Below are 72089 nucleotides of genomic sequence, written 5' to 3'. Positions count from 1 at the left end.
TTCAGGAATCGCCTGAGGAAGCGACCAAGCGAAACGCGTCGCGATTCCACACTTACCACAAGTGAACCCCATATTTGTATGATTGTTATCATGAATTGTCATATATTATATATGAGCTGCCTTGGTCAATAGAGGCATCGGGGCTCTAGTGGTTAATCAACTCTGTCTTAGTGACTTATGTGCATGAATTTATCATGTTTTATCAAATACATGTATATTGTTATATTTTTGTACGCATATATGTAATAAATGTTATCTTTTAGATGATTGTTGTACTTATTTCCATCAAGATCAGCACCTATTATTAGCCTCTAAAGTCCCAATTTTTTCGAGAGGTTGAGAGACCCCATTGTTTTGTGGGACTCTCTCATTCCCCTCTTCCTCCTACTCAATATTAATACATCTCGCTTGACAAAACCGCTATTTGCATATTTATGAGTTGAACAGTGTATTTGTTTAGTGAAAATCCTTACTTTTAAAACTGCTGCCTGTGCGTTGTCATCTTTAGTAAGGGCATCTGAAGCCGCAGTGTAAGACTTAGTGACCTTCTTCCTGCTTGGTGTTCATTCTGGCTACCCAGAATGCAGCAGGAAAAATGATGTAAGGTGAGCTACCATGGCTGTCATTCAAAATCTGTAATTTTTAAAAAGTATATTAAAAGTGTATATTTAAAAAAATTGCAATGAATGTGCCCCCATCAGAGTTGCCCTCTAATTGCACGGACAAAAATGTTACCATCACATTGCCCTAAATAGAATATCACCCACCACATTTCACCAATAATAATGCCCCCATCACAGGTCTGCTTTCACAATACTGCCATCACATTTCCCCCATCACAGTGCTGCTATGTTATTGCCCACCATCACAGTGCGACATACACCCACCCACCCACAGTGATGCCACCAATAGCAGTGCCATCACATCGCTAACCCCTTTACATTGTGCCCCTTTACATTGTGTCCCGTGCGGTGAGAGTTCCCCTTTACATTGTCTCCCCGTGCGGTGAGAGTGCCCCTTTACATTGTCTCCCCGTGCGGTGAGAGTGCCCCTTTACATTGTGTCCCTGTGCGGTGAGAGTGCCCCTTTACATTGTCTCCCCGTGCGGTGAGAGTGCCCCTTTACATTGTGTCCCTGTGCGGTGAGAGTGCCCCTTTAGTTTGTGTCCCCCGTGCGGTGAGAGTGCCCCCTTACATTGTGTCCCTGTGCGGTAAGAGTGCCCCTTTACATTGTGTCCCTGTGCGGTGAGAGTGCCCCTTTACATTGTGTCCCTGTGCGGTGAGAGTGCCCCTTTACATTGTGTCCCTGTGCGGTGAGAGTGCCCCTTTATATTGTGTCCCTGTGCGGTGAGAGTGCCCCTTTACATTGTGTCCCTGTGCGGTGAGAGTGCCCCTTTACATTGTGTCCCTGTGCAGTGAGAGTGCCCCTTTAATTTGTGTCCCCCGTGCGGTGAGAGTGCCCCTTTACATTGTCTCCCCGTGCGATGAGAGTGCCCCTTTAATTTGTGCCCCTGTGCAGTGTGAGTGCCCCTTTACATTGTCTCCCCGTGCGGTGAGAGTGCCCCTTTACATTGTCTCCCCATGCAGTGAGAGTGCCCCTTTACATTGTGTCCCTGTGCGGTGAGAGTGCCCCTTTACATTGTCTCCCCGTGCGGTGAGAGTGCCCCTTTACATTGTGTCCCTGTGCGGTGAGAGTGCCCCTTTAGTTTGTGTCCCCCGTGCGGTGAGAGTGCCCCCTTACATTGTGTCCCTGTGCGGTAAGAGTGCCCCTTTACATTGTGTCCCCCGTGCGGTGAGAGTGCCCCTTTACATTGTCTCCCCGTGCGGTGAGAGTGCCCCTTTACATTGTGTCCCTGTGCGGTGAGAGTGCCCCTTTACATTGTGTCCCTGTGCGGTGAGAGTGCCCCTTTACATTGTGTCCCCGTGCGGTGAGAGTGCCCCTTTACATTGTGTCCCCGTGCAGTGAGAGTGCCCCTTTACATTGTGTCCCTGTGCGGTGAGAGTGCCCCTTTACATTGTGTCCCCGTGCAGTGAGAGTGCCCCTTTACATTGTGTCCCCGTGCGGTGAGAGTGCCCCTTTACATTGTCTCCCCGTGCGGTGAGAGTGCCCCTTTACATTGTGTCCCCCGTGCGGTGAGAGTGCCCCTTTAATTTGTGTCCCTTGTGTGGTGAGAGTGTTCCATTGTGCCCCTTCACATTGTGTCCCCGTGCAGTGAGAGTGCCCCTTTACATTGTCTCCCCGTGCTGTGAGAGTGCCCCTTTACATTATGTCACTGTGCAGTGAGAGTGCCCCTTTACATTGTCTCCCCGTGCGGTGAGAGTGCCCTTTTACATTGTGTCCCTGTGCGGTGAGCGTGCCCCTTTACATTGTGTCCCCGTGCGGTGAGAGTGCCCCTTTACATTGTCTCCCCGTGCGGTGAGAGTGCCCCTTTACATTGTGTCCCCCGTGCGGTGAGAGTGCCCCTTTAATTTGTGTCCCTTGTGTGGTGAGAGTGTTCCATTGTGCCCCTTCACATTGTGTCCCCGTGCAGTGAGAGTGCCCCTTTACATTGTCTCCCCGTGCTGTGAGAGTGCCCCTTTACATTATGTCACTGTGCAGTGAGAGTGCCCCTTTACATTGTCTCCCCGTGCGGTGAGAGTGCCCTTTTACATTGTGTCCCTGTGCGGTGAGAGTGCCCCTTTACATTGTGTCCCTGTGCGGTGAGAGTGCCCCTTTACATTGTGTCCCTGTGCGGTGAGAGTGCCCCTTTAATTTGTCCCCTGTGCGGCGAGAGTGCCCCTTTACATTGTGTCCCCTGTGCGGTGAGAGTGCCCCTTTAATTTGTCCCCTGTGCGGTGAGAGTGCCCCTTTACATTGTGTCCCCTGTGCAGTGAGAGTGCCCCTTTACATTGTGTCCCCCGTGCGGTGAGAGTGCCCGTTTACATTGTGTCCCCTGTGCGGTGAGAGTGCCCCTTTACATTGTGTCCCCCGTGCGGTGAGAGTGCCCCTTTACATTGTGTCCCCTGTGCGGTGAGAGTGCCCCTTTAATTTGTCCCCTGTGCGGTGAGAGTGCCCCTTTAATTTGTCCCCTGTGCGGTGAGAGTGCCCCTTTAATTTGTCCCCTGTGCGGTGAGAGTGCCCCTTTAATTTGTCCCCTGTGCGGTGAGAGTGCCCCTTTAATTTGTCCCCTGTGCGGTGAGTGTTCCCCTTTAATTTGTCCCCTGTGCGGTGAGAGTGCCCCTTTAATTTGTCCCCTGTGCGGTGAGAGTGCCCCTTTACATTGTCTCCCCGTGCGGTGAGAGTGCCCCTTTACATTGTGTCCCTGTGCGGTGAGAGTGCCCCTTTAGTTTGTGTCCCCCGTGCGGTGAGAGTGCCCCCTTACATTGTGTCCCTGTGCGGTAAGAGTGCCCCTTTACATTGTGTCCCTGTGCGGTGAGAGTGCCCCTTTACATTGTGTCCCTGTGCGGTGAGAGTGCCCCTTTATATTGTGTCCCTGTGCGGTGAGAGTGCCCCTTTACATTGTGTCCCTGTGCGGTGAGAGTGCCCCTTTACATTGTGTCCCTGTGCAGTGAGAGTGCCCCTTTAATTTGTGTCCCCCGTGCGGTGAGAGTGCCCCTTTACATTGTCTCCCCGTGCGATGAGAGTGCCCCTTTAATTTGTGCCCCTGTGCAGTGTGAGTGCCCCTTTACATTGTCTCCCCGTGCGGTGAGAGTGCCCCTTTACATTGTCTCCCCATGCAGTGAGAGTGCCCCTTTACATTGTGTCCCTGTGCGGTGAGAGTGCCCCTTTACATTGTCTCCCCGTGCGGTGAGAGTGCCCCTTTACATTGTCTCCCCGTGCGGAGAGAGTGCCCCTTTACATTGTCTCCCCGTGCGGTGAGAGTGCCCCTTTACATTGTGTCCCTGTGCGGTGAGTGTCCCTTTACATTGTCTCCCTGTGCGGTGAGAGTGCCCCTTTACATTGTGTCCCTGTGCGGTGAGAGTGCCCCTTTACATTGTCTCCCTGTGCGGTGAGAGTGCCCCTTTACATTGTCTCCCCGTGCGGTGAGAGTGCCCCTTTACATTGTGTCCCTGTGCGGTGAGCGTGCCCCTTTAATTTGTGTCCCCCGTGCGGTGAGAGTGCCCCTTTACATTGTGTCCCTGTGCGGTGAGAGTGCCCCTTTAATTTGTGTCCCCCGTGCGGTGAGAGTGCCCCTTTACATTGTCTCCCCGTGCGGTGAGAGTGCCCCTTTACATTGTGTCCCTGTGCGGTGAGAGTGCCCCTTTACATTGTGTCCCTGTGCGGTGAGAGTTCCCCTTTACATTGTGTCCCCGTGCAGAGAGAGTGCCCCTTTACATTGTGTCCCCGTGCGGTGAGAGTGCCCCTTTACATTGTGTCTTCGTACAGTGAGAGTGCCCCTTTACATTGTGTCCCTGTGCGGTGAGAGTGCCCCTTTACATTGTGTCCCCGTGCAGTGAGAGTGCCCCTTTACATTGTGTCCCCGTGCGGTGAGAGTGCCCCTTTACATTGTCTCCCCGTGCGGTGAGAGTGCCCCTTTACATTGTGTCCCCCGTGCGGTGAGAGTGCCCCTTTAATTTGTGTCCCTTGTGTGGTGAGAGTGTTCCATTGTGCCCCTTCACATTGTGTCCCCGTGCAGTGAGAGTGCCCCTTTACATTGTCTCCCCGTGCTGTGAGAGTGCCCCTTTACATTATGTCACTGTGCAGTGAGAGTGCCCCTTTACATTGTCTCCCCGTGCGGTGAGAGTGCCCCTTTACATTGTGTCCCTGTGCGGTGAGCGTGCCCCTTTACATTGTGTCCCTGTGCGGTGAGAGTGCCCCTTTACATTGTGTCCCTGTGCGGTGAGAGTGCCCCTTTACATTGTGTCCCTGTGCGGTGAGAGTGCCCCTTTACATTGTGTCCCTGTGCGGTGAGAGTGCCCCTTTACATTGTGTCCCTGTGCGGTGAGAGTGCCCCTTTAATTTGTCCCCTGTGCGGCGAGAGTGCCCCTTTACATTGTGTCCCCTGTGCGGTGAGAGTGCCCCTTTAATTTGTCCCCTGTGCGGTGAGAGTGCCCCTTTACATTGTGTCCCCTGTGCAGTGAGTGCCCCTTTACATTGTGTCCCCCGTGCGGTGAGAGTGCCCGTTTACATTGTGTCCCCTGTGCGGTGAGAGTGCCCCATTACATTGTGTCCCCCGTGCGGTGAGAGTGCCCCTTTACATTGTGTCCCCCGTGCGGTGAGAGTGCCCCTTTAATTTGTCCCCTGTGCGGTGAGAGTGCCCCTTTAATTTGTCCCCTGTGCGGTGAGAGTGCCCCTTTAATTTGTCCCCTGTGTGGTGCGAGTGCCCCTTTAATTTGTCCCCTGTGCGGTGAGTGTTCCCCTTTAATTTGTCCCCTGTGCGGTGAGAGTGCCCCTTTAATTTGTCCCCTGTGCGGTGAGAGTGCCCCTTTACATTGTGTCCCCTGTGCGGTGAGAGTGCCCCTTTAATTTGTCCCCTGTGCGGTGAGAGAGCCCCTTTAATTTTTCCCCTGTGCGGTGAGAGTGCCCCTTTACATTGTGTCCCCTGTGCGGTGAGAGTGCCCCTTTAATTTTTACCCTGTGCTGTGAGAGTGCCCCTTTACATTGTGTCCCTGTGCGGTGAGAGTGCCCCTTTAATTTGTCCCCTCTGTGGTGAGAGTGCCCCTTTACATTGTGTCCCCTGTGCGGTGAGAGTGCCCCTTTTACATTGTGTCCCCTGTACGGAGAGAGTGCCCCTTTAATTTGTCCCCTGTGTGGTGAGAGTGCCCCTTTTACATTGTGTCCCCTGTGCGGTGAGAGTGCCCCTTTACATTGTGTCCCCTGTGCGGTGAGAGTGCCCTTTAATTTGTCCCCTGTGCGATGAGAGTGCCCCTTTACATTGTGTCCCCTGTGCGGTGAGAGTGCCCCTTTTACATTGTGTCCCCTGTGCGGTGAGAGTGCCCCTTTTACATTGTGTCCCCTGTGCGGTGAGAGTGCCCATTTACATTATGTCCCCTGTGCGGTGAGAGTGCCCCTTTACATTGTATCCCCATGCGGTGAGAGTGCCCCTTTACATTGTGTCCCCGTGCGGTAAGCGTGCCCCTTTACATTGTCTCCCCATGCGGTGAGAGTGCCCCTTTACATTGTGTCCCTGTGCGGTGAGAGTGCCCCTTTACATTGTCTCCCCGTGCGGTGAGTGTGCCCCTTAAATTTGTCCCCTTGCGGCGAGAGTGCCCCTTTACAGTGTGTCCCCTGTGCGGTGAGAGTGCCCCTTTAATTTTTCCCCTGTGCGGTGAGAGTGCCCCTTTACATTGTGTCCCCTGTGCAGTGAGAGTGCCCCTTTACATTGTGTCCCTCGTGCGGTGAGAGTGCCCCTTTACATTGTGTCCCCCGTGCGGTGAGAGTGCCCCTTTAATTTGTCCCCTGTGCGGTGAGAGTGCCCCTTTAATTTGTCCCCTGTCCGGTGAGAGTGCCCCTTTAATTTGTCCCCTGTGCGGTGAGAGTGCCCCTTTAATTTGTCCCCTGTGCGGTGAGAGTGCCCCTTTACATTGTGTCCCCTGTGCGGTGAGAGTGCCCTTTAATTTGTCCCCTGTGCGATGAGAGTGCCCCTTTACATTGTGTCCCCTGTGCGGTGAGAGTGCCCCTTTAATTTGTCCCCTGTGCGGTGAGAGTGCCCCTTTACATTGTGTCCCCTGTGCGGTGAGAGTGCCCCTTTTACATTGTGTCCCCTGTACGGAGAGAGTGCCCCTTTAATTTGTCCCCTGTGTGGTGAGAGTGGCCCTTTTACATTGTGTCCCCTGTGCGGTGAGAGTGCCCCTTTACATTGTGTCCCCTGTGCGGTGAGAGTGCCCTTTAATTTGTCCCCTGTGCGATGAGAGTGCCCCTTTACATTGTGTCCCCTGTGCGGTGAGAGTGCCCCTTTTACATTGTGTCCCCTGTGCGGTGAGAGTGCCCCTTTTACATTGTGTCCCCTGTGCGGTGAGAGTGCCCATTTACATTATGTCCCCTGTGCGGTGAGAGTGCCCCTTTACATTGTATCCCCATGCGGTGAGAGTGCCCCTTTACATTGTGTCCCCGTGCGGTGAGCGTGCCCCTTTACATTGTCTCCCCATGCGGTGAGAGTGCCCCTTTACATTGTGTCCCTGTGCGGTGAGAGTGCCCCTTTACATTGTGTTCCTGTGCGGTGAGAGTGCCCCTTTACATTGTCTCCCCGTGCGGTGAGTGTGCCCCTTAAATTTGTCCCCTTGCGGCGAGAGTGCCCCTTTACAGTGTGTCCCCTGTGCGGTGAGAGTGCCCCTTTAATTTTTCCCCTGTGCGGTGAGAGTGCCCCTTTAGATTGTGTCCCTCGTGCGGTGAGAGTGCCCCTTTACATTGTGTCCCCCGTGCGGTGAGAGTGCCCCTTTAATTTGTCCCCTGTGCGGTGAGAGTGCCCCTTTAATTTGTCCCCTGTCCGGTGAGAGTGCCCCTTTAATTTGTCCCCTGTGCGGTGAGAGTGCCCCTTTAATTTGTCCCCTGTGCGGTGAGAGTGCCCCTTTACATTGTGTCCCCTGTGCGGTGAGAGTGCCCTTTAATTTGTCCCCTGTGCGATGAGAGTGCCCCTTTACATTGTGTCCCCTGTGCGGTGAGAGTGCCCCTTTACATTGTGTCCCCTGTGCGGTGAGAGTGCCCCTTTAATTTGTCCCCTGTGCGGTGAGAGTGCCCCTTTACATTGTGTCCCCTGTGCAGTGAGAGTGCCCCTTTTACATTGTGTCCCCTGTGCGGTGAGAGTGCCCCTTTACATTATGTCCCCTGTGCGGTGAGAGTGCCCCTTTAATTTGTCCCCTGTGCGGTGAGAGTGCCCCTTTACATTGTGTCCCCTGTGCGGTGAGAGTGCCCCTTTAATTTGTCCCCTGTGCGGTGAGAGTGCCCCTTTAATTTGTCCCCTGTGCGGTGAGAGTGCCCCTTTACATTGTGTCCCTGTGCGGTGAGAGTGCACCTTTAATTTGTCCCCTGTGCGGTGAGAGTGCCCCTTTACATTGTGTCCCTGTGCGGTGAGAGTGCCCCTTTAATTTGTCCCCTGTGCGGTGAGAGTTCCCCTTTTTTTTTTTTTTTTTATTTAAAATTTTTCCATACAACACATGAAATATGACAACATTCGTAGCAAAAATATACTTATACTCTAAGCAATAGGGTACCTTCTGCAGATAAAGGCTGGGGGCGAAGAGGATGGGGAGCGGGAAATGGGGAAAGGGGGGGAAGCGCCTCAGTGGTTCATGAGGCTGGAAGGTGAACGTGAGATCAGGGGTGGTGACTTAGGCGAGACTCGAAAGTGGAACCTAAAATGAGCCAAAGTGGGGTCAGACTGAGGAAAAGTATATGTGACGTAACTGTCCCATTTCTCCGAGAATGATTCACGTGAAGAGGGGGCTGAGAAGTCCGTATTGGTGCTGTCTATGGTGAGAAGTGTGGATAGCTCTGATCTAACCCGAGTGAGTGATGGGGGAGATGTGGAAATCCAATTGCTAAGGATAGTCCTCCTGGCGATAAGTAGGCAAGAAAGGATCCACATCCGGTGTGGCTTCATAGGTGTGCTAGACCATTTTTGGAGGCGTTTGTCCCAATAGCCGAACAGGAGTAACAGAGGGTCCTTGGGTAGGTTGATCTTGGTCACGTCCTTTATGAAGGAGAGGATTTGATCCCAGAAGATGGTGATACCAGGACATGACCAAAACTTGTGGTGTAGTGAGGGCCTTTCTGCTGCACAAAGAGGGCATTTGTGAGCATCCGGGATAGTTTTATCCGAGAGAAAAGGCACATGCGCACGGTGGAAGATCTTCAGTTGGGTCTCTTTCCATATTGAGTTAGGTGTGAGAGCAAGGGTGGCTTTGAGACCTTTGATCATGTTGGGCAAGGTATCGTCGCCTGGAAAGTCCTTAAGCCAGTTGGAGGCAGTTGAGGTGGACAGTGCCGGCTGGCATTGCTTCAAAAGGGGCTTGTAGATCGAGGAAATCGTAAAGGTGTTAGAGTCCAGCAGGGAGTCAATTAAGGACGTTTTAAAGCGGATCCCTGGTTTCACAGTCGTTGAAGAGAGGTAATGGAGGCATTGCGCCCAGTAGAAAGTGTCGTTGTCCTGTAGATCGAATTTGTCCTTAATGGCACGGAAGGGAAGGGGGGTACCAGAACTGATATCACATAGTTGTCCAAAGGTCAATAAACCTTTCTTCTCCCATTGATGAAACACGGATTGGGTTAGGCCTGGAGTAAAGGTAGGATTACCCCGGATCGGAAGGAATTTGGAAAAATGTATTGGCAGTTTCAAGAGTTTACGTATCTCCCTCCATGCTATGGCAGTCTCTTAATAGTAGGTTGTGGCGGAGTTCCGGGCATAGTGCCGCCCATTTAGTATGCAAAAGAGCAGTTAGGGAGAGAGGACTGGCCATCTGAGACTCCAGCTCAAAGTTGGAGTATTGTGAGGTCTGAGATACCCAGTCCAAAGCAGCCCTGATCAAGCAAGACAGGTTGTACATTCTCAGATTAGGCAGGTTGATCCCAGCGTCGCTTCTGGAGAGTTGCAGTTTTTTATACGAAATCCTTGGTCTCTTTCCCCGCCACAGAAAACGGGAGAAAGCTTTCTGCAGGATTTGCGCATCCTTATGTCTGATAAGTAAAGGAAGAGTTTGCAGGAGATAGAGAAGGCGGGCAAAGCTAACCATCTTAATGAGGTGGCATCTCCCCAAAAGCGACAGCGGCAGTTCCATCAAATTGTCCAGTTCCTTCATTATCTTGGAGAATAGGGGGGGGGGGTAGTTTAGTGTGTAAATTGATGCTGGGGTGCGTCCTATTTTTATCCCTAGATAGGTGATGTGTTGTGATGCAATCATGAACGGGGATCCCCTTTCCCATGAGCGGGGGGGACCTGTCCCCAATGGAAGTATTTCAATTTTGGAATAATTTATCTTGAGACCCGAGCACTGTTTGAATCTGTCAAATGCGGAGACTATCTCTGGGACATCGGCCGAGGGGTTAGAGGTAAATAGTAAAACATCGTCCGCGAAGAGGGAGAGGCGCAGCTCCTGGGAGCCAATTTGTATCCCATGTAGAGGGGCTTTGGTTAGTAGATACCGGGAGAGGGGTTCGAGCGCAAGATTAAATAACAGCGGCGATAGGGGGCAGCCTTGTCTTGTGCCTTTGTATAGTCTAAAATCATCCGTGTGGGCACCCCCTACACATAATCTGGCTGAAGGGGTAAGATACATCGAGGTAATGAGGTTGACGAAGGGTCCGCTAAAACCCATGCTGTCCAAGACACGACTCAGCCACTTGAAGTTGACATTGTCAAATGCCTTTTCGGCATCAAGAGTTACAATAGCCATGTCTCGCTCCAGGTGCACACGAGCTTGGTCTAATGCAACCAGGACCTTCCTTATGTTTACAGTGGCCGAGCGACCCTTGGTGAACCCTGATTGCGCAGGATGTATCAGATGGGACATAATGTTAGCTAGGCGGGAGGCTACAATTTTTGAGAGGATCTTGACGTCGAGGTTTAACAAGGATATAGGTCGGTATGAACCCGGCTCCAGTGGATCTTTCCCCTTTTTTGCCAGGAGCTTGATGATGGCTTGTTTACCCGTCTGAGGATAGGGTCCGCCGTTCCAGATGGAGGAATATACATCAACTAGAGTCGAGATCATACTGGGGGAGGCTGTTTTATAAAATTCGCCAGAGAGACCGTCGGGGCCCGGTGACTTATTGGCCGCAAGATGTTTAATCGTCGATGCAATCTCGTCCGCCGTGATCGGGGCATTCAATGATTCTAGGTGGTCCTCGGAGATTTTGGGGAGGTCGGTCCCAGAGAGAAAAAAATCGGCCACAGAGCTATCCATGTCCTCGGGGGCGTACAACGAGGTGTAAAAATCACGCATGATCCCCTGCACCCCTCGTGGGGTAGAGTCTACCGCTCCCGATTTGTTACGTAACGAGCCTATGTGTGTGGTGGACATCGGGCCCTTACACAACCTGGCTAGCAATTTCCCGGCCTTGTTGCCGAAGCGGTGTAGTGTCGCCGCGAGGTGCGCTTTGTGAATCATTTCTATCCTGTCGGCCCAAGTGTCGAAGTCCTGTTTAGCCGCCAGCCATGTAGTGCGCGCCGCGGGGGTATCAACCTGTACCAAAGCCCACTGGGCTTTCGTCAATCGATCGCTGGCCGTTTTGTACCTGCTATTAGTGTGCCGCTTAAAAGCCGCCGCATAAGATATGATACGGCCCCTCAGAAAGGCCTTCCCCGCCTCCCAAAAGAGGAGAGGGGAGCTACTGTGTTGCAAATTTGTCGACGAGTACTCTTCCCACGCTCGATGTAAGTATGAGACAAAATCCGAGTTGTTTTTCAGGTAGGAAGGGAATCTCCAGATAAGAGGGGTCGGGGGGATTCCGATAGTGTTAGGGATACGGAAACTGGGGAGTGGTCTGAGATCGCTATGTCATGTATGGTGGCATCACGCAGGAGGGGGAGGAGGGAGGCAGTACAGAACAGGTAAACGATTCTAGTAAATATTTTATGGGGGTGGGAGTAGAAAGAATATTCCCGATCCGTGGGGTGCGAATGTCGCCAAACATCTGTCAGGGAGAGTGATTCTATTACCGACGCCAGTGGAGTGGGGCCATCTCGTGGGGTAGTAGGCTGTCCCTGCCGGGGTGAGGATTTGTCTAGAACAGGGTCCATTACCGCGTTGAAATCACCGCCCGCAATACGGGGGATATCGGGAAGGGTGAGAAGCCGAGCCGCAATTGCGGCGTGGAAGGAACGATCCAGGACATTAGGGGCGTATATGTTGGATATGACTAGCTCAGTGTTGTAAAGGCGTATATGTGCAGATACATACCGCCCCTCATTATCCGCTTCCGTGTAAAGGATTTCCACCGGGAGGCGTTTGTGGAATAAGATCAGCACTCCGGCTTTGCGGCCGGAGGCAGGTGACCCTACGACCTTGCCCACCCAGAGTTTCTCCATGCGCTTCATGTCTTCCGCAAGCAAATGGGATTCCTGGATGAGAGCGATGTCTGTCCTAAGCCGTTTAAGGTGGTGCAAGACTTTCATCCTCTTAACCGGGGATCGGAGGCCCTTAACGTTCCAAGTTACGATAGGCATGGGACGGGATAGAGGGATTTTAGATCAGAAGCAATCATATATGACCCAGCTTTACCCTGGGACAGCGTAATGGAGTATACCGAGATGCGATTGACCCGTAGAGACTCTCGTATCCGTGAGCTCGCAGGCTGAAGACATAAGCACACCTTCATAGGGGGACGGGGTGGGGATGAGACGGGTAGGAGAATGGGATGGAACCATGTATAAACACATAAAATACCATAGCAGATCAGTAGTATATACAGTATGTACCTCTCTTTTTTCCGCATGTGTACAACACGGAGCCCAGCCCACCAAGCGTGCCCCCTGAGTTGGGCAGGGATGTCAAGACCCACTGAACGGCCCGAGTGGTCACAGTAACCCGGGTTCCCAACCTATCTTGGCATACTGGACAGCCGAGGTGTGCAGAGCAGAAAAAGAGCGTGAGCACATAGTGATAAGGCAATCGGTACACTGAACTATAAACCTAGGCAATGGTACAAACAGGGGTAACATTTCATTGAAAACAAAAGCGGCTTAAACATCAAACCTGAGAGAATGACAGGGGCGCCACGAGTCCTCTAGGCCCGCGGCCTAGTGGGAACAGTCCCAGGCGTCAGCCCAATAATGCAAAGCACAGCCAACCATGGGGAGTCCTTGTCAGCGCGGGACATTCGGGCAACCAGAGCTAACCACGTCGGCATATCGTTGGCGTTTGGGAGATTCCTTCCTGGGGCTCCTTTGGTCCAACGGTCTGGAAAAGGGAAGGGCTTTGGCAGATGATGAGGGGCCCTGATCCCCCAGGCGGAGCGAGCGAACAAAAGCTTCTGCTTCCTCTGGATCCTGAAATGCCATTTGGTCGCCGTTAGGTGCACGAAGGCGCAGAGTCGCCGGATAGGCCAAGGTGAATTTCAGGTGTTCCTGATGCAGTTTTGAACATACAGTCTGAAAGGCTTTGCGTCTTTTTGCGACATCAACCGAATAGTCCGCAAATATCAGAATCTTCATGCCCTCAATTTGGAAATTGGGAGTTTGCCGAAATTTTTGTAAGATAGCAGACTTGTCCGCGTAGTTCAGATACTTCGCGATTATCGGGCGTGGAGTCTTACGATCTTCGGAGTATAGCCCCATCCTATGAGCCCGTTCGACCACACATTTACCGTAAAGCCCCAAAGCAGCAGGGATTTTTTTTGCGCAAAGTTCAGGTATAGCAGAGGGGGCAACATTCTCCGGAATCCCTATAAATCGCAGATTGCTCCGACGCGATCTATTTTCCAAATCCTCCAGTTTATCCATTATGATGCGATTAAGCTTGTCCTGGGACTGTTCAGATCCCTGCATCTGATATAGCTCATCCTCGACATTGGATAAGCGGGATTCAGCCTCATTGAGCCTCTTGGAATGTGACTCCAGCTCCTTCTTTATGCTGGCCATGCCAGCAGCCACCGCTTTCTCCACTGAGGCCGAGATGGTAGGGGTTAATAAAGCCACTACTGCTTGAGCAATCTGCTCAGTGGAGGTACCTTGTGAGGTGGGGGATAAAGTCAGTGTAGGGGGCTGCTGTGTTGAGCCCGGCTGTTGCAGGGATGTGTCCATAGCTGTGGGCTCCGCAGCAGCGCCGGAGCAGGCCGAGACCGGGGCCTCGATTTGCAGAGGGGCCGGCGGAGGTCGTGACGCGGCCTTCTCAAGGAACCGCTCCATCTGGCCGAATTTGAAGTGGTGTTGCCGGGTCCCTGGGGATCGATGGACCTCCGATGGGGGGTAGGAGCCGATTCTAGGCTGTGGGCAGGCTTTTTAAGCAGTTTTTTGGGGGTCACGCCGCGGGAGCTGGAGAACGCTCACCTACTCCATGCGGCGCCGGAACCGGAAGTTACTAGAGTTCCCCTTTAATGTCCCCCGTGCGGATTAGAGTTCCCCTTTAATGTCCCCCGTGCGGATTAGAGTGCCCCTTTAATGTCCCCCGAGCTGTGTGACTGCTCTGTAATCAGATAATATTCCTCCATTTCTCAGTATGATAATCACAGAAGAATAAGCCATTCCTTCCCCATAGAATCTAATGCAGAGAGGGAGGCAGAATCTGACATTACATTCTCTCCCCTCTGCTCTCTCACTATCATTGGATAATACATCTGACACACTGCCCCGCCCCACCCCGCCTACGTCCCGCCTCCTCTCAGTGAGTTCTAGGGATGTAATGCTTTCAGTCACTGATAGGAGGCGGGGCGGAGGCGGGCGCAGCACGGACTGAATGTAAAACATCCCTGAGCCCTGGAAATCACACGAGATTTCGTTACTAGGCCTTGCAAATCGCCGAGTGACGTAATCGCTGAAAGCATCAGGACCAGGAAGTGCAGATAAATACAGAAGATTAAAGGTATTTCCTTAAAAAAAAAATAGTTTAGATTGGTATTAGCATATTTAAAGGGGATTGCATACAGCTCAACTTGCAAAAATGGGTGGAACTCCACATTAAATAGTGAGTGGTGGGTTCACACTGTGGATTTCCCACCATCCAATTTGCATGTCAGGAGACTGTGACCAGCTCTCAATGGAGCCAGTTCACACAGCTCGGGGCTTTGCAGAAGAGCCCTCTGCATCTTCTGGTCTGTTTCAGGTCCGAATCCCGCTGGAAATTTGTGCCTGAAGTGGAGAACAAGGAAGCATCGGACCCCTGCTGTGAGAACCCAGCCTTACTCTAATTGGGCATTTTTAGTTATTCATTTAGACCAGGGGTCTCAAAACTTTTCAGCACAAGGGTCATGTTGTAGATTTTACAAATATTTGCCGGCCAGAAAAAAAAAATGTATTTATAAATGAAAATGAATGAATACAACAAATAAACTGGATATCTGTACAAGGAAAAGATTTGAAAGTTTACCTTCACATTATAATCCAAATCGGAGTCCCCCTTACACAGATTCTCTGGTCAAAGTCCACCCTTACAAGAAAGTCCCTTGTTTCATTGGTGTCTCCATCATAGTTAGTGTCAGTGTCCTCCTAATGATCCCCCCTTTATATCTTTGTCTCCCTCAGATTCAGCCTTACACTTACCCATCAGAGCCCCCCCCATTAGAGCCCATAGACATGCCTGGGCCCCCACCCCCCATCAGAGCCACCACCTAATCTGTGTCCTCATAGCACATATTTGTCCAGCACATTGCTCCCATTTGCCTCTTACATTGCTGTTACAGTAATGGCATAGTACAGCTCTTCTGCACCTCCTGGCTCCCGCCTGCTGCTACAAGCAGGTTGAATGCAGAAGGATCCCTAATTTAAACATCTGGCTTTAGCCAGGAGGTGCTGTTGATGTCATTTGGTTGCTAGGACACTGGCCATCCTAGCAACCAATCCACAGCACAACGTAACAGTGCGAAAGGGGGTGGGGGGAGCAGCTTTGTCTGTTGTTCACCAGGACTACTGCTTAGAACAGTAGGGCTTTTGAAAAAAAATTCCGACCTGCAGTGTCTGAGTGAGCTGCGGGCTGGGGAAAACATAGATGTGGGCCACGGTCCGGGGTTTGGAGACCCCCGATTTAGACAGTGATATTAATTTGGATACACAGTTCCAATAGGTTTTTCCAAGTTGTCTTCTGGGACAGCTACACCAGAGAGGCCTCCCCCCTCCTAGACAGGAAACACATGATCCACATTCATATAATAAGAGTTCACCCCTCCCCAGTCCCTTGATTTTAGTTTTCTCTAGCCAGACAGGACCACAACTTTAGATTATTTTCTCATATTGTATTCCAGGGCAGCCGCTGAGACATAGAGCTCTTCCCCCGGGACAGGAAACATGTTAAACTTTAACCTTAAAAGGCGGTCCTTTTGTGCCTAAAGGTATAAGGAAAAAAAGGTGAAAATCCCCAGAAGGGAGGCCTGTGAGGATTTTCACCTTTTTTTCCTTATACCTTTAGGCACACTTTTGTCAAATTTGGCAGGGAGTACCTTCTTCCCAAAGCACGGTGAGGTATGCAAAGGGTTGGGTGACAGGCCTTCTGCTTTCACTATTTTGTATTAGGACAAAGTCCAGACGCAGGGCTCCCTAAATGTGTGCGGCAAAGCTTGTTGGCTCTTCCTGGATCAAACCTTTATGTCGCACTTGCATAGATAGCCTTATGAATGAAGAGTCAGTGATTGCCTGTCACAAGATCTTTTCATCGGTTAAGGATGAGTTAGTATCTACCTTTCAGTCTTTTAAGTCCCTAATTGGTGAAATGCACGTCTCTTCGCTCCTCCAGTCCCAGAGCCTAGGGACAAAGATCCTAGTGAGGATCTTGGGTCCCATGTTTCTTGAAAGGTCTGATTCGGGGTCAGAGGAAGTATTAGCGAGGGAGGTAGGTGAATCCTCTAGGGGGTAAATGTATAAATTGATGCTAGACGACGTAGATGATCTTTTAAAGACAATCTACAATACCCTTGAAATGGAAAATGTACACTCTTCCAAACATGACCTAATGTATCAGGGTATGCACACCAAGAAGCCAAGAGTCTTCCCGGTGCATAGTTCCCTTTTGGACACAATCAATTTTGAGTGGGAGAACCCTGAAAGAAAACAGTTTTTCTCAAGCAGTTTAAAAAGGAAGCAGCTTCCGTCTTCCAAGGATACATCACAGCCTTGGAATAAGGTTCCTAAGCTCTCGAAAACTTCTAAGATTTGATTTTGCAGGGGCCAGTACTTTATCCTCGGGTGCTTTCTCTGAATCTGGCTGTGTGGCTTCTGAAGAGGAGCTCCTAAGATCGCAGGGGTTCTCAGCCTTTGGTTAGCTGCTGTAAACTGGTCACCAGATTCAATTCATGGTTGTCAGACCATACACACGGTCCCCCAGACATTCCATCTACGTTGGATTTCTTTCAGGACTGGGCATATCATGGTCTATCTGTCAACACTCTAAAGCAGGACTTCCCAAAGTGTGGGTCGCCGACAACGGAGCAGCAGATCACAGCAGTGAGGGGAAAAAAAAAAAAAAAAAAAGTACAATTTAAAAGCCCACTAGGGGACATGCTGGCATCTCTGAATTGAAAGGGGGCATGCTGGCATCTTTGCATTGAAAGGGGGCATGCTGGCATCTTTGCATTGAAAGGGGGCATGCTGGCATCTTTGCATTGAAAGGGGGCATGCTGGCATCTCTGAATTGAAAGGGGGCATGCTGGCATCTCTGCATTGAAAGGGGGCATGCAGGCATCTCTGCATTGAAAGGGGGAATGCTGGCATCTCTGCATTGAAAGGGGGCATGCTGGCATCTCTGCATTGAAAGGGGGCATGCTGGCATCTCTGCATTGAAAGGGGGCATTCAGGCATCTCTGCATTGAAAGGGGGCATGCAGGCATCTCTGCATTGAAAGGGGGCATGCTGGCATCTCTTCATTGAAAGGGGGCATGCTGGCATCTCTGCATTGAAAGGGGGCATGCTGGCATCTCTGCATTGAAAGGGGGCACACTGCTCTCTCTGCATTGAAAGGGGGCACGCTATACCTTAATTCTGTAGCGCTTTACAATTCAATTACAAGCAAGTGTGTCCCGAAAAAAATCTGTATTCATAAGTGGGTCTCGGCCCAAAAAAGTTTGGGAAGCCCTGCTCTAAAGGTTCAGGATTTTCCTAGAAACAAGGAAGACCGGGGAACTCAGGACGTAATGTAATCGTGATCATAAAGCACAGTTTGTTTTTATCTACAGCACGGGTGTCCAACCAGGTATATAAGTAATAAAACGCCGCTGCGCCCTTCCTGGGCCGCCGCACTACCCCCCCCCCCCCCCGCACTAATTTAACACAACTAGAGGATGATCAAATGAAATGGAATCAGTATACAGAGGTTTACTTTTTCTGAGAGATATTAAAGGAACACTCTAACCACCAGTGATTTGAAGTGGTCATGGTGGTAGGAGTCAGAAACACTGCACATGCTGGGATATTTACAGTTATTTGGTGAGGGATAGTTTGCACCCAGAAAATATCATGTCCTTATTCATACATGTATGAACAAGGACATGACATATTATGACAAAACACAACTATTTATTAAAAAAACATATTGCAACAATTTACACATGCTAATGCACATATATTTTCTACTTATTTTGCAGACTGCTGGTGTGTTGCGGTGCCGGTACTGCTGGTCATGACGTCGGGTACTGCTGGAGGAAGCAGCGGCTGCAGTAGAGAGCAGAGCCACTGCTTCCTGTATGGCTCCTGTCAGAGGCTGACTGTATTTCATATCGCTCAGCCTGTGACAGAGCTGGACCTATACAGCAAGCAGCGGCTCTGTCACTGACTGCAAACATCCTAAGTCTCCCGCAGCAGCCGGGAGATCACACGGCACTTGCGGCTGTCTGTGAACCGACGGCCAAAGGCGGGAGACTATCTTGAGTTCTGCGGCCGGTGGGCCGCATTGCCTGCGTTTCCGGGCCGCAGGCTGGACATGCCTGATCTGCAGGGCAGATTTTTGGTCAACTACTATCTACTGAGAACCTCTCTGTAACCTTTTCTGGTCTCTCTTGTAGACCACCTGTCCAATGCCATATTTTACAGAGAGGCTAAATGATGCCCCTGTATATGCCACAGTCCCTGAACCGGATCACCTCTTGTTGTCCACCGCAACGGGCAGACAGATGGTCCGCTCTGTCCAGTCAGTGTGCAGCCCGCAGCTCCAACCGGCCCAGATCTCCTCTTTGCCGGGCCGGTGACAGGTGCACATCTTCTGGCCAGCCTTGCCCAGACACACATACTGCAAGATAATCAACAGCAGCAGCTTGTTGGACTTGTTAATCATGTGCGCATATGTGCCAGGCTGCCGGCGGACAGCATGGATGCCAACATCCCAGTGCCTGGTGTGAGCAGCCTCAGACATGCGGCTCGGCCTATGGCCAGTCTGGACCTGCCCTGCGGGATCCGGGATTGTGGTGTGCACGGCTGGGTTCCCTCTGAAAAAATGATACATTGTAAAACATTGTGTTTATAGTTATCTAGCAGACTTCACAATGTTGATAAACATTTGCCTGAGGCTCTTTTTTTTTTGACAGCTGTGAGTGAGCAGAGAACAGCTCTGCAAGAATCGAGGAAGTGCCATTTTAAGATCGTGAGGGGGGGAATGAATCGAGATCGTGATTTTTCAACAAATAATCTTCATTATAACAGAATCTAACATTTTTTTTTTTATAGAGAGCTGTTGTGCGTATGGATGAATCCAGAGAACTACAGATCACACAGCTTCTAAGCACCGTGCAGGCGCAAAATAATGATGTGAAGCCAACTCTCTCTGAAGACTCTGAAAATGAAAGGTAAACTCTATTTTAAGAGACAGGCCAAAATATTAATAGCTATGTACTTAGACTCTGTTGTTGCTCATGGATATTTTCTAAGAGTGTGATGTTTTCTGATGAGGATGAGGCCACAGGCAGGAGGAAGGGGGCTGAAGCAACGTCATCCTTGACTAGGTGAGGATTAAGGAAGGGGAAGGGGGTACCACCAAAAAAGGTTTTCCTTTTACGTCCTCCGACAGTCGCCGCTTCCTCTAAGTCATCACTGTTGGGTATTGACTTCCCATCCGCAGGAGTAGCTAGGCATATAGACTTAGTCCAAAGACAAAGACATTAGCATATACATACCCATGGGGGCTGTCCCATCTGGTCAATACCCCCCCTGCATCACCACTCCCAACTCAGTTTTAATCTGCCTAGCGTCAGGAGTAGTCAGGCTACCTGTGCTGGGGCTTCGGTCTCAGCCTTCCTTATCTTTTGGAATGTGTGCAAGTGGGGTTGTGAACGGCGCTACCATTTTAAAAGGTTAAGAACACTTTGGTGAGCAGTGGTATAAAATAATGAAAGTGCTAAATGTGCTTTTTTAGTAAGATGAATATAAATTATAAAGTGCACATGTGACTCACAGTTTTGTTTTTTTTTTTATACAGAGACCAGTTATAGTGAAAAAAGTGCTAGTGCAAAGAAAACACAAGGCTGAAACAAGACAGTGGTTTTTATTTAAAATTAAATGTACCAAGTGTAGTGTGTATCCAATCTCAAAACAAGTTAAAGGTGATTGTGCACAGTAAAGAAACCTAAATAATATGTGCTGCTGTAAGCAGAGGTAAAAAAAATGGGTGATAGAGCCTTTCACTTGTAAGAGATTAAAAACAAATGGGAAGGCTCCGGGTTGCAGCCACCGCTAGGTGTCGCACCCTGTATACAACCTGGTATGGCTTTTCTGCTGGGGGATACTGTTTTGGGGCTTCTCCGCTCCTTCTGATTCCCTGGTGGAATGCAGGACATCGGTTGCAACGCTCTGCGAGCTCTGCAGGTTATTGCTCTGAATTTTCCTCTGTGTTATCGCTTCTGGCCTCAGTTTATCTTCTCCTTTTGGGGTCTTCTGTCAGTATAGCTGCAGCGGTGGGTTGCACACGCCGCATCGATTTTAAAGGCACAGTACTTTGTATTTGCATTGGGGTGATGGATTCCTCCAGCTTTAGTGGGGGACCCCAGTTCTCCTGTGGCCCCACTGCGACCCGATTTGGCTGCTGTGGTAGCGACTTTGGTGGCTGATATGGAAATGCTGATGTCTGAACGCACTGCGAGGAAGAGGCCCAGAATGTCTCTCTCTTCTGATTCAGATGGGGATATGGCTGCTGCTGCGAGCGTGCCCTTTTCAGGGTCCCGCTCATCCTTGGACCCCCCGGGGTCTGAGGGGGAGGCTGAGGTGGAGGGGGTTGATACCTCCTCCCCAGGGTCGCCTGAAGAACGGGCGACCATGAATGTGTTGAATATTTCTGTTAAGGACACCTTACATTTGGAGGATGAGCCCAGTCCTCCGGGCGTTGTGTCCTCATTCGAGACGCACAGGACCCGCAAGTCTGTGCAGGTTTTCCCCTGCCCAGCTGAGTTTCATTACACTGTTAAGGAGATGTGGCGCGCGTTAAAACGTCCATTCCTGGTACCTAGTCGGTTCAAATTGCTTTATCCTTTTGCGCCGGCTACGAAATCACAATGGTGTGTGCCTCCGAAGGTAGATCACACTGTGGCCGTGTTGAACAAGGCTACCTTGGTTCCTACTGAGGATACCCCGGTTTTCCGGGATCCCACGGACCGGCGGTTGGAGTCCTCTAGCACGCCATTCCTATACGGTGGCGGGTTCATTGCTCAAACCCGTTTTCGCATCCTTTCTGGTGGCACAGGCGGTGGCTGATTGGACTAAGATGCTGAGAGGCAATCTCGTGTCTAATGGGGTCCCGCCTGCCCGGCTGGAAATGGTGGATCAGATCCACCAGGGAGTCATGTACTTGTGTGATGCAGCCTTGAATGAGGCCCCCTTGGTGGCTCGCCTCTCTAGTGTCGCGGTGCTTAACCGGCGACTGATATGGCTGAAGAGCTGGTCGGCCGACCAGTCCTCACGGAAAACGGTTGCTGATTTTCCCTATGCTGGCTCTCGCCTTTTTTGGTGAGGCATTGGATACCCTGGTGAAAGGCGTCACGGGGGGCAAGAGCACTATGCTGCCCCAGAACCCGAAGAACAAGTCTTTTCGAGGCAAGCGGGGTTCTGCGCCTAGATCCAATCAGGTGTCCTTTCGGAACCAGTCCAAGGGCAAGCCCTTCAAGGCCCAGGGCAGCCAGAAGAAGCCCTGGGCGGGTAAGCAGAAGTCCGGCAATGCCGGCTAGGCGGGTCAGTCCTCCTCTGCCTAAAGGGGCGCCCTCACCCATTTCTGGGGTGGGGGGACGTTTGCGCGGTTTCCTCCAACCTTGGCTGCTCCGGGTATCGGACAGGTGGGTTCAGGAAATCATTCGATCGGGTTACAAGATCGAATTCCTTTCCAGGCCGGCGGACAGATTTTTTCCCTCAAATCTTCACTTGTCTCCGGGGCGTCTGCAGGACCTGCACCAAGCGGTGCAGGACCTTCTGTCTCAGGGGGTGATTGTCCCGGTGCCTCATCGGGACAGGTTTCGGGGATTTTATTCCAATCGGTTCACTGTGCCCAGAAAGGAGGGCAAAGTGCGTCCTATTCTGGACCTGAAATCGCTGAACCGCTTCGTGTCCGCTTCGTGTGTGTTCGGAAGTTCCGTATGGAGACTCTCCGTTCGGTGGTGGCCTCCCTGAGTCCAGGGGAATTCCTGGCCTCGATCTGAAGGATGCGTATCTACACATCCCCATTTTCGAGGGTCATCAGCAGTACCTTCGGTTCGCTATCGCAGAGGACCACTACCAGTTTGTGGCGTTACCTTTCGGTCTCGCTTCGGCACCCAGGGTTTTCACCAAAGTGCTGGCGCCGGTTCTGGGCCTGCTGAGGGCACAGGGCATTGCGGTCTTGGGTTACCTGGACGATCTCCTTTTGAGGGCACATGCCAGCCAGGACCTAGTGCGTGATCTGTCCCTCACGGTACAGACGCTTCAGGAGTTCGGATGGACCATCAACATTCAAAAATCGGCGTTGCCTCCATCGGTTCGTCTTCCCTATCTGGGAATGATTCTGGACTCTGCTCAGGCAAAGGTGTTCTTGCCGGAGGACAAGCTCCGGACCTTGCAGGACGAGATCAGGTCCCTCAGGGACAACCCGTCCTCGTCACTCAGAACCTGTATAAGGTCTCTGGGGTTGATGGTGTCTGCCTTCGAGGCGATCCCCTTTGCTCAGTTTCACACGCGGGCTCTCCAGACGGAGATCCTGACCAGGTGGGACAGACTGCCTCAGTCCCTGGATCTGAGTGTCTCCTTGAGTCGTCAGACCAGATTGGCTCTAATGTGGTGGCTCCAGTCCCCGTCGGTGGCGGAAGGCAAGTCCTTCCGTCCGTTGGTGTGGACGGTGATTACCACGGATGCCAGCCTGTCGGCTGGGGTGGAGTCCTGGGCAACCTGTCTGCCCAGGGCACTTGGTCGGAGGAAGAGTCCTCCCTCCCGATAAATGTGCTGGAATTGCGAGCGATCAAACTCTGTCTTTTCCAGTGGTCGGACCGTCTCCGGGGCCTGCCTGTCCGAGTACAGACGGACAATGCTACCGCGGTGGCTTACATCAACCACCAAGGGGGCACCAGGAGTGCTCGGGCGGCCCGGGAGGTGACCGACATTCTGTCTTGGGCCGAGACTCATGTATCTGCGATCTCAGCAGTTCACATTCCGGGTGTGGAAAATTGGCAGGCCGACTATCTGAGCCGCCAGACCCTGGACCAGGGGGAATGGTCCCTACACCCGGAGGTCTTTCAAATGCTGTGTGCGAGGTGGGGATCCCCGGACGTGGATCTGTTCACATCTCGGCTAAACCGAAAGGTGGAAAGGTTCGTGGCAAGAACACGCGATCCTCTGGCAGTCGCCTCGGATGCGTTGGTGGCCCCTTGGCATCAGTATCGTCTGATGTATGCCTTTCCCTCCGATTCAGTTGCTATCCAGGTTCCTCCGCAGGTTAGCCTCGGAACCGCACCTGGTGATTCTGGTGGCTCCGGACTGGCCACGCCGGTCCTGGTACGCCGACATTGTTCATCTGGCAGTGGCGCCTTCGTGGCGTCTGCCTCTGCGGGAAGATCTCCTGTCTCAAGGACCGATCTTCCATCCTGCTTTACAGTCGCTGGCTTTAACGGCCTGGCTGTTGAGACCCAGGTCCTGAGGGACAAGGGTCTCTCCCCTGAGGTTATTCCTACTCTAATCAAGGCTAGGAAATCGTCCTCTGGTAAGATCTATTACCGTGCCTGGAAAGCTTATTTCGCCTGGTGTGAGTCCAGGGGGTTCTCCCCTTGCTCGTACTCGGTGTCGAGAGTGTTAGCTTTCCTCCAGTCTGGAGTGGATCAGCGCTTGGCGCTGGCCACGATAAAGGGCCAGGTGTCGGCACTGGCTGTCCTTTTCCAACGCCCTGTGGCATCTCATTCCTTGATTCGCACCTTCATTCAAGGTGTGCGACATTTGGCTCCTCCCAGGAAGGAGCCTTTACCTCCATGGGACTTGAACTTGGTTCTGTCCATGTTACAGTGTGCTCCTTTTGAAAACATCAGGGAGATATCGTTGCCTCTGCTGTCGAAAAAGGTTGCTTTTCTAGTGGCGATCACTTCGGCTCGCAGAGTATCGGAATTGGCGGCGTTGTCTCGCCGTTCCCCTTACTTGATAATTCACAAGGATAAGGTGGTTTTGCGACCACCCCCATCCTTCCTTCCCAAGGTGATCACTGAGTTTCACCTTAATGAGGACATTGTCCTGCCTTCGCTTTGCAAGAAGCCTAAACATCCGAAGGAGATTGCCTTGCATTCCTTGGATGTTGTCAGGGCGATCAGGGTTTACCTGTCGTCTACGGAATCCTTTTGGAAGACGGATTCCCTATTTGTCCTTCCTGAGGGACCTCGGAAGGGCATGGCTGCGTCTGCAGCGACTATTGCCAAATGGATCAGACAGACCATTGAACAGGCTTATGCCTTGAAGGAATGGGTTCCGCCCTTCCCTGTTAAGGCGCACTCTACCAGATCTTTGAGTGCGTCCTGGGCTTATTGGCATCAGGCCTCGGTGGCCCAGGTGTGCAAGGCTGCGACTTGGTCGTCGGTGCACACCTTTTCCAAATTCTACAAAGTAGATGTTCTGGCATCAGCTGATGCTTCCTTTGGCCGCAAAGTTCTCAGTGCGGCAGTGCCATGAAGGACCCTTGTTTTTTTCTGGGTCCCTGGCTGTTGGTGTTTGCTTTCCTGGGCTGTTGCTCCTGTTGAGCATTGTTTTTTTCTGTTGCCCAGAAGGTTATCTTACTGTGTGTGTAAGATTCTTTTCTCTGATGTGGGTACTGCATTGCCTTTTCTCCCGCCCCTCATGTCTATACTGCTTTGGGACATCCCAATAGTGATGACTTAGAGGAGGCGGCGACTGTCGGAGGACGTAAGAGAAAACTGAATTTTTGTAAAATCTTACCTGTAAAATTCCTTTCTCTGAGTTCTCCGACAGTCGCCGCCCCCGCCCCTCTTTTGGGGTTCTTATTACCTACTGCTATGCTACCAAACTGAGTTGGGAGTGGTGATGCAGGGGGGGTATTGACCAAATGGGACAGCCCCCATGGGTGTGTATATGCTAATGTCTTTGTCTTTGGACTAAGTCTATATGCCTAGCTACTCCTGCGGATGGGAAGTCAATACCCAACAGTGATGACTTAGAGGAGGCGGCGACTGTCGGAGGACTCAGAGAAAGGAATTTTACAGGTAAGATTTTACAAAAATTCCGTTTTTTTTGCTGCAGTGGGCATCAGGGTGACCTTTTATTTTCAGCTGAGGGTCCACTTTAAAGTAATTGTAAACGATCACTTTGTAAAACATTCTATTCAGTTTAAAATAGAAATGAAAGGAAAAATATTTGTGTATAGATATTATAAAAACCAAAATATATCTGCGCTTGGTTGAAAAATTAGAGTTGCCAGCCAGCACCAACAGGCTTGATCGTACACCCACAATACAAATGAAAAACAATGGGTGCAGCGCCAACAAAGTCTTGTTAAACACTTTATGTAAAGTCCCCACATTGCAAAGATGTTGAAGGAAATCCCTGCACCAACTGTTGTGAGAAGAGAGCACACATCACCACTGTGGGAAAGAAGGGCAATCCTGCTTACCAAACGATGTTGACCCTCAGATTATAGAGAGGTCAATAACTGTATATAAGAAGACAGGACTTGATGGATCCACAACTAAGCCAGGCACGCCTCTGAAGACGTTTTAATGTGATGAAACGCGTAAAACGACTACAACGACATGACGTAAGCACGCTATACGCCACAGCCATCTTTTTACTATACTGACACACTTGTGATGGTATTTATTCAATGTGAGTGTAGTTTTGTTACAATAAATTAGTGCGTCTAGCCTTTTTAGAACTATTACACCAATGTAGCATTTTATATCTTTGAAGTTTGTTTCTCATGGTCCCATACGCTGCTTCATGAGTGGAAGTTCACAAAATACCCCCTGGTCAGGAAGGGGGTAAAATCTTCTGGGGCTTAAGTGGTTAAGTGATCACATTCCCTCTGTTATCAGCTGCATAAAAGCTGGGGGGAGGAGCAGCAACAGTACACTGAGCTTTGCAGTCAATGGCTGTGCAGGGGAGGCATGTCAGGACAAGTCTGGTTATTGGACGAGGGTAGGCCAAGTTCCCAGCACAGCTAGAAAACTGACCAAGGTGTGCTATCCTGCTTGGTGTGGTCAGTTTTAATAGGAAATAGAGAGACTGGAATGAACACCAGGGATTTCACATAAAGAAAGCCATAGAAAGAGAACAGGATACTTTCTCATACAAGTACGTGGGATAGCAGACGCATTTCAGGAATATGAAATGTTGGGGTAACAAACACTTTAAGTCCAAATGAAATCGGTCATCTTTAATGTGAACTTACCCTAGAAATGTAACAACAGTACTGAAGTGCAGGCACCTTGTGCTCCCAGATTCTTGTGTGAGTCTTTAAATCAATCCCTGTTCACTTTATAAGTTTATAGGAAAATTTTCTTTATCGTGTAAAAGTTTGTGTATGTCTTTTAGGCAAAAACTGCAGAAATTAATTCATTACTCTTAATTGGTCACCTGTAAAGTCTATTTTAAAAATCTCCGGAGTGTCTGGCCGATTAATATTACATCACTTTGTGTCGCTCCATTCATTTGTTATATAATTATTATATAATATTATATTTTTTCAGAAACGATACCCCATCTCAACTTGGAGAGACTGCATTTAAAGAAAAAGATGCTTGGAATGATGATGATGATGACGGTGAATATGCATGTGTTGCTGAGTGCTATAGGGGAAATACAGCCTTGGACCAACAATTTAAAGAAGAGCTGCAGAGGAAAAAAACAAATCCCACATACGCTGAAATGCTGGTGATTCATTTTAGAGCCTTTATACCCTTCATAAAATATATGCATTAAATGAAATGACTATCATTATTCACAACTGGACAAGGAATTGTGTACTTGTTTGTAAACTAGATATTTGACATTTATGAAAAAGTGCAGCCTAATGCTCTGTCTGTGGATTGAAAGCCAGAAAACCCAGTGATATTACTGGACAATATGCAGTGCATCATCCACAGCTCTCCTGTGTCCTCCTTGCTCCTCCCCGTCTGTCAGCTCTGTTCTCTCCATGATCCTCCCTTCCTGCTGCTCTCATATCTATACTATGATCATGCCATCCCCTCTGCTATATAATACTATATGTGCCTCTGAGATATATAAAAAAATGGCGACTATACCTTTTCTGAGAACACCTCCTGGCACTTACGTGACTCCTCACTCAGTTCTCTCCTCTCTACTCCACCTCCTCCCCAGCTGTAAGCCGGGAAGAGGGGAGAGCCGAGGAATCACGTGAGCGCCGGGAGATGCTCTGAGATGAGGCATGATCATAGTATAGTGGATTAACAACTTTTTTAACTGCTATCCAGGACTTGGCTCTGTTGGAGAGGTTTTATCTCATTTACTCTCCCAGTAACTTGACAGGCAGTGAGAGAGAATCTGCAACAGACGGCAAGAAATGGCTGATAGGGACTCTATATTCTATTAGAAATATAAAAGCTTCAATAGCTGCACAAACAGAAATACAAATGTTTTCCTATCTTCTGTTCTGTCCAGGTATATTTATTTAACCACTTTCCACTTAACCACTTTCCACCCAAGGCACTTGTGACTCTTCTCTCCTACATGTAAAAATCATACATTTCTCTTTCGTTCCTTGATGGACACAGCTCCTGGTCTTCTTAACCATTGGGTGATACTGCCCCCTACAGGAGTAGAACACCAGGCAAAAAATAGGTCTGGCTATGCCTATGGGCAGTCCCAGGGGGTATACTCCCTCTCTCTGCTATAGGTACTTCGTTTTTTTTTCTTTTTTTTCTGCCTAGTCCGGGGTAAAGACCTAGTTCCTTGCTGGGATCTCTGGTCCTGGCAATTTTTAGATTTTTTTTTTTTTCTTCTTCTTTTTTCCCTGTGAGGTCTACAATCAACTGCCGGACTGGGCGATGGGCTGGATAATCTTTAAATCACTTTAAAGTGAACTTTTGAAAAAAAAAAAAAAGCTGCGTTTAAAGTGATTGTAAAGTTGTTTTATTTATTTATTTTTCTATTAAATTGCAAAATAAACTGTGCAGTTTATTTTGCACAGGGTAGCCCAGATCCTCCTCTTCTCGGGTCCCTGGCTGGAGCTCCTGGCCCTTCCCTCCTGTTGAGTGCCCCCACAGCAAGCAGCTTGCTATAGGGGCACATGAACCGAGCCGCTGTTCGGCCCTGCTCCCTCTCTCTCCTGATTAGTTAACTGAGTTTGACAGCAGTGGGAGCCAATGGCGCCGCTGCTGTCTCAGCCAATCAGGAGAGAGAGCGAGTTTGGAGGGCTGGATAGATACATTGCTGGATGCTCAGGTAAGTATTAGGGGGTGCTGGGGAGGCTGCTGCACACAGGTTTTTTTTTTCATCTTAATGTATAGAATGCATTAAGATAAACATTCTGACTTTACAACCTCTTTAAAGTGCATTTCTCCTCCCCCATTTTTTTTTTTTTTTTTTTTATAATTCAGTGATTTGAGGGTGCTGGTGTAAAAAGTTGACCATCCATTTTAGTACTTTTCCAAAGTCCTAATGTGCTATGAAATATACTAGCTTGCTGGATCATTGTGTATTTGTTCATAACTTATATTTATACCTTGTACTTGTACTTTCTTTAGTGATTTTGTTTTGTTTTGTTTTGTTTTTCTAGCGGTTCCGTGAAAAGTTACCTTCATACACTATGAGAGAGGTGAGCAAATATGATCAAATATATTTTTTTGTCTGTATTGTGGCTAATGGAAATATTTTAATAAACAAAAATGTGTTTTATAATATTACCAATATTGCCATACAGGGAACAGAATTCTCTTGATAGGGCAGTGTTCAGTGCAACCTGTCAGACCACAAGAGTGTCAGGTCACTGCTTTTTGTGAAGGAGCCATGGTTTGATTATTTGATGTTAGCAATTAAAGTGAAACAGACCCATATTTATTACTGTATATAAAACCTGACTGCATTACAGTAATAAATTGTGAGGTTTCTATTGGGCTTTAATTTTTTTAGTAACTAATAAGTGTAAGATAGTAGTCTAAAGTGTCTCTTTAGTGCAGCCTAAAAAAATGCTCTCGGCAGAGCTTATATTATATAGTATCAGTGGGGATTAAAAGAGTTTTGGACTGTACATTGATGAGGTGATGTTAAATTAACTTCAGTGCAGTCAGACTAACATGCTGCCAAGTGTCCCGCCTTAAAGTCACTGTGTTAATACTTTTCAACTTTACCGGCTTAATCGTAGAGATGTTGTGTCATCAGTGTGTGATCTGCCATATTTCTGATACAGGGTATTGAGCGAACACGTGTTTATGAGCAAGTACCTTGCGATGGGACAGTGCAATGGATATGGGGTGCTTGGATTGGTAGTATTATGCTCTCTACTAATTGGTGGCAGTGGTCATGTGGTTGGAATTGCGTACTTCCACCAAGCTCTACAACTCACTATTCATGTGTTAGAACTCAGTCAGGGCACAGCCTTTGCAGGTCTATTGACCCAACTTTGGTTGTGGGTTGTTACTATACCATGACACAATAACACTGCATGTTTTCATGCCTTTAGCTATTAAAGTGAACCTGGTCTAAATGTTTTTGAAGCTTTAGTTCTTCAAGTGACACTGCAAAGAGATATTTCCTTATCGAACATCACAAGGTACTTTTTATTCATGACTACTTTAGGGTATGTTTCTACCTTCAGGTGACTGGACACTGGCCCAAAAAAAACAAAAAAAAACAGGAATTCTCATCCTAGGTTTAACCCCTTCCACCCCAGCTAAGCCTTAGTTTTTAGCAAATGACCTTTTAGGTGATGGATGTACCTACAGATGTCTCTCTGAATATTTTACTTGTATGGGATTTTGTCAGGTAAATTGAATAAACCATGTTTTGTGTGAACCTAAAATATATCTAGAGTTATGCTTTAAGCTTACTTGTAATTAATGAAATGTGCTTATCCGAGGTAAACGTCTGCTAAAGGAAACAGGTGGTCTGCTTATTTCAAAAGAATAGAGTTACAGCATGATGAAAACCAACGGCTTACTTCCCTGTTTGATCAACGAATAGACATTTGTGGTCAAAGAACCAACGAAGTTGACCACCAGTTCTAATGTTTAACCCTCAACCAACCATAAGAAGAAGATGGACTATGATTGGACCAGTTACATGGCCACACCTAGGTGGATACAGCCCAGGATACATCTATGTCTCATGCATATTCATTACTATAAAAGTTTAAGCCCTATGGAGGATAGGGAGGAACTACATACAGGCAGACTGAACCTTTAGCTTACACCTGTTTGCATTGTGTATTCCTCCATGTGCACATGAAATAAAACGAACATACTTGTTTTCCTACAAATCACCGGTATTGAGCTTGAAATTCTTCCAACATTTCTGGTCCTTCGAGCCGGAAAACCACTACTGGACGACGAATGGTACCCCTCCTGCTGACTGCATCAAAGATCTGAAGTGAAATGCTGATGATCGCCACAGAAAAGCCCTCCGGTCTTCAAGTTGACTGTAAACAGAGGCCAGTTGTTCAAGGTGGGGTCCTGTCTTCCAGAGTCGGTTTCACGGAAGACCGGTGAGGAATAACAAGTGGTTCGGTGAGTAACGAATTTATCTTTCTCATAGAAATAGTGTAGTCAGAAATATACACTGTTTGAACTTTTAGTATACGGGTAGTTACTGAAAGGTATATTTTGTGACTAACTATTATGCCTGTATAGTAGAATTGGTAGGTTGTTGTGACCAATTTCTATATACAAAAGGTGGTCAAGAAGTTAAGGGGGACCAATGAAAGCCTTACCGTGTGCACGTAAAAGATATAAGAAGTAGTTATGGGAAAGATAAATTCTTGTTACAAAAAGGATCCTGAAGGTACTGATGATGAAACACACATGTTGAATATTGACAAAACTTCTGACACATTTTAAATTATGGAAGAAAGAATATAACTTTGACGGACGATTAGACAAAAATAAGTGTAGGAAGCAGGATTGGATACTAATGATGCTATGAATTCACTTTTTATCCAAACCTTTCTAGCAAATCTGAAAGCAATACAGTTAAGTTAGCCTTTTATTAAGAGAGAGCACATTAAATATTTTAGTCCCTGCTGAGAAAGTGTTGCTTGTTGAATGCATTTTGTTGCTGCTGCAATAAATGTGACAATGTCATCTGAATTCAGATAGAGAGGTAGCGTGTGTATGATATATATGTGTGGATTACGTGTATGCAAGCATGGTTGCTTTGAAACATAAGCTACTTATATGTGAGAATAAATGAGAGTTTAATATTGGGAGAGATACGTGATTAAAGTTCTGTAAACTAGTACTGTGTGTGAGAAATAGAAGGCTTTGTTAGAAAGCCTTTGTATGCTTAAACAAATAGTTTCTGACAGAGAAGTCTGGCTGTTCCTCTTTAGATTCCCTTCCCCCCCCCCCCCTGGTCACGGGAGGGGGGAAGTAAGAGATACAGACAGACTACGGGAGAGTTTTGAATATAAGCAATGAGTAATATACTGTAATATGTGATGTAAAAACTCTGTAACGTTAAGGAAGTTTATTTAAATATATTTGCAGATATAAAGTTCTAGTTGAAATACTTGGGTTTTTATTTTGTAACCTTAAGATTAATTGAAAACAAATAGAAAATAACTGAGCAGCCATTAATATTATAATTATTTTAAAAATCTTTCGTTTTCCATTCCAGCCCACTGGGCGTGGGAAGGAAGACAGCTCCACCCACTGATAAAAACTGTGTGTTCTTTCCACATGGCAGGTATTTGAATAAGATAGCTGAATAAGACAAGTTCTGTATAACATGTTAAGAGTAACAGTATATGAACACACTATAAATGTTATTGTGAATGTATTTTAACCATGGTGAATTATTGACAACTTTTGATGGACGTCCTTTAATGAAACTCCACGTGGTGATAATCAAATTACCTAATTATTATGAGCTCATTTATTATGGGTAGAAAAGAGTGCACTCTCATTAAACAACATGGCCATATGTTTTGTGATTAATATGTTTGTTGCTAACTATTTGATTATTTCTAGGTGAGAAATGTAATTATAACCCACTATGACCTTTCATTATGTTTAAGTTTACAGATATTACTAAACGGTATCAATCCACCTGTCTGATATGGTTTGATGTGCAAAATCTAAAGAAGATTACAGCAACCATTGACAACTTGCATCATCTTTGTTTATATGAATGCAATGATATTTTTGTTACAACTAGTTATATACAGAGCAGCTAAATACTTTTGATGGTATTTAAGTTTTTTTCTTGTGATTTTATATTTTTCTGTATTGTCCTTTCCTGTGCGTGTGTTTTGTTTACTTATGGCAGCATCTACTTTTGTATATTCTGTCATAATCATTACAGTGGCCTGTAAGGCAGTAGCACCTTTGGAGTGCGCAAACGTTTTGGAAAACAGAGTTCACGTTATTCACAGGATGTGCACAGTACAGAAATATAAAGGGTTACACTAAGGTTTAGAAATTTAAACTTGGGTTTTACACATAACTGATATCTGCTTTCAAGTACATTTTTCTTTATGAATGGCAGTTTGAATCTAAGCAATTTGTGTCATTTATTATGGGAAAGGTAATTTCTAGCCTACTTAGAATTGTTGGTTTCTATTAGAGATAATTTTGATTATTGCAATGGTTGCAAATTTTAAAGCAAGTCCTTCAAAATAGGGTACTACAAATCTTGAGAGATATATATATTGTAATATCTACCACTGAGCAATCTTTTAACCACGTTTGATACATTTGATTACATTTTCTTGATGAATGATTATGAAATTAGATAGGTTGCCACATATGGGTTTTCTTCAATTCTCTTTGATTGCCTGTGTTTAGGTCAGGCATGCAGAGTATGGTGACACATATATGTATAGGTAATATGTACACAGATTGTGTTGAAAAGAAAGGGGTGCGCTGATTAGGTGAAAGGCTGCAACCAGATGATAGGACGTGTATATGTTTAAAAGTGATGGTGCGCTTTTCTTAAATGTGAAAAATCATATATTGAACAATATATAACAAACATGGGAAAAAACCCAATCAAAATCACAGTGATGGGTGAGTAGGTGTAAAATAAACAAACAAAATTGTCAAATAACACTCAATGTGACTATACAAATAAACATTAAAATAAAAGTCCATTGAATAATGTGATCCAAAATGTGAAAAATGGTGAAGAGAGTCCAATTAAAAATCAAGGTGATGATGTAGTGTTCCCTCCACCGGGTGAAATGCCTCCTTACCTGGCGGAAAGAAGGTAAGTGCCTGATAATGATATTCTAATATGGAAACCAGTGTTCTATTTCCACCTGCACACGTGCAAGGTCACCCAGGTGATAAATAAATACAAGCCTCTTACCAGATGTAAGAGACAATCAAGCCTCTAAATATCCTGATCATGAGGATGCTTCTTTAACACCATGGATGGATGAAATCATTCACACTTTCTTCCCTCTGTATAAACCAACGTGTGTCTCCTATCCTTTTGGGGTGATAGACTCCCCGCGATGTTCCAAAGTACATAAAAGAATGGATGGGACTAATAGTGCATTACCTTTTATATGCAATTTATTGATATACAGATTTGCACTTACAGTTAGGTTGAAAGTTCGGGCAGAAAATCATATATTGACAGGCTGAGGATCTCTAGGTGCATCGGGTCCGGCTGCAGCACGGACCGCCGATGACGCAATGACGGCACGCCTCCCTCCTGACGCGTTTCCTCCAATAGGGCTTCAACTTGAGATGGGAGATAGGCGCGCGCCGTCATTTCCGCCAATTTATACAGGTTAGTGTTGTCCTCCTCTTCCGGTGTCTGCAGAGAATGTCCCGAGCGCCGGAAGTGTCTCTTTTATTTCACGGATAGTATATATACTATAAAGATCACTTATATTTTCACTCTTACAGTATTCTACAAGGGATGTTTGTAATTAAAGTGATATTTGGCGCTTGGACTTCAGTTTTCCTGCATTTATAAGGGGATGTGACACCGGAGGAGGGTATCAACTACTTCCTGTTTACATTTCATTAAACCTTTTCTATAACTAACAAATTAATGAGTATGTATAAGAATTCAAACATCTTAGTATGCATAATTATAAACGGTCACAAATATTCAGTGAATAATGTTTAAAATCAATGTCAGTAAAATTAAAAATTAAAAATAAAATTAAATATTTAATACTGAATTATGTGCCTAAAAAGATAAAAACCTTTATTAAAATGTATACTAAAAATTTAAAATGTTAAAATTTAATAAAATTTCATAAAAATCATTATATTTAGTTAAATTCTTAAAATCATGTCATTTGATAATATAAAGGTGGGTATGAAAGTTTTAGAGCTTCGGGAATTTATATTAGCTGTTGTTAATGTGGGCATTGATATCCCATTCTATGTTATGTCCTCTAGGTTGGAAACATTTTAATTCAAAAATCCAAAAAGTTTCCCTCTTTGAAATCGTCCTTTTTAGATTACTCCCCCTCCAATGTGGGGTGTATTTTTCTATAACGGTGATCTTCATTTTTTTTAGGATTTTTACGGTGGCATTGGGCATAATGTTTTGAAACACTGTGTCCTGGGAAGGCTTTGTAAATATTAGTCAAGTGTTCTCCTATCCTAATACTAGCTGTGCGAATGGTTCTTCCTACGTACTGTTTGTTACACTCACACTGTAACAAATAGATGACTCCTTTAGTATGACACGATATGAAATCCTTAATCGGATATTCTTTTCCAGTCACACAGGATGAAAATTTCTTTGTTCTGACCGTATTGGCTTCTTTGCATATCCTGCATTTGCCACATGGGTAAAACCCATTCATGTCTGGGAAGATTTTCGTTATTGTTGGTTTCTCCACAGGATTTTGGGCTACTAAATTCTTTATGTTCGCCGCTTTTTTAAAGATGATTTTCGGTTTTTGGGGTATCACAGGTCCTAGGACCTTATCATTCTGTAGTACTCCCCAATATTTTCGAAATACATGATTGAGCCATTTATAAAATAGGAAAAAATATTTCAGAGACCTAGAAGACTACCAAGCGGGTAGAGTCTTCAAATGGCAACTCAATATTGAAACTGAAGAAGAAACAGAGGAAATGGAAAGTGCTACGAATGATAATACGGTGGAAAAAAGCACTGTCCCTTTGGGTTTTAGAGAAATCAAAGGGGCAACCAAAACCAAAAAAGTGGATAATCAAGAAGCTTCCACTTCCAAAAGTGCCACAGAAGTTAAGACTTCGAATTATCCCCAAAAATTTAAACCTTTAAAGGAGAACCCATCCAATAACAAAGGGAAGAAGAAAGCAGAAAAGAAAAGGGACAGCTCCCGTTCGGGGGGTCCAGAACCACATAGGAGAGAACAAGAACATGGATATTATTCCAGAGAGAGACAACCTAGGCGATCTCGATCTAGATCCCCCAAAAGGGTCCCGATGGACTATATGGGAAATTATTCCGATTCTCCACACACTCCCAGGTTCTACCCTCAAAATTCTCAGAACAGGTTTGAACCTCTGAGGAATGAAAGGTATGAAACCAGAGAAGATATTTTTGATACCCCACGAAGTGAAAAACCCATTAAGAATAAGAAGAATTTTTTAGGACAAGGCCACAAGAAAGGCAAAAAAAAGAAAATAAACAAGAGAGGAAATAGGGGTGGCTCCAAAAAGAATAAAGGTCCTATCAACACACAGGGCATATTTAATTTGAGTGGCATCGAATTAACGAAGTCCGAAGAACATACTTTAAGTAAGGGACTCAAATACGCCCCAAAACAAGCCTTGAATAAGTTCCAAACCTTTGTGGATATCCACAAATTCGTGAGGAAATTAAATGTTAAGAGACATTTCCTCTCGAAAGCTGGGGAAAGGAATTACGTTTCATACCAGCCAACTTCTTCAATACCTTCGGGATTAAGAAATGCTTCATTATTCAACCCTCCAGGTTTACACAGTCAACAAGTGACTATTTTTCGGGACTTGGTGATTAAGGAATTAGAAGCAAAAGAAATGGAAAGGAACTCACAACATGATTTAAACAAAGGCGTAAAGGAATTGTGTGAAAATAAAGAGTTGATAGTAAGACCAGCGGATAAGGGGGGAGGTATCGTCCTGTTACATAAGAAAGATTACATAAAAGAAATGGACAACCTTTTATCCGATAAACAAACTTATGAGGTACTGAAGAAAGATCCCACTGTTAAGTTCAAGAAGAAACTTGAAAAACTTGTTGAAGAAGGTCATAAGAAAGGCATTTTGAACAAAAAAGAGAAAGAATTCCTGGTCCCTTTGTGCCCAAGAATTCCCACTATATATTATCTCCCTAAAATTCACAAAAGCCTAACCCAACCCCCGGGAAGACCCATAGTAAGCGGGATCGATTCAGTAACTTCAAGAATTGGTAAATATGTGGACTTCTTTCTTCAGCCGCTTGTACAAGAAACTCCCGCGTATCTGAAAGACACATCCCAGTGTATCAAAGAAATTACAGAATTAGAAATATCAGAAGATGTACTGCTAGTTACAGCAGATGTAACATCTCTCTATACTGTGATTCCACACGAACTGGGTTACGAAGCGGTGAGGACATTTTTAGATGCAAACTTAGAAATTCCTTTTAAACAAAAAATATTTATTCTTGACCTACTTGTCTTCGGGATGGAACATAATTATTTTTACTATAATCACGAGTTTTATCTACAAAAAACGGGCGTTGCAATGGGGGCCAAGTTTGCTCCAAGCTTGGCCAACTTGTTTATGGCCTTATGGGAAGATCGCAATATTTTTTCAGAAAAAGTGAAGGAACTAGTGATATGGAGAAGATATATTGACGACACACTGTTAATATGGCGGGGGGATGAAGAATCCCTTGAGAAGTTTATGAAGAACCTCAACTGTAACAGCTGGGGAATCCGATTCTCATATCAATACAGTAAAAGTTCCATTAATTTTTTAGATCTAACCATTTTTAGAAAAGGTAACAGATTTGCCACCCGTTCTTATTTTAAACCGACAGATAAAAATGGCTTCATTGCCCTAGACAGTTGCCACCACCCTACATGGCTCAACGCAGTCCCTAAAGGGCAATTCAGACGTATAAGAAGGAATTGCACAGAAAAAACAGACTTTCAGGAACAAGCATTGATTTTAAAAGGAAGATTCGTGGAAAAAGGGTATGACCCACAAGAGATGGATGAGGAAATACAGAAAATGAACCTCATTGAACAATCTGCATTGACAGAACCAGTTAAGAAAACAAAACTAGAAGAAACTCGGTCCCATCACGAGTTCGCCTTCGTTACGAAGTTTTCTTCAGGTTATAAATGGCTCAATCATGTATTTTGAAAATATTGGGGAGTACTACAGAATGATAAGGTCCTAGGACCTGTGATACCCCAAAAACCGAAAATCATCTTTAAAAAAGCGGCGAACATAAAGAATTTAGTAGCCCAAAATCCTGTGGAGAAACCAACAATAACGAAAATCTTCCCAGACATGAATGGGTTTTACCCATGTGGCAAATGCAGGATATGCAAAGAAGCCAATACGGTCAGAACAAAGAAATTTTCATCCTGTGTGACTGGAAAAGAATATCCGATTAAGGATTTCATATCGTGTCATACTAAAGGAGTCATCTATTTGTTACAGTGTGAGTGTAACAAACAGTACGTAGGAAGAACCATTCGCACAGCTAGTATTAGGATAGGAGAACACTTGACTAATATTTACAAAGCCTTCCCAGGACACAGTGTTTCAAAACATTATGCCCAATGCCACCGTAAAAATCCTAAAAAAATGAAGATCACCGTTATAGAAAAATACACCCCACATTGGAGGGGGAGTAATCTAAAAAGGACGATTTCAAAGAGGGAAACTTTTTGGATTTTTGAATTAAAATGTTTCCAACCTAGAGGACATAACATAGAATGGGATATCAATGCCCACATTAACAACAGCTAATATAAATTCCCGAAGCTCTAAAACTTTCATACCCACCTTTATATTATCAAATGACATGATTTTAAGAATTTAACTAAATAAAATGATTTTTATGAAATTTTATTAAATTTTAACATTTTAAATTTTTAGTATACATTTTAATAAAGGTTTTTATCTTTTTAGGCACATAATTCAGTATTAAATATTTAATTTTATTTTTAATTTTTAATTTTACTGACATTGATTTTAAACATTATTCACTGAATATTTGTGACCGTTTATAATTATGCATACTAAGATGTTTGAATTCTTATACATACTCATTAATTTGTTAGTTATAGAAAAGGTTTAATGAAATGTAAACAGGAAGTAGTTGATACCCTCCTCCGGTGTCACATCCCCTTATAAATGCAGGAAAACTGAAGTCCAAGCGCCAAATATCACTTTAATTACAAACATCCCTTGTAGAATACTGTAAGAGTGAAAATATAAGTGATCTTTATAGTATATATACTATCCGTGAAATAAAAGAGACACTTCCGGCGCTCGGGACATTCTCTGCAGACACCGGAAGAGGAGGACAACACTAACCTGTATAAATTGGCGGAAATGACGGCGCGCGCCTATCTCCCATCTCAAGTTGAAGCCCTATTGGAGGAAACGCGTCAGGAGGGAGGCGTGCCGTCATTGCGTCATCGGCGGTCCGTGCTGCAGCCGGACCCGATGCACCTAGAGATCCTCAGCCTGTCAATATATGATTTTCTGCCCGAACTTTCAACCTAACTGTAAGTGCAAATCTGTATATCAATAAATTGCATATAAAAGGTAATGCACTATTAGTCCCATCCATTCTTTTATGTACTTTGGAACATCGCGGGGAGTCTATCACCCCAAAAGGATAGGAGACACACGTTGGTTTATACAGAGGGAAGAAAGTGTGAATGATTTCATCCATCCATGGTGTTAAAGAAGCATCCTCATGATCAGGATATTTAGAGGCTTGATTGTCTCTTACATCTGGTAAGAGGCTTGTATTTATTTATCACCTGGGTGACCTTGCACGTGTGCAGGTGGAAATAGAACACTGGTTTCCATATTAGAATATCATTATCAGGCACTTACCTTCTTTCCGCCAGGTAAGGAGGCATTTCACCCGGTGGAGGGAACACTACATCATCACCTTGATTTTTAATTGGACTCTCTTCACCATTTTTCACATTTTGGATCACATTATTCAATGGACTTTTATTTTAATGTTTATTTGTATAGTCACATTGAGTGTTATTTGACAATTTTGTTTGTTTATTTTACACCTACTCACCCATCACTGTGATTTTGATTGGGTTTTTTCCCATGTTTGTTATATATTGTTCAATATATGATTTTTCACATTTAAGAAAAGCGCACCATCACTTTTAAACAATATGTACACAGAAGCTGGGGTAAATATAGATAAAATCCAATTATTTTACAGAGTGTATTTAGAGTGTGGGAGGAGACCGTAATATACAGAGGAAATGCACACATTAAGTAGTTTGAAGTTGGGCCTATGGTTGGACATTGTTTGGTTTAGATACAAAATTATGTAGAAGTCCAGTTGGGAGATGGGTGGTGGTGTTTTTGTACCAATGTTTTACCCTGAATGGGAAAACTGAGTTTTTTATTTTAGGGAAACGGAAAGTAGGTATCTACACAGTATCAGATATATTACAGATCCCCCATTTTTTCATTTAAGGTAAACTGGGTGGGGAATGGAACCGATGAAAAGTATTAAATATTTCCTTATTTAGATCAGATTTGAAATGACACACGGCTAAAGGTGGGTTTTCTGAACAATTGAATTATGGACATTGAGTACACAGGTGTTAATAAATGAGATGGACATAGAACAAATCGGTGTAGGATTGACTAGACTGTGTAAATCTGCTACTGACTATACATGCTGCACATACATACATAACACCGATTTTCGAAATCCCTGATTATTATGAGATAATACTGAAATACATAGACAAGAGGTTGCAATTTTGCAGGAATTGGCCCAGATTCTGGACCACTCTTGCCTTAGCAGTTTGTTCTGGCATGCGGCTCTTTTGAGCCATGGGGTAAACCATGTCTCAACAGGAGGGATGGTATCTCTAGTTAGTGGAGAAGACATTTACTGTGTTTGGATTCTCAAATTACTCAAACAAAACTTTTTTTGTGCACAGTGTGCACTTGGATACATAATACACAGTGTAAGAAAGCTTTAGGCCTGACAGTAAGCAGAAACACAGATCCCGACTTTACAGAAACAGCAGAGAATCCCCAAAAATCACTAGAGTAGAGAAACAAACCTATGTGAGTGTTGTGAATGGGGGCACATCTCTTTTTCTAAATAAAGGGAGTCACATCCTGGAAGGAGAGACCACCTCCCACCTACAAGAGGTGAAAGTAACACTGTGAACTCAACACATAGGAATAGGTAGATAGGAGGTGACCATGATTTCTCTGCTGTCCCCAGGGAAAGTTTCTGATTATTGCTTATACCTTATTCGCTGTGGATCTTGCCACCTATTGGCTCTGGGAGACTTTGAAAGTGGGAGATAGTTTGCTAGATCTCTCTAAGAGGAGGATGAGGAGATTGTCGGCAGGAGAGATGAAGGGGTAGGGTGTACAAGAAACACCAGTGTTGATTATGGAAGCTTCAAATCAGACCATAGTGTTTACTCTAGCGAAGAGCCAGGTGTTTGACCCAACAAAAGTTTATTATGACCTTGAGGCCTGTAATATATATATATATATATGTGTAGAAAGGATAGGGCATGTGGTTTCTGGGAGGATGTATGGTGGACGACAGACCCCCACAAGTGGGAGACCAGGTTGACTAGTATTCCTCCAAATGATATACATAACTATCAAAGAGTCTCCTTGGTAGAGGGAAGTCAAGGAAATATTATCTCCACAATAGAGAACCCAGAGATTAAAGACAGTGGGGTATATAGACTGGGAATAACCGTGTCAGGGGAGGATCCATGGGCTGAAATCAAACTTCAGGTAAACCCTTCCCGAAATGCCCCTGACAGCGTTACAGGTGGCCCACTCTCTAAGGTTGGAAATGAGAAGGACAGCGAGGTAGTTAGGGTAGCAATACACCTAGAAGATAGATGGAGCGTAGAGACTGGCTACTCTGACAAAAATTAATGGCTGGAGTGGATGAAGTTTACTGCTAACAATTCTAACGTAACTGATTGTGTTGTATGTTCAAGTGGTAGGCCTCAATTAGCCACGGTCCCTGTACCACACATTTTTAACATGACATGTATTTTACTAATACTGTAATGCAAGTTAAAGCTGATAATGTTACATGTAATATCGAAATAGCTACGTTTCCTGTCACTAAAATGAACACCAAGCCAGTAGGGGTGACAGAGTAAAAGGGAAACTACACTTGTTTCAATAACACCAAGAGATTCTCCAGCACTAGTTTTAAATTTTGTACAAAGGTTTATCAGGTTAATGAAACAAACCATTTTCCTGCTGAATTATTTATCAATCAAACGCAAGCCTTAGCAGACACTTGGTGGTTGTGTGGAGATAACAAACTAAAGCCTCTACTGAGTTCAAACTGGGATGGGACATACACACTAGTGAAAGTAGTTCAACCCTTTCTATTCTTCCCCGCCAGACTAGGAGGTGTTCCTATATGGGATAAGGCCCTAGGCAGGAAATTAAAAAGGCTAACAAAGCAAGATGTACCAGGGGGAAGTTTTGATAGATCAGTATACATAGATGCTATAGGTGTACCAAGAGGTGTCCCAGATGAATTTAAAGCAAGAAACCAAGTAGCAGCAGGTTTCAAATCTATTTTCCTGTTTATATCTGTAGATAAGAATACTGATTGGATAAACTATATATATTACAATCAACAGCGCTTTGTTAACTATACAAGAGATGCAGTCAAGGGCCTTGCCGAGCAGCTTGATGCGACCTCACTGACAGCCTGGCAGAACAGAATCTCTCTGGATATGCTCTTGGCTGAACGAGGAGGGGTTTGTATGATGTTTGGTACCACCTGCTGTACCTATTTTCCCAACAACACATCACCGGATGGCAGCGTCTCCCGAGAATTGAAGGGCTTGCAGATGCTGTCTCTGGAATTGGCAGAAGATAGTGGGATCGAGGACCCCTTCACTGGATGGATGGAACAATGGTTTGGAAAATGGGGCAAGTATTTCCCTACCCTAGCCACTGCGGTTGCAGTAGTGCTGTCAGTGTTATTATGCTTAGGCAGCTGTCTGGTACCATGTATGAAGGGACTCATCTCAAGGATAGCGGACAAAGTTGCTGGCGATGTAATGTATACAGTTCTTGCCACCAATGAACTTGATCAGCCTTTGGATGAGATAACGACAGTGTGAAATATACATATATGCTTATAAAAAAGATTAAGAGGCCAACTGTTTTAATGATAATGTCTGTTGAAACAGGGTAATCCTGAGACATATATATATTGTAGGTTCAACAGGAGGGAAATGTCAGGTAAATTGAATAAACCATGTTTTGTGTGAACCTAAAATATATCTAGAGTTATGCTTTAAGCTTACTTGTAATTAATGAAATGTGCTTATCCGAGGTAAACGTCTGCTAACGGAAACAGGTGGTCTGCTTATTTCAAAAGAATAGAGTTACAGCATGATGAAAACCAACGGCTTACTTCCCTGTTTGATCAACGAATAGACATTTGTGGTCAAAGAACCAACGAAGTTGACCACCAGTTCTAATGTTTAACCCTCAACCAACCATAAGAAGAAGATGGACTATGATTGGACCAGTTACATGGCCACACCTAGGTTGCAGCCCAGGATACATCTGTCTCATGCATATTCATTACTATAAAAGTTTAAGCCCTATGGAGGATAGGGAGGAACTACATACAGGCAGACTGAACCTTTAGCTTACACCTGTTTGCATTGTGTATTCCTCCATGTGCACATGAAATAAAACGAACATACTTGTTTTCCTACAAATCACCGGTATTGAGCTTGAAATTCTTCCAACAGATTTTGTACTCTATTTCTGGCTTATTTGAAACACCACTGCTAGGGTAGGGAAAGGCTTCATCCAGATCGGGCACCTAAAGAGTAACTGTACCCGGAGCTCGAATGCAAGAGTGGGAACAGCCTGTAATGTTGCTGGTCGGTGCTGGATCCCATGGTCAAAGATCTCCACAATGTATTTGGAGACCTTGCTAGCAGGGCACTTTTACAGGTCCTGCACAATGATCCCCCTGGAGGGGGTTCTAAGTCCCGGAAGTTCTTGAGGGGGCAAGCCCGCCGTCAGAGGTGAAGATTTGGCTTTTTCGCACTGTAGCATAGTGTGCGGAGTGCCTCTGTGGTGAAGCATGTAACAGCTTATTCCCCTCTGTTCCCAGTACAATTTTACATGCAGAACAAATACACCGCAGTAACAGTGTTCAAAAGGAACGGACTGGTTTTGTGGCTTCATCGCTGCACATCTCTGCACAACACCATTTAGTCTGTTCCACTGGCATCGTAACGTGTGATCACATCATAGCTCTGGGGTTCAGCTACTCTCAGCCACAGTGTTCAAAAGGAATGGACTGGTTTGGTGGCTTCAGCGCTGCACATCTCTGCACAACACTATTTAGTCTGTTCGACTGGCATCGTAACGTGTGATCACATCATAGCTCTGGGGTTCAGCTACTCTCAGCCACAGTCCATGTGCAGCTGCAATAGTCCTCAGCATTAGGACACTGCAGATAATATAGGGGGTGACTTGCTGATAAGGTGTCTGACTTGGGTTGACACTTCTCTTAGCTGGCTAGCTGTTCATATAGGGTTTTAAAGATCTAAACCCTCAGCAAGCCATTGCCTTATGCAAGCAGTGAGTTTTGGGTGGGGAGGGGGGCTTGGGGACAATGTGGTGGGGTCCCAAATTTCTCTATCGGGTAGGGAGGACCCTCTACAAATTCTTCCTCTAATAGCTCCCCTAAGGGTCAGATTAGCTCTGAATTCCTTCCCTTATCTGGTAGTTTTACCTCAAGGGCACAATCGCCATCCTTTGTGTCGATGGAGGAATTTTCTGCTGCCGTTTTCTAATTTCCTGGACTGACTCAAGGGTTCTCACTGGCTTGGAATGCTTGGAGTGAAAGTAGGGGGGTGCTCTCCTTCCCCTCCCCTTTTGTGGGAAAGGTGAGGTGTCAGAGGATCAACCTCAAGAGGAGGAAGGTGTTGAGGAATGGGATAGGTCTCTGTGGATAGGTCCTTCCAGGAGGGATCTCAGGATCTGGTTCTGGCTCTGACACAGAAGACCACAGTGGGGTTCCTCACGGACATGGTGAGCAATAACTTGGAAGTTTCTACTTCCGGAGTCCTCTTCTCCTAAAGTCACTGGATTTGGGTCCAGGCGGCTGTCTAAACAATCTAAATCTTTTTCAAGACACCCTCACTTGCAGTAAAAGATGTTTGCTAATTGAACTCGCCTGAATGGGAGTTTTTTTCACCAAGGAAGCAATTTGCTTTACAGTATCTTTTTAAGGAGGAGCCATTTTACAAGAAATTGGGGTTCTCCAGCTGTTGAGCTAGTTATTTACTACTTGACTAAGATCCTGACCGTCCTGGATGAGATTCTATTCTTCAAGGATGCTAGAGATAAGAGGATAGAGGTCCTTTTTAAGATGGCCTCCTCTCTGTTGGGATCAGCTTTAAAGTCCTCTTTTGCTGAGGTAGGACGTTTGCCAGGCCCTCAAAGTTTGGGCAAAGCATTGAGTTTTTCAGTGGATGCCTTGGGGAAACTGGGGAAAGGCAGCTTTCCTGAATGGGCACCATTTCTGTCCAATGAGAAGGATCATATGGCTTAACGCCTGGATTTATTTAGGTTTCATCCTTGGCATGGTACAGGTGAAGGAACTGCTTCTGCAGAAGGGCTGTTCTCTTTGATTCCAAGGTAAAGTCCCTGATGTTGGAAAGATCAAATGCAGTCTCCAGTTTTGGGCAAAAAAATCCTGCAGGCAGCTTTGTAATGGGATTTTCCCCCAATCTGTTTTGGACGTGTTGTCCTTGTTGCTGTGTTGCACGCCCCTCAAGTTCAGTGCTTTGGGGCATCCTAAGTAGTCATGAATATGAAGTACCCTGTGTCCTGTGATGTACTCAAAGTAAATGATTTTACAGGTAAACCAACAATTCTAATGTTTTACTTGTCAAGTTGCATTTCTTTAAATGTACTGCATGTTAATGTTTATCTAAGCTGTTTTCTATTTTTAGGAGATCGTTAAAATAATAAACACCAATCAGCTGACAGTTATTAGTGGTGAGACTGGGTGTGGAAAAACTACCCAAGTGACGCAGTTTATTCTGGATGACCATATCATGAGAGGCAATGGGTCTATATGCAACATTGTCTGCACTCAACCAAGGAGAATAAGTGCAATATCCGTGAGTTATTATAACTACGTTCTCAACAAATTTCTTTTTTTTTTTTTTGAGTGGCCGCGTTAAGTTAAAAAAATTATAAGGGTTTATGATGGTCGGGTTGTTTTCACGTTGTAGAAAACGTTATTGTAATACTAGGATATGTATTGTATGTATGTATGTATGTATGTATGTATTTTTTAGAATAAATCTAAAGCATAGATTTGCTTTATGTTAAGAGATGCGTTTTACCATTGCACAAATACTAAATAGGAACTTGTTATGTTTGGTTATTACCTGATGATAAATTTAGAATAATACCAACCTTTAGTGTGAGATTAAAGGTATCTACAAGCTGGAGAAGGGTGCCCACCCAATATGGAAAAATAAACCGAGGAAGGCGGGAGAGACCGTCTCAGAATGGTTGCAAAGAAAGGGGGCTCACAGGTATTCCGGTGCAGAAAAACATTATTGGTGATGATACAAAAGAATTAAAACTCACATTAAAAAATGTGTGTGTGTGGACAAGTCAAGTAAGACCGTATGACCCTGAAAGCCTAACGGTCAAAGGTTTCTAGGCCTAAAATATTTCATCGCGCAGAGGTGACTTCGATCAAGTGCTTCTGCGTGAGGAAAAGGCCTGGATCTTTAGGCTATGTACACTTTCTCCCCACAGACTTAACAACGAACTTAGCCTTAAAGTCTTCCTGAACCCCTAAAGTACATTGTATCTGTAAAACTAAACCCCCCCCCCTCCACCTTACTCCTTCTCCAACCCCCCCCCCTTTTTTTTTACCACTCTGAGGATAGGGTATACCTATCAGACAGTGAGTTATCTCGGGCCTAATCTAAAGTGAGGATTTTTTCTACAAAGTGTTAAATGGTCTTGTCCATTGCTGAGATGCCCTAAAGGGGACATAACTAAAAATCTACAGTAAACCAAGAATTGTACTCCATTTTTAATCGAGTCCAATTGACTGAACCACTTCAATACTAGAATCCTAGATATCAGTATAAAATCCTAGAAAGTCTATCTAAAAACTAGATAAACCTTGGTATCTTAGCTACTTTATCTCTTAACTATCTCCTCTTTAGATAGGCATCATTCAATATTCAATACTTCATCACAATTCTCAAATATCTATTTGTAGCCCTTGCTTGCTCTTTACCAATGGCTAAGATGAAGGTCTATGGGGGTAAAAACACACATACATACATGTATATATTAAAAAACTGGTAAAATATGGTTTAAAATAGAGAAAGTTAAAACTAATAATGAAAATTTAATATAACAGTTGCTGCCACACTCTGCACCATCGTTGTGATCACCATTACATTTGCACTAGAGGATAGTACCTCTGTTTATAGACATCAATTATTTATTGAATAGAGTTTATTAAGCCATTTCTTTGATCTAAAGAACAACGCCATTAGTTCCTCAACCAACCTAAGTTATAGGGGTATCTATATTGCCCGTTTGTTTTGATAACAAGTTGTCGTCAGTTTTTAAATGATAAGTCAAGATTGACAATAGATTGTACGGTACTCTGTTAGTAGTACCGTGAGAGTACCGCTAGATGGCCTCAGCTGTGACGTTCACCGGAGCACGCAATTGTTGATGATTGTAACTAAGGATACTGGCTATTTAAATGACGCCCGGTCAACGCTATGACGTCCTGAAGAAGCGTGCGTAAGCACGCGAAACGCGTCGACGTCACACGCCGACGCTCCACCCACCCGTTCCTGCTCCTCACCATACTGTGTGGTATTTGCTGGCTGACTGTTACACCTCTGCTGCGACATGGAAAACTGGGAATAACCGTGTCAGGGGAGGATCCATGGGCTGAAATCAAACTTCAGGTAAACCCTTCCCGAAATGCCCCTGACAGCGTTACAGGTGGCCCACTCTCTAAGGTTGGAAATGAGAAGGACAGCGAGGTAGTTAGGGTAGCAATACACCTAGAAGATAGATGGAGCGTAGAGACTGGCTACTCTGACAAAAATTAATGGCTGGAGTGGATGAAGTTTACTGCTAACAATTCTAACGTAACTGATTGTGTTGTATGTTCAAGTGGTAGGCCTCAATTAGCCACGGTCCCTGTACCACACATTTTTAACATGACATGTATTTTACTAATACTGTAATGCAAGTTAAAGCTGATAATGTTACATGTAATATCGAAATAGCTACGTTTCCTGTCACTAAAATGAACACCAAGCCAGTAGGGGTGACAGAGTAAAAGGGAAACTACACTTGTTTCAATAACACCAAGAGATTCTCCAGCACTAGTTTTAAATTTTGTACAAAGGTTTATCAGGTTAATGAAACAAACCATTTTCCTGCTGAATTATTTATCAATCAAACGCAAGCCTTAGCAGACACTTGGTGGTTGTGTGGAGATAACAAACTAAAGCCTCTACTGAGTTCAAACTGGGATGGGACATACACACTAGTGAAAGTAGTTCAACCCTTTCTATTCTTCCCCGCCAGACTAGGAGGTGTTCCTATATGGGATAAGGCCCTAGGCAGGAAATTAAAAAGGCTAACAAAGCAAGATGTACCAGGGGGAAGTTTTGATAGATCAGTATACATAGATGCTATAGGTGTACCAAGAGGTGTCCCAGATGAATTTAAAGCAAGAAACCAAGTAGCAGCAGGTTTCAAATCTATTTTCCTGTTTATATCTGTAGATAAGAATACTGATTGGATAAACTATATATATTACAATCAACAGCGCTTTGTTAACTATACAAGAGATGCAGTCAAGGGCCTTGCCGAGCAGCTTGATGCGACCTCACTGACAGCCTGGCAGAACAGAATCTCTCTGGATATGCTCTTGGCTGAACGAGGAGGGGTTTGTATGATGTTTGGTACCACCTGCTGTACCTATTTTCCCAACAACACATCACCGGATGGCAGCGTCTCCCGAGAATTGAAGGGCTTGCAGATGCTGTCTCTGGAATTGGCAGAAGATAGTGGGATCGAGGACCCCTTCACTGGATGGATGGAACAATGGTTTGGAAAATGGGGCAAGTATTTCCCTACCCTAGCCACTGCGGTTGCAGTAGTGCTGTCAGTGTTATTATGCTTAGGCAGCTGTCTGGTACCATGTATGAAGGGACTCATCTCAAGGATAGCGGACAAAGTTGCTGGCGATGTAATGTATACAGTTCTTGCCACCAATGAACTTGATCAGCCTTTGGATGAGATAACGACAGTGTGAAATATACATATATGCTTATAAAAAAGATTAAGAGGCCAACTGTTTTAATGATAATGTCTGTTGAAACAGGGTAATCCTGAGACATATATATATTGTAGGTTCAACAGGAGGGAAATGTCAGGTAAATTGAATAAACCATGTTTTGTGTGAACCTAAAATATATCTAGAGTTATGCTTTAAGCTTACTTGTAATTAATGAAATGTGCTTATCCGAGGTAAACGTCTGCTAACGGAAACAGGTGGTCTGCTTATTTCAAAAGAATAGAGTTACAGCATGATGAAAACCAACGGCTTACTTCCCTGTTTGATCAACGAATAGACATTTGTGGTCAAAGAACCAACGAAGTTGACCACCAGTTCTAATGTTTAACCCTCAACCAACCATAAGAAGAAGATGGACTATGATTGGACCAGTTACATGGCCACACCTAGGTTGCAGCCCAGGATACATCTGTCTCATGCATATTCATTACTATAAAAGTTTAAGCCCTATGGAGGATAGGGAGGAACTACATACAGGCAGACTGAACCTTTAGCTTACACCTGTTTGCATTGTGTATTCCTCCATGTGCACATGAAATAAAACGAACATACTTGTTTTCCTACAAATCACCGGTATTGAGCTTGAAATTCTTCCAACAGATTTTGTACTCTATTTCTGGCTTATTTGAAACACCACTGCTAGGGTAGGGAAAGGCTTCATCCAGATCGGGCACCTAAAGAGTAACTGTACCCGGAGCTCGAATGCAAGAGTGGGAACAGCCTGTAATGTTGCTGGTCGGTGCTGGATCCCATGGTCAAAGATCTCCACAATGTATTTGGAGACCTTGCTAGCAGGGCACTTTTACAGGTCCTGCACAATGATCCCCCTGGAGGGGGTTCTAAGTCCCGGAAGTTCTTGAGGGGGCAAGCCCGCCGTCAGAGGTGAAGATTTGGCTTTTTCGCACTGTAGCATAGTGTGCGGAGTGCCTCTGTGGTGAAGCATGTAACAGCTTATTCCCCTCTGTTCCCAGTACAATTTTACATGCAGAACAAATACACCGCAGTAACAGTGTTCAAAAGGAACGGACTGGTTTTGTGGCTTCATCGCTGCACATCTCTGCACAACACCATTTAGTCTGTTCCACTGGCATCGTAACGTGTGATCACATCATAGCTCTGGGGTTCAGCTACTCTCAGCCACAGTGTTCAAAAGGAATGGACTGGTTTGGTGGCTTCAGCGCTGCACATCTCTGCACAACACTATTTAGTCTGTTCGACTGGCATCGTAACGTGTGATCACATCATAGCTCTGGGGTTCAGCTACTCTCAGCCACAGTCCATGTGCAGCTGCAATAGTCCTCAGCATTAGGACACTGCAGATAATATAGGGGGTGACTTGCTGATAAGGTGTCTGACTTGGGTTGACACTTCTCTTAGCTGGCTAGCTGTTCATATAGGGTTTTAAAGATCTAAACCCTCAGCAAGCCATTGCCTTATGCAAGCAGTGAGTTTTGGGTGGGGAGGGGGGCTTGGGGACAATGTGGTGGGGTCCCAAATTTCTCTATCGGGTAGGGAGGACCCTCTACAAATTCTTCCTCTAATAGCTCCCCTAAGGGTCAGATTAGCTCTGAATTCCTTCCCTTATCTGGTAGTTTTACCTCAAGGGCACAATCGCCATCCTTTGTGTCGATGGAGGAATTTTCTGCTGCCGTTTTCTAATTTCCTGGACTGACTCAAGGGTTCTCACTGGCTTGGAATGCTTGGAGTGAAAGTAGGGGGGTGCTCTCCTTCCCCTCCCCTTTTGTGGGAAAGGTGAGGTGTCAGAGGATCAACCTCAAGAGGAGGAAGGTGTTGAGGAATGGGATAGGTCTCTGTGGATAGGTCCTTCCAGGAGGGATCTCAGGATCTGGTTCTGGCTCTGACACAGAAGACCACAGTGGGGTTCCTCACGGACATGGTGAGCAATAACTTGGAAGTTTCTACTTCCGGAGTCCTCTTCTCCTAAAGTCACTGGATTTGGGTCCAGGCGGCTGTCTAAACAATCTAAATCTTTTTCAAGACACCCTCACTTGCAGTAAAAGATGTTTGCTAATTGAACTCGCCTGAATGGGAGTTTTTTTCACCAAGGAAGCAATTTGCTTTACAGTATCTTTTTAAGGAGGAGCCATTTTACAAGAAATTGGGGTTCTCCAGCTGTTGAGCTAGTTATTTACTACTTGACTAAGATCCTGACCGTCCTGGATGAGATTCTATTCTTCAAGGATGCTAGAGATAAGAGGATAGAGGTCCTTTTTAAGATGGCCTCCTCTCTGTTGGGATCAGCTTTAAAGTCCTCTTTTGCTGAGGTAGGACGTTTGCCAGGCCCTCAAAGTTTGGGCAAAGCATTGAGTTTTTCAGTGGATGCCTTGGGGAAACTGGGGAAAGGCAGCTTTCCTGAATGGGCACCATTTCTGTCCAATGAGAAGGATCATATGGCTTAACGCCTGGAGTTATTTAGGTTTCATCCTTGGCATGGTACAGGTGAAGGAACTGCTTCTGCAGAAGGGCTGTTCTCTTTGATTCCAAGGTAAAGTCCCTGATGTTGGAAAGATCAAATGCAGTCTCCAGTTTTGGGCAAAAAAATCCTGCAGGCAGCTTTGTAATGGGATTTTCCCCCAATCTGTTTTGGACGTGTTGTCCTTGTTGCTGTGTTGCACGCCCCTCAAGTTCAGTGCTTTGGGGCATCCTAAGTAGTCATGAATATGAAGTACCCTGTGTCCTGTGATGTACTCAAAGTAAATGATTTTACAGGTAAACCAACAATTCTAATGTTTTACTTGTCAAGTTGCATTTCTTTAAATGTACTGCATGTTAATGTTTATCTAAGCTGTTTTCTATTTTTAGGAGATCGTTAAAATAATAAACACCAATCAGCTGACAGTTATTAGTGGTGAGACTGGGTGTGGAAAAACTACCCAAGTGACGCAGTTTATTCTGGATGACCATATCATGAGAGGCAATGGGTCTATATGCAACATTGTCTGCACTCAACCAAGGAGAATAAGTGCAATATCCGTGAGTTATTATAACTACGTTCTCAACAAATTTCTTTTTTTTTTTTTTGAGTGGCCGCGTTAAGTTAAAAAAATTATAAGGGTTTATGATGGTCGGGTTGTTTTCACGTTGTAGAAAACGTTATTGTAATACTAGGATATGTATTGTATGTATGTATGTATGTATGTATGTATTTTTTAGAATAAATCTAAAGCATAGATTTGCTTTATGTTAAGAGATGCGTTTTACCATTGCACAAATACTAAATAGGAACTTGTTATGTTTGGTTATTACCTGATGATAAATTTAGAATAATACCAACCTTTAGTGTGAGATTAAAGGTATCTACAAGCTGGAGAAGGGTGCCCACCCAATATGGAAAAATAAACCGAGGAAGGCGGGAGAGACCGTCTCAGAATGGTTGCAAAGAAAGGGGGCTCACAGGTATTCCGGTGCAGAAAAACATTATTGGTGATGATACAAAAGAATTAAAACTCACATTAAAAAATGTGTGTGTGTGGACAAGTCAAGTAAGACCGTATGACCCTGAAAGCCTAACGGTCAAAGGTTTCTAGGCCTAAAATATTTCATCGCGCAGAGGTGACTTCGATCAAGTGCTTCTGCGTGAGGAAAAGGCCTGGATCTTTAGGCTATGTACACTTTCTCCCCACAGACTTAACAACGAACTTAGCCTTAAAGTCTTCCTGAACCCCTAAAGTACATTGTATCTGTAAAACTAAACCCCCCCCCCTCCACCTTACTCCTTCTCCAACCCCCCCCCTTTTTTTTTACCACTCTGAGGATAGGGTATACCTATCAGACAGTGAGTTATCTCGGGCCTAATCTAAAGTGAGGATTTTTTCTACAAAGTGTTAAATGGTCTTGTCCATTGCTGAGATGCCCTAAAGGGGACATAACTAAAAATCTACAGTAAACCAAGAATTGTACTCCATTTTTAATCGAGTCCAATTGACTGAACCACTTCAATACTAGAATCCTAGATATCAGTATAAAATCCTAGAAAGTCTATCTAAAAACTAGATAAACCTTGGTATCTTAGCTACTTTATCTCTTAACTATCTCCTCTTTAGATAGGCATCATTCAATATTCAATACTTCATCACAATTCTCAAATATCTATTTGTAGCCCTTGCTTGCTCTTTACCAATGGCTAAGATGAAGGTCTATGGGGGTAAAAACACACATACATACATGTATATATTAAAAAACTGGTAAAATATGGTTTAAAATAGAGAAAGTTAAAACTAATAATGAAAATTTAATATAACAGTTGCTGCCACACTCTGCACCATCGTTGTGATCACCATTACATTTGCACTAGAGGATAGTACCTCTGTTTATAGACATCAATTATTTATTGAATAGAGTTTATTAAGCCATTTCTTTGATCTAAAGAACAACGCCATTAGTTCCTCAACCAACCTAAGTTATAGGGGTATCTATATTGCCCGTTTGTTTTGATAACAAGTTGTCGTCAGTTTTTAAATGATAAGTCAAGATTGACAATAGATTGTACGGTACTCTGTTAGTAGTACCGTGAGAGTACCGCTAGATGGCCTCAGCTGTGACGTTCACCGGAGCACGCAATTGTTGATGATTGTAACTAAGGATACTGGCTATTTAAATGACGCCCGGTCAACGCTATGACGTCCTGAAGAAGCGTGCGTAAGCACGCGAAACGCGTCGACGTCACACGCCGACGCTCCACCCACCCGTTCCTGCTCCTCACCATACTGTGTGGTATTTGCTGGCTGACTGTTACACCTCTGCTGCGACATGGAAAACTTGTGAGAACCTCTTCCGGGTACAGGACATGGCTCGCTACACAGCTCTCTGGCGGGAGATTTGAATTGCCCTCTGTATCTGATAGCAGCGATACTTGGAAGTCGGACGGCACGGTAAGCCACGTTTGGTACCCACTGCCTAGACCCAGGACCTGAGGGTCAGTGACGGCACGCTACCACGGAACTGCATACAGAACACAGGGGAAGCATGGTAAGAGCCGCTTTGATATTCACATCTTTGATCGGACTATAGATGCTCCATTGCTGGCTTGCCATACCCAAATTACCCTATAGCATCCCCGCCACAAAGCTACATATGGACATGACATACCTGGATGGGTTCCATTAAACCTAATATTGGTGATGACCGAGTGCTGTTCCTTCTGGGTCCCTGAGCAAAACATTTGAGCTGGCTGTCCCCCAAGTGTTGGTCGCTGCGGCAGAGGAGTGACATTCTCTTCACAGGGTTCATTGATTCCCTGTTTCCTGAGAGACACCCACATCTCACCCTGCTGATCAAGCCACCCAGCTGACATAGCCGTTACTCTCTCTGGATAGTACCCCATGGACCTCTCCGCTTAGTTAGGGGTTCCCGGAGTCACCCGGCAAGGAGACAGGACCAGTATCTGCACCATCGTTGTGATCACCATTACATTTGCACTAGAGGATAGTACCTCTGTTTATAGACATCAATAATTTATTGAATAGAGTTTATTAAGCCATTTCTTTGATCTAAAGAACAACGCCATTAGTTCCTCAACCAACCTAAGTTATAGGGGTATCTATATTGCCCGTTTGTTTTGATAACAAGTTGTCGTCAGTTTTTAAATGATAAGTCAAGATTGACAATAGATTGTACGGTACTCTGTTAGTAGTACCGTGAGAGTACCGCTAGATGGCCTCAGCTGTGACGTTCACCGGAGCACGCAATTGTTGATGATTGTAACTAAGGATACTGGCTATTTAAATGACGCCCGGTCAACGCTATGACGTCCTGAAGAAGCGTGCGTAAGCACGCGAAACGCGTCGACGTCACACGCCGACGCTCCACCCACCCGTTCCTGCTCCTCACCATACTGTGTGGTATTTGCTGGCTGACTGTTACACCTCTGCTGCGACATGGAAAACTTGTGAGAACCTCTTCCGGGTACAGGACACGGCTCGCTACACAGCTCTCTGGCGGGAGATTTGAATTGCCCTCTGTATCTGATAGCAGCGATACTTGGAAGTCGGACGGCACGGTAAGCCACGTTTGGTACCCACTGCCTAGACCCAGGACCTGAGGGTCAGTGACGGCACGCCACCACGGAACTGCATACAGAACACAGGGGAAGCATGGTAAGAGCCGCTTTGATATTCACATCTTTGATCGGACTATAGATGCTCCATTGCTGGCTTGCCATACCCAAATTACCCTATAGCATCCCCGCCACAAAGCTACATATGGACATGACATACCTGGATGGGTTCCATTAAACCTAATATTGGTGATGACCGAGTGCTGTTCCTTCTGGGTCCCTGAGCAAAACATTTGAGCTGGCTGTCCCCCAAGTGTTGGTCGCTGCGGCAGAGGAGTGACATTCTCTTCACAGGGTTCATTGATTCCCTGTTTCCTGAGAGACACCCACATCTCACCCTGCTGATCAAGCCACCCAGCTGACATAGCCGTTACTCTCTCTGGATAGTACCCCATGGACCTCTCCGCTTAGTTAGGGGTTCCCGGAGTCACCCGGCAAGGAGACAGGACCAGTATCTGCACCATCGTTGTGATCACCATTACATTTGCACTAGAGGATAGTACCTCTGTTTATAGACATCAATTATTTATTGAATAGAGTTTATTAAGCCATTTCTTTGATCTAAAGAACAACGCCATTAGTTCCTCAACCAACCTAAGTTATAGGGGTATCTATATTGCCCGTTTGTTTTGATAACAAGTTGTCGTCAGTTTTTAAATGATAAGTCAAGATTGACAATAGATTGTACGGTACTCTGTTAGTAGTACCGTGAGAGTACCGCTAGATGGCCTCAGCTGTGACGTTCACCGGAGCACGCAATTGTTGATGATTGTAACTAAGGATACTGGCTATTTAAATGACGCCCGGTCAACGCTATGACGTCCTGAAGAAGCGTGCGTAAGCACGCGAAACGCGTCGACGTCACACGCCGACGCTCCACCCACCCGTTCCTGCTCCTCACCATACTGTGTGGTATTTGCTGGCTGACTGTTACACCTCTGCTGCGACATGGAAAACTTGTGAGAACCTCTTCCGGGTACAGGACACGGCTCGCTACACAGCTCTCTGGCGGGAGATTTGAATTGCCCTCTGTATCTGATAGCAGCGATACTTGGAAGTCGGACGGCACGGTAAGCCACGTTTGGTACCCACTGCCTAGACCCAGGACCTGAGGGTCAGTGACGGCACGCCACCACGGAACTGCATACAGAACACAGGGGAAGCATGGTAAGAGCCGCTTTGATATTCACATCTTTGATCGGACTATAGATGCTCCATTGCTGGCTTGCCATACCCAAATTACCCTATAGCATCCCCGCCACAAAGCTACATATGGACATGACATACCTGGATGGGTTCCATTAAACCTAATATTGGTGATGACCGAGTGCTGTTCCTTCTGGGTCCCTGAGCAAAACATTTGAGCTGGCTGTCCCCCAAGTGTTGGTCGCTGCGGCAGAGGAGTGACATTCTCTTCACAGGGTTCATTGATTCCCTGTTTCCTGAGAGACACCCACATCTCACCCTGCTGATCAAGCCACCCAGCTGACATAGCCGTTACTCTCTCTGGATAGTACCCCATGGACCTCTCCGCTTAGTTAGGGGTTCCTGGAGTCACCCGGCAAGGAGACAGGACCAGTATCTGCACCATCGTTGTGATCACCATTACATTTGCACTAGAGGATAGTACCTCTGTTTATAGACATCAATTATTTATTGAATAGAGTTTATTAAGCCATTTCTTTGATCTAAAGAACAACGCCATTAGTTCCTCAACCAACCTAAGTTATAGGGGTATCTATATTGCCCGTTTGTTTTGATAACAAGTTGTCGTCAGTTTTTAAATGATAAGTCAAGATTGACAATAGATTGTACGGTACTCTGTTAGTAGTACCGTGAGAGTACCGCTAGATGGCCTCAGCTGTGACGTTCACCGGAGCACGCAATTGTTGATGATTGTAACTAAGGATACTGGCTATTTAAATGACGCCCGGTCAACGCTATGACGTCCTGAAGAAGCGTGCGTAAGCACGCGAAACGCGTCGACGTCACACGCCGACGCTCCACCCACCCGTTCCTGCTCCTCACCATACTGTGTGGTATTTGCTGGCTGACTGTTACACCTCTGCTGCGACATGGAAAACTTGTGAGAACCTCTTCCGGGTACAGGACACGGCTCGCTACACAGCTCTCTGGCGGGAGATTTGAATTGCCCTCTGTATCTGATAGCAGCGATACTTGGAAGTCGGACGGCACGGTAAGCCACGTTTGGTACCCACTGCCTAGACCCAGGACCTGAGGGTCAGTGACGGCACGCCACCACGGAACTGCATACAGAACACAGGGGAAGCATGGTAAGAGCCGCTTTGATATTCACATCTTTGATCGGACTATAGATGCTCCATTGCTGGCTTGCCATACCCAAATTACCCTATAGCATCCCCGCCACAAAGCTACATATGGACATGACATACCTGGATGGGTTCCATTAAACCTAATATTGGTGATGACCGAGTGCTGTTCCTTCTGGGTCCCTGAGCAAAACATTTGAGCTGGCTGTCCCCCAAGTGTTGGTCGCTGCGGCAGAGGAGTGACATTCTCTTCACAGGGTTCATTGATTCCCTGTTTCCTGAGAGACACCCACATCTCACCCTGCTGATCAAGCCACCCAGCTGACATAGCCGTTACTCTCTCTGGATAGTACCCCATGGACCTCTCCGCTTAGTTAGGGGTTCCCGGAGTCACCCGGCAAGGAGACAGGACCAGTATCTGCACCATCGTTGTGATCACCATTACATTTGCACTAGAGGATAGTACCTCTGTTTATAGACATCAATTATTTATTGAATAGAGTTTATTAAGCCATTTCTTTGATCTAAAGAACAACGCCATTAGTTCCTCAACCAACCTAAGTTATAGGGGTATCTATATTGCCCGTTTGTTTTGATAACAAGTTGTCGTCAGTTTTTAAATGATAAGTCAAGATTGACAATAGATTGTACGGTACTCTGTTAGTAGTACCGTGAGAGTACCGCTAGATGGCCTCAGCTGTGACGTTCACCGGAGCACGCAATTGTTGATGATTGTAACTAAGGATACTGGCTATTTAAATGACGCCCGGTCAACGCTATGACGTCCTGAAGAAGCGTGCGTAAGCACGCGAAACGCGTCGACGTCACACGCCGACGCTCCACCCACCCGTTCCTGCTCCTCACCATACTGTGTGGTATTTGCTGGCTGACTGTTACACCTCTGCTGCGACATGGAAAACTTGTGAGAACCTCTTCCGGGTACAGGACACGGCTCGCTACACAGCTCTCTGGCGGGAGATTTGAATTGCCCTCTGTATCTGATAGCAGCGATACTTGGAAGTCGGACGGCACGGTAAGCCACGTTTGGTACCCACTGCCTAGACCCAGGACCTGAGGGTCAGTGACGGCACGCCACCACGGAACTGCATACAGAACACAGGGGAAGCATGGTAAGAGCCGCTTTGATATTCACATCTTTGATCGGACTATAGATGCTCCATTGCTGGCTTGCCATACCCAAATTACCCTATAGCATCCCCGCCACAAAGCTACATATGGACATGACATACCTGGATGGGTTCCATTAAACCTAATATTGGTGATGACCGAGTGCTGTTCCTTCTGGGTCCCTGAGCAAAACATTTGAGCTGGCTGTCCCCCAAGTGTTGGTCGCTGCGGCAGAGGAGTGACATTCTCTTCACAGGGTTCATTGATTCCCTGTTTCCTGAGAGACACCCACATCTCACCCTGCTGATCAAGCCACCCAGCTGACATAGCCGTTACTCTCTCTGGATAGTACCCCATGGACCTCTCCGCTTAGTTAGGGGTTCCCGGAGTCACCCGGCAAGGAGACAGGACCAGTATCATAGAAAGTTACCATCTCCCAACACGGGAGTATGACAATATACGTAGAGATGGACTAACAACATTTGAGCACCCCATGAGAGTTATACCACACAGTTTACAGCCATAGAAACATAGAATGTGTCGGCAGATAAGAACCATTTGGCCCATCTAGTCTGCCCAATATATCTGAATCCTATGAATAGTCCCTGGCCCTATCTTATATGAAGGATAGCCTTATGCCTATCCCATGCATGCTTAAACTCCTTCACTGTATTTGCAGCTACCACTTCTGCAGGAAGGTTATTCCATGCATCCACTACTCTCTCAGTAAAGTAATACTTCCTCATATTACTTTTAAACCTTTGCCCCTCTAATTTAAAACTGTGTCCTCTTGTGGTAGTTTTTCTTCTTTTAAATAAGCTCTCCTCCTTTACCGAGTTGATTCCCTTTATGTATTTAAAAGTTTCTATCATATCCCCTCTGTCTCTTCTTTCTTCCAAGCTATACATGTTAAGGTCCTTTAACCTTTCCTGGTAAGTTTTTTTTCCTGCAATCCATGTACTAGTTTAGTAGCTCTTCTCTGAACTCTCTCTAGAGTATCTATATCCTTCTGGAGATATGGCGTCCAGTACTGCGCACAATACTCCAAGTGAGGTCTCACCAGTGTTCTGTACAGCGGCATAAGCACTTCTCTCTTTCTACTGCTTATACCTCTCCCTATACATCCAAGCATTCTGCTGGCATTTCGTGCTGCTCTATTACATTGTTTCCCACCTTTAAGTCTTCTGAAATAATTACTCCTAAATCCTTTTCCTCAGATACTGAGGTCAGGACTGTGTCAAATATTCTATATTCTGCCCTTGGGTTTTTACGCCCCAGGTGCATTATCTTGCACTTATCCACATTAAATTTCAGTTCTGACCATTCTTCTAGTTTTCCTAAATCCTTTTCCATTTGGCGTTTCCCTCCAGGAACATCAACCCTGTTACATATCTTTGTGTCATCAGCAAAAAGACAAACCTTACCATTGAGGCCTTTTGTAATATCACTTATGAAGATATTAAACAAAATTGGTCCCAGTACAGATCCCTGAGGTACCCCACTGGTAACATGACCTTGTTCTGAATGTTCTCCATTGACTACAACCCTCTGTAGTCTGTCACTCAGCCACTGCCTAATCCACTCAACAATATGGGAGTCCATGCTCAATGACTGCAGTTTATTGATAAGTCTTCTATGTGGGACAGTGTCAAAAGCCTTACTAAAATCTAGATATGCAATGTCTACTGCACCTCCACCATCTATTATTTTAGTCACCCAGTCAAAAAAATCTATAAGATTTGTTTGACATGATCTCCCTGAAGTAAACCCATGTTGTTTTTCATCTTGCAATCCATGGGATTTAAGATGTTCCACAATCCTATACTTTAATAGGGTTTCCATTAATTTGCCTACTATTGATGTCAGACTCACTGGTCTATAGTTGCTCGATTCCTCCCTACTACCTTTCTTGTGAATGGGCACGACATTTGCCAATTTCCAATCTTCCGGGACGACTCCTGTTACTAATGATTGGTTAAATAAATCTGTTAATGGTTTTGCCAGCTCACCACTAAGCTCTTTTAATAATTTTGGGTGTATCTCATCAGGACCCTGTGACTTATTTGTCTTCACTTTAGACAGCAATCTTAGAACGTCTTCCTCTGTAAAGACACATGCATCAAACTATTCATTAGTCATCCTTTCAAGTGGAGGTCCTTCTCCTTCTTTTTCTTCTGTAAAAACTGAACAGAAGTATCATTAAGGCAGTCGGCTAGCCCTTTATTCTCTTCTACATACCTTCCGTCCTTTGTTTTTAATTTAGTTATTCCTTGTTTTAATTTCCTTTTTTCATTTATATATCTGAAGAATGTCTTATCCCCCTTTTTCATAGACTGAGCTAGTTTTTCTTCTACCTGCGCTTTAGAAGTTCTTATAACTTGCTTGGCCTCTTTCTGCCTAATCTTGTAGATTTCCTTATCTTCATTGCTCTGGGTTTTTTTTATAATTACAAAATGCTAGCTTTTTATTTTTAATGATTTGGGCCACTTCTGCAGAGTACCACAGTGGTCTCTTCCTTTTTTTGCTTTTACTGACAAGTCTAATGCAATTTTCTGTTGCCTTCAATAATGCACCTTTTTAAGTAGTCCCATTTCTCCTGGACTCCATGTAATCCGTTCCAATCTGATAAGGACTCATTTATGACTAATTTCATAAATTCTTTCACTATGACACTCCTCACACTTGATGATGGATTTACAGTTCTTAGCCATGTGCTCCAATGAAGCGCAGCATCTGAAACATACCCCAAGCTCGCTGAGGACTTCCTTGCGCTCCTGTATGGTTTTGGATCTAAACCCTCTGCATTTGTTCAGTGAGTGTGGTTTTTTATGAATGGGACATTCACGATTGAAGGATTTGTCTCCTGATGAGGTATTGTACTGTTTACCCATGGGTGCAGCAGAAGACGGTAGGTTAGTCTTTCTAACACTCACACTGCTCTTAAAGTCTCTGTGTTTATGCATGACACTTTCATACCTTGATGATGGTGTCGCTGAAGCTGTAGTGTTGAACTCCAGGAAATCGAGGCTGGGGTCATTCCTCATCTGCATGCAGCACCATGGCGTCTCTTTGGCTGTCTATTGATTCTGCTTTGCTCAGTTCTGAAAGGGCTTCATCATTATTAGCATCTTTTAGAAAGGTTATATACCTTGTGGACAGTCTCTTGTATCTTTCATGAGCTGTGTTCAGCCGCCGGACGGCAAGTTGTAAGCTTGTGGCATCACCAGAGGATTTAAGTCCTGACATGAGGGAGGAAACTCGTTCCCATAGCTCTTCCAGGTTATCGCATAGCTCGTCTTTTGTGGTTTGATAGTTTTCCCTGACCTTTAGTGTCTGTTTGAGGGAGCGTCTTGGTCTCACGACTTGGTCTGCTGGAAGTGTGGGTTCCGCTTACTGTTCTTCATAATGATCAGTATCAGGCTGCATTAGCTTTGTTTCATCACTGGGGAACTGTGCGAGGTCCTTTTCAGCCATTTTGATTTAAGGTGCGCTGTTTCTTTAAGAAAATAAACTTTTGAATTGGGGGCTGAAAATTGCAGTGCGACTGCGCTGGGGCACTCTGGCAAGGTTCTTCAGGTGTTTTGAGTGATTTGGGGGGTTTGGTTGGAGAGGGACCCCGCGTGCGTTAACAATTCTACTGCTATGCGAGGCAGATTTGCTGCATGTGGGCCTGTTACAAGGGAGATTCCTGAGTGTGGTACTGGACTCTGAGGGAATCTGTGGCCGAGGTGTGGACATTAACCTCCCTGGCGGTATGATTCTTTTGGATTTTAGGTGCTGAAAGCGGTACCATTATTTTGCATGTAATTCTTGTGAATGAGCAGCCCAAACCAACTGTATAAATTTATTATATATATATATATATATATATATAAATATATATATATATATATATATATATACATATATACGTAATTCTTGTGAATGAGCAGCCCAAACCAACTGTATACATTTATTATATATATATATATATATATATATATAATGTATACAGTTGGTTTGGGCTGCTCATTCACAAGAATTACGTGTATATATATATATATATGTGTGTGTGTGTGTGTATATATATATATATATATATATATATATATATATATATATATACATATATATATATATATATATATATATATATATATATATATATATATATATATACATATATTTACATAAAAAGTACAGTAAAACTGCAGGAAAGGGCACTGGGGGGCAATGTAATGTGAATTTTTTTTATTTTGAATGGTATCAGTGTGTTTGGTGTGTTTTACATTTGAATTTGCCGCCGGTTCCATCCCCCGGCAGACGTCACGTCGCCGGAGACGGAAGCCGGGGCTCGCAGACGATCGGGAGGAAGCTCTGCCGCCGCATACCGCCCGCAATCCTCGCTGGATCCCGGAGAAAAGGTAAGTAAAACCTCTACCAGGATCCAGCAATCTTCCTAGCGGTACCCCGAGTGTGGCTCGGGGTTACCGCTTTTGGCTCTAAAATCTAACCCCGAGTCATGCTCGGGAATACCGCTAGGAAGGTTAAGGCAGTTTTTGACTGTTCTGTCCCCACATGAAGGCGAATGAAAGGTATAACTGATAATAGCTGTGTGACTTCCTACATTCGTATCCAAGTAGTGGGGCAGACCGGACCGGCAGATGCTCAGGTTAGATGAATCCAGACTTAGGCATGAAGATGAAATCAAACGAGGGTTTATTCAATCCAGATACAGCAATAGACGGTGATACAATACTCTTCTGTAGTAGTGGTATCAATACTGTCCTGTTGGTGTCTATCCTGAGGCTAACTGCTGGTCAAAAACTGATGCCTTCACAAGTACAAAAACGTGGAGAGTTTCCAGTCACACAGCCTTCATGAACTGAAAATGGCTGCTGGGTGTGATAGAGACACACAGCCTGAAAAACCACGCCCATGATATAAAAAAACTTTACTGAAAAAACAAAGGCGTGCGGCATGCAAATTGTGGCCAGCAGATGGCAGCAGTACAACAATGCATAGGAAACAATATGGTGAAAACAACAATGAGAAAGAAAGATAGATAATGCAATGTACAGATAACTATCAGGAGAACAGCACACTCGGTAGGGACTTTGTTAGAGAGCTGGAGGAAGTGGCAATGGACTATGAGTGTGCTTATTCTCGCACTTGTGTTCAATTCATAACCACAAATCTGTTTGCCTCAGTGGAAAATAGAACTTGTGGTTTATTTATTCACTGATTTCAAAAAGTGACAATGACTGTGGAGGAGAGCAATCCCCGCACACTGTCATGGTACACCCTAAATTTTAATATAACCTGTTCTACAAGTCAAGTTAGCATTTAGGAATCTCCTCTTCAGTGATCCTTGTAAGGAAATCCAGCCTCCTGGATTTAAAATTCCTTTACCAAAGAGCTGCTTGCTCCAGGTGTTCCCCCCTCACCTATTTATTTGATGGACGGGTATTGGTCTTTCATTTTACCAGTTTTGGCACCCTACCCTTACGATTGTGTTCTTTCCTGGTCTGTGGATTTTCTACCCCTCAGTTGGACTGCTTTTGGTTGTACCAGTTGTTGTATATTATTTTTCAACTTCTTCCTACTCCACAATGTATGATAAAGAAAATGAAGTCTTTGTACTTGCTGAAAAATCTTTTTCTTGAAGTCCATTGTGGTCCGCAATGGTCCCAATAATTTTTGGCTTTAAATTGCGCTTTATTCCAAAATGGAAGCATGAAGGTTGAAGGTGGGGTTTTACAGTGAGATGGCCTATCCTTTGTTTTACCTGTTTCCAGGATTCCTGAAGGCAGCAGTATAGCCCACTTGCATATTTTCTATTGATCCCTCAATGGATTAAAAACATTTTTACAGTGCAAAAATCGTATTTTTATCACAACTTTATTGAGCAGCGTGTGGATTGTAAAACTGTTTTACATTGAAAAGGTAAGAGAAGACAGAGGTGATTATTATACATTTCTTATTGTGTGGGTACTGCTGCAAAAATCTTACCTGACCGTTACATGGTGCATTGCTAGCTAATTAAAAAATAAAAGTGAACAAATGGAGAGACAGATGCCCTATGAGTTTTTGTTAAAATTAATTTTAAAATGTATTTTTAGAAGTGTCATATGAGTAACAATAACAGATAAAGATAAAGTATAGGAAGTGACACCTGCACTGTTCAGCTACACACCAGCAGTTTTAAAATACACCACTAAGCTGTCTGTTGAAGAGGGATAACCCTTAGCCTAAAAAAAGCTAGAAAAAAAATGATTAACCCTAAAGGTTTTGATGCATAAGCATGAATACATTATTAATTATTATTAATTAATTATTGATAATTTTAGAAAAGATAACATTATATTACAATATTAGGGTATACAACAACAATGGAAACTAGTCACGAGAGGCGTATATGACAAAATCACAGGAACTCAAGTAGCAAGTAAATAAGGGGTGTACCCCACCTGGTCTCTCAAAATGGCCAGGGGAGTCCACCTTCCCAACTGACTTCATAGAGTGCCCATGATGCAACAATATGTCCATTCAGGATAGCCGCAGAGGGTGTTGTAGGGCCAAATGCAATGGTTACCCAATTCCCACCCTACATGACAAGTAAGGTTAGACCCTATTACGTTTGTGAACAATAAGAATAGGAACGTAGGAAAATGGAAGGGAGAAGAGGGTAGCCTGGGCTGAATCTCAAAAAAAATTCAAAAATGTAGTCCACTCAGCCATATCTACCAACTCTATAAAATTGAGTGCAGGAGGAGCTATTCAGTGCCAAGAAGCGTTCATATTGATGGTTCACTTGTACAGCGTGTATAACTTCTGAGACATTAGGCGATTCAAGGGATTTCCATTTCCTAAGAATGATGTTACAGGCAGCTAGAAGGATGTGAGTTACTACCGGTCTCATATGTTTTCGGGTAGGAGTCTATACCTAAATTAAGAATTGCTAGACCAGGGTTTGGGGGTGTTAACACTCCAGTAATGGACCCCAATAAGTGGCAGATGCACTTCCAGTAGCTAGTAAGGTTGGGGCAACCCCACAGTATATATAACAATGTCCCTTGTCCACTACAACTTCACCAACAATCTGGAGGAACGCCAGGGGAGAATTTAGCAATCTTCCAAGGTGTATAATACCACCTATGGGTTATTTTGAACATCATTTCCCAATGGTTGACACAGGGGGAGAGTAGGAATGGATAGACGGCTAGTTGCCATTATTTCATAGAGTAGGCTGTCTGAAGGTCAGTTTCCCATAGTGTCATGCTATTAAACGGGATAAAAAAACTGTTTTAGCAGAGACAAATTTTTAATTGATATGTATACATAGTCAAGGCCTTTATTGCCAAAGACTGCTATATAGCATTGTCTTTGTGCATATTTGTACACTATAGTTTGTATATTTATACAGCACAGTGGTTTTGCGCATTAATTGCCAACAACTACAAGTGTTTATATCATAAAATCTTCATTTACATATCCCTATATATATATATATATATATATATATATATATATATGTGTCATTGTGGTGTGTTTTTCATTTGTTTATAACAAGGTTCTTCAATCAGGGTTCCATGGAACCCTTGATTTCCTCCAGAGGCTGCTTAGGTTATCCTTGAGATGTGGAGTCAACAGTGTGATATTGTCTTCCGAATGACCATTAATACAAGAGCTTGTTCTCCCAGTGGCCACCAACTTATGGAACCACTACCACTTCACCAAGACAACACTTTTCCTCTGACCACCATTGTAAGGGACACTACAGTTTGTGTTTCTTTTTTTAACCATTATCATTATTTGTTCCATTTCATGATTGTTACAGATTTTTTTCCCCTTATAAAGCAGGGGAGTGTTAAATAAATACAACAAAACTACTGTATCTGCTATGGGTGTCAGATATGCTAGATCCAATACATTCTTCATTTAATATTATATTTACAACTTATTGACTACAATGTGCCGCAAGCTAGAGATGACTCCTCGAGACATAGAAATTATTTTAAGGGTTCCTCTGTATTAAAAAGTTTGAGAGATGTTGGTTGATAGCCTTCAATATAATTTAGTGTAGTGTCAGTATGTTTATGTAACTGATGCACCATTAAATATCTACAATCTGTTACTTTGTGGATAATAGTTACCAAATCGCAATCCCCTTTATGTACAGTCTTTATGTAAATCCATTGCCAAGAACAACCGCCTTTACTCATCAACTTTTTATATTCTCTATAGGAAAATGTAGTTTGTTCGGTTTAGGGAAATGCAAATTTCAGTTTTGCATTTTTTGATTAAATAGTCTTTTTTCTTGTGGTGTTTCTGTTGTTATTTGATTTTATTTTCTAGAGATCATGCCGCTATAATGCTTGGTTAATTTCATATTCTTAATTAGAGGATACTTGCAACTTATACCAATATTTGTTTATTTTTAGGTGGCAGAACGTGTGGCTGCAGAACGAGCTGAACTATGTGGGAGAGGGAATAGCACTGGCTATCAAATCCGTCTTCAAAGGTATGGCAATTTCAGAGTTTATTAACGCAATATGAGTCCCTTTGTCACTGCCTTCAAAATTTCATATTTTGTACGTGTCGTGTATTTATCAATAAAGTGTTCCAGACATGTGGCCCTTGGCTGCAGCTACTACATGCACAATGAACAGAACATTTACAGTTCGGTCCATATATATATTTGGACACTGGCACAATTTAAATTTTTTTTCAGGTATTTACTAAACTATATTCAAGCTATAGTTATATAATGGGCTGAACGTGCAGGTATGTATCATAAAGGCACTTAAAGAAGTTGTAAACTTTAGGAAAAAAAAAAACCCCACTCCTGGGGATAATAGTAGTGATCGACCATTATCATTTTTTTAATGCCGATACCGATATTTTGGTCATCGGATATCGGTATCGGCCTATATCTGCTCTATTTTTTTTTTTTTTTTTAAAGGTACTCCTTGTGGAGGGATCTGGGCAACTGAAAGACCCCAAACTCCTCCTCGGCACCGAAAAGCATTCAAAATGCCAAGTTTGGCTGTTGAATGCTGTCAGTTTTTTTTAATTCGTCGCCCAGTACCCGGAAGGGATCTCATGACATCACTTCCGCGTTTTTTTACATGGAGACCCGGGTCTTCTCTTCGATGGGACGGGAGACCCCGGCGAGCCGTGGAAGGCGGCGGGGGGGGTCCCCTCCTGCTCCTTGTAATGACAGCCGAGTGGCTTCTCAGCCACATCGGTTGTCATTACAAGTCAGGCGACCGTCGGCTATGGACACCGGTACCGGGTGATGCCTCTAGCTGCAGGCAATAACTGCAACTTCAGGGGCCGATTCCGATATATCGGTGGAAAGTACATATCGGTTGCCAATAATTGGTCGATCCCTAGATAATAGGACCTCGTCTTCCTAAAAGATCCCCCCTGGCCTATCAGGATTCTGGCCCTGCCCTTCCCTCCCTGCTCCCACATGGGGGCGATATACGGCACCTGGTGCCCGGGGGGGGGGGGGGTTTGTTATACAGCGGTACCTTATCCTGTGTCTTTTTAGGTAGATCCCCGGTGTGGCCTTTTATCTGGGTCCTCACCGCATGGCAGCGTTTGGCCGCCATCTTAGGTGTGGGCATCGGCTTCCTGTGTGTGAGGGGATGTGGCCATTTTCCCTGGGCTTCCTTATACAGTTGTATTGGCACCATTTTGTTGTAGCCTGTAGCTACACAGGCAGTTTGGCCTCTTGTGGATTGATGTCACTTCCTGTGACATTGCTCCCTGTGCTCAGTTCTCCATGCTGCAGACGTTGCTGGTTCCTCTGTGAGGTAGTACAGTATTGAGGGCTGTTTCTGGGCATTCCCTGCGTACTCTGCTACCTGCCACTGTTTAAAGGGTAACTCTGGGTACAGCACGATCTGGCAGTGCGGACCGCAATCGCAAATTTAAAGGGGCATTGCACATTTTTTTTGGAACATTGCAAAATGGAGTCCCAGGTGGTAAATTCTCCATCAGACCCCTTCAGTGCGACTGCCGGTACGTCCGAGGCATAGTGTCTCTTTCTGCAGCATTGGAAAGTATGGCATCAAAGGTTGATCTTGACATGAAACACGTTGCTAGACACAAACGGCCGTTGCCTTCTCTGTCTTCTGACTCGGAGACTGATAAGGTCGCCACAGGCAACCCCCTCCCTGAGGGATCCCTGTCACCGCAGGCGAAGAGGATCTGTCAGCCACAAAGCGAGAAAGCGCTATGGTGGAAGCACTGATTTGTTCAGTAAGGGAAACTTTGCAATTCACTGAGCCCACACAGTTAGGAACGTGGAAGTTTTTTTTTTTTTTTGCCTCCCGCAAAGCCCAGAAATCGGGTCAAGTGTTTCCTTGTCCCAAGGACTTTCACGATACTGTGAATGAACAATGGCGGCGCATTAAGCACGTGCTAGTGGTGCGAAAAAGCGCTTTAAACAAGTCTACTGTGGTAACCGTGGAAGATTCCCCGGCCTTCAAGTACCCGGTGGACAGACGGGTGGAACCCCTTTCCCGCCACCTCCATTTTTTGGTGGGTTCGGTACTAAAACCGATCTTTGTGTCTGTTCTGGTTTCACTGACGGTAACGGAATGGGTTAAAGTGCCTAGGGGTAACTTGAACACTGAGATAGTTCCCCCGCCATTGATCGAACTCAAGAACCAGATGGCCTAGGCCATGGAGTTTGTGTGATGCGTCCTCGGGACGCGGCCCCTCTGGTTGCCAGAGTGTCAGCGGTAGGGATTGCCGTACGCTACATTATGTGGCTTAAGAGCTGGTTGGCTGACCAGGCTTCTAAGAAGGCCCTAACAGATCTCCCCTTCTGGGTGAGTGATTGTTTGGAGACTCCTTTGAATGAGCTGAGCTGATAAAAGGCTTAACGGGGGTAAGAGTACTCTTCTAACCAATCCTCCAAATGCAAGGTGCCCCATGGTAGGCGGGGGGCCCTCTTTCACGGCTTATAGGCGTTTTTTTAGTGTGCCTCAGGGGCACAAGAGAAAGTAGCAAGAAAGCAAGAAAGGAGCAAAAAGGCTTGGTGCGGTAAGCCCAAGATCAGTGAGTCCGGTTCAGCGAACAAATCCTCTTCTGCATGAAGGGGCACCCTCACCTGTTCCGGGGGTGAGGGGATGTCTGCGTTTCTTTCAGGAAACCTTCGCTCCCAGAGTCTTCGCCAAGGTTTTGGCCCCGCTGTTGGCTTTGCTGTGCAAAAGAGGGATTGCGATCCTAGGATATCTGGACGATCTCCTGTTGAGAGCAAACTCTCACCCGGCCGTGTTAGGCGATCTGTCCATCACGGTTCAGAACTTTCAAGAAATTGGGTGGACCATCAACTTCAAAAAATATACAGTGGCCCCGTCGGTGCGGCTGGATTACCTAAAGTTGGGTACACACTAGTAGAAAATTTGGCGACAATTCCCGTCTGAGTTAAAATCGTACGATTTTCAGCTAGTGTGTACACAACTTTCAGCAGCCGATGCCGACATTTTCAACGAGGGACAAACACCAAAATTTTTATCGTATGTCCCCAGCATGACCAATTTTCGTTTAATGTGTATGCAGTACGTCTGTGAAAAATCAAATACGAAAGACCACGCATGATCTGAAGTTGCTGACGCCCCCCGGAAGGCTAGGAAAAAGCGTCCCAAAAAAAAAAAATGAAAAATCGAACGAGAAGTTTCATGAACATTATGCACTGTCAACTAAAATTGGTTATGACCGCTGAGCATGAGAGAGAAAAATCAGAGGATATTTCGTCCGATTTTCGTCAAGTGTGTACGAGCCTTAAGACTAACTCTGGACTCCTCCGTGGTGAGGGTCTTTCTTCCAGGGAATTCTGCAAAAGGGGGCTGAGCAGAAACTATCCTTGAGCACCATCAAGGGTCAGGTTTCAGCGTTAGCAATCTTCTTTCAGAAGCCTTTGGCTACTCATTCCTTGGTGCGGAATTTCTTCCAGGGGGTGCGACACTTGGCTCCGCCAGTGCGCACGCCCTTACCGCCCTGGGATCTTAATTTAGTTTTGTCGGTTCTGCAGAAAACTCCCTTTGAAAATATCAGGGAGATTCCCTTTCTTACATTATCCCAGAAGGTGGCCTTCTTGGTGGCTATCATTTCTGCACGCAGGGTGTCAGAACTGGCGGCATTATCATGCCATTCCCCATATCTAGTGGTTCATAGGGATAAGGTCGTTCTTCATCCGAAGCCATCCTTTCTTCCTAAGGTGGTTTCAGACTTTCATCTGAATGAAGATATTGTGCTACCTTCCTTGTGTCCTAAGCCCAATCATCCTCGGGAATGTGCGTTGCATTCCTTGGATGTAGTTCGGGCAATCAGGGTATACCTGAAGACTACGGAATCGTTCGGTAAGACGGATTCACTTTTTGTGATCACGGATGGCCCCAGAAAGGGGTTGCCTGCATCTGCCGCGACTATCTCCAAATGGATTAGACAGACGGTGGTACAGGCTTATTCTATTAAGGGTCGGAATCCTCCGTTCCCTGTTAAGGCGCACTCCACTCGAGCGCTCAGTACTTCCTGGGCTGGGCCTTTCACCATCAGGCGTCAGTGGTCCAGGTTTGCAAGGCGGCTACCTGGTCGTCGGTGCATACCTTTACAAAATTTTATAAAGTTGATGTGATGGCATCGTCAGATGCCTCTTTTGGCCGCAAGGTTTTGCAGGCCGCAATTTGAGGAGACCGGTGGTCTACCTCGAGGGTTTTTTTCCGTTGGATTTTCAGTTGAGTCTCATCCTTTGATTGATGAGCCTTTAAAACTTCAAGTTGGCACCGGTTGGGCCTTCTAGATTGGATTTTGATTTCTGTTATCCCACCCCTCATTTGTGGCACTGCTTTGGGACGTCCCGAGTTGATATTAATCAAGGAGGACTACGTCTGTCAATGAGCGACAGAGAAAAATGGATTTTTGTAAGATCTTACCATAAAATCCTTTTCTCTTAAGCTCATTGACAGACGTAGTACCCGCCCCTCTGTTTTTTGAGTTGGGTTGGGTTAAATTCTCTAAACACTGCTTTGTGACATAACTGATTTGCTGTAGCAGAGAGAGAGAGAGAGGATATACCCTCTGGGACTTCCCCTAAGGTGTGGCCAGAACGTTTTCTTTCCTGTCTAGTCCCACTCCTGTAGAGGGCAGCATAACCCGAGTTGATATTAATCAAGGAGGACTACGTCTGTCAATGAGCTTAAGAGAAAAGGATTTTACGGTAAGATCTTACAAAAATCAATTTTTTCTAACTTGCTTTTGGTTTCTGGCTTTGGCAGTCTGGCTGTGTTGAAACACAAGGGCATCTCATACTCCGCTATCCTGACAATGCTATAAGCAGTACATATCTTCTTGCCACTCAGTTTATCAACAAATGTGAAAAACGTATTTTGGGGTGAGTCCCTTTTCCTTTTTTGATGGGCCATGTTCTTTATTTCTTTTAGTGTGATGTAGATTTACACTTGGTTCAACAAGGGTCAGGTGTCTATTCTGTTTTCCTTTATCTATGTAATGGTGCTAGTCATGGATTGATTTGTATTCCTATACAAGGGGTTACCCATGTTGCTTCCTCTTTTCCACCTCCTCTCCAGTCATGCAATCTAAACCTAGCTTTATTAGTGCTTTAAACACCCCATTTGAAACTGTTCAGGACATCTTCTTGTCATCTAAAGGAACTATCAGCATCATCCTGTAAGGAGCCCCATTTCACCTTACATTAAAAACAAGGCTGTGATGAGACCACTGGCTTCCTTTTTGCTTAAAGCAATTTCTAATTTTCAATGAGGATCTTGTCACCCTCCATATGTCCTACACAGTTTCATCCCAAAGAATATTATCCTTTGTCTGGACCTTGTGAAGTTCATCAGAGTCTACC

At 45.0% G+C, this 72089-nt stretch overlaps 1 long non-coding RNA gene across 1 annotated transcript; it reads left to right on the top strand.

Annotated features, from left to right (window-relative positions):
• Window positions 1–26677: 26677 nt before the first annotated feature.
• On the top strand, window positions 26678–45479 carry LOC309551677. Its single transcript, XR_014225106.1, has 3 exons — window positions 26678–26857; window positions 28722–28760; window positions 45312–45479. It is a non-coding gene; the product is annotated as an uncharacterized lncRNA (long non-coding RNA).
• Window positions 45480–72089: the final 26610 nt, after the last annotated feature.

This window comes from Pelophylax lessonae (assembly GCF_965119305.1).
Source record: "Pelophylax lessonae genome assembly, chromosome: 3".
Classification (NCBI taxonomy): Eukaryota; Metazoa; Chordata; class Amphibia; order Anura; family Ranidae; genus Pelophylax; species Pelophylax lessonae.
The sequence above is the reverse complement of the archived record's forward strand: the minus strand, read 5'-3'. Positions and strand labels throughout refer to the sequence as shown.